This window comes from Impatiens glandulifera, chromosome 6 (genome assembly GCF_907164915.1).
Source record: "Impatiens glandulifera chromosome 6, dImpGla2.1, whole genome shotgun sequence".
NCBI classification, from domain to species: Eukaryota; Viridiplantae; Streptophyta; class Magnoliopsida; order Ericales; family Balsaminaceae; genus Impatiens; species Impatiens glandulifera.
The window spans coordinates 30668038-30740126 of record NC_061867.1 but is presented as its reverse complement, the minus strand read 5'-3'; the positions used below and the strand labels follow the sequence as shown (position 1 = coordinate 30740126).

General features: G+C 32.0%; 2 protein-coding genes and 1 pseudogene across 2 annotated transcripts; all 3 read right to left on the bottom strand.

Annotated features, from left to right (window-relative positions):
• Positions 1–26070: 26070 nt before the first annotated feature.
• On the bottom strand, positions 26071–33536 carry LOC124943478 (LOB domain-containing protein 30-like). Its single transcript, XM_047483976.1, has 4 exons — positions 33240–33536; positions 32240–32526; positions 26235–26294; positions 26071–26128 (listed from the first exon to the last, which is right to left on the bottom strand). Exons 1-4 carry the CDS (start codon positions 33534–33536, stop codon positions 26071–26073), a joined length of 702 nt encoding a protein of 233 aa, XP_047339932.1.
• Positions 33537–35466: 1930 nt separating this feature from the next.
• LOC124943477 (LOB domain-containing protein 30-like) lies at positions 35467–36670 on the bottom strand. Its single transcript, XM_047483975.1, has 2 exons — positions 36368–36670; positions 35467–35670 (listed from the first exon to the last, which is right to left on the bottom strand). Exons 1-2 carry the CDS (start codon positions 36668–36670, stop codon positions 35467–35469), a joined length of 507 nt encoding a protein of 168 aa, XP_047339931.1.
• Positions 36671–51490: 14820 nt separating this feature from the next.
• Positions 51491–66728, bottom strand: LOC124943475 (annotated as a pseudogene).
• Positions 66729–72089: the final 5361 nt, after the last annotated feature.

Below are 72089 nucleotides of genomic sequence, written 5' to 3'. Positions count from 1 at the left end.
TTAATAATAATAATATATAATGACGTTTAATATAATTGATTAAACTCACACTAAAATTACAAATTTCTTCTTAAATATTAAATATTCATTCCTCTTTCATATAATAATATATTTTTCCTAATTAATTTCCTTTTCTTATTTTCTTTATCATCCTATATATATATATTGTAACTCTAATAGTTAATTAATTTTTTATTTTCTTTCTCCTCATTTATATATTATTATCTTTCTCATTCTCTATATATATTTTCATATATTCTTGCACATAATTTTTATATTTTTTAATAAAATAAAAAATTATAAAAATTTTAATTTATTTAAAAAATAATATTTAAAAAATTAATATTAAACTGTTCTCTCTCTTAATATATATATATATATATATATATATATATATATATATATATATATATATATATATATATATATATATATATATATATATATATATATATATATATATATATATATATATATATATATATATATATATATATATATATATATTATCATTAATGTTATATAAATACAATTTTTTTATCATTTTCTTCCATAAATAAATTTTATATTTTTTTTAATAAAATAACAGATTATATTTAGTTTATTTAAAAAATAAATATTTTAAAATCAAATAGAATTTCTCTCACCTCACCAAAATAGTTGCATTTGGTATATAATAATCAAACACACTCTTAGAAAAATAATAATAACGAATACATCTAAAGTTATTTGATATTAGGTATTTTATAATTTTATCCCAAACTTAATATTTTCTTATATTTTACTTTATTTATCTTATCATTTATTTTATTTATGAAATAATAAAATATTATTTAATATATTCTCTAAATTTTCTCTATGATTTATTTAATGGATAAAATAATTAATTAATTTTAAAACTTTAATAGAGGTAAAAACTAAATCAAATAAATATTTTATCTAAAATCTCAAATAAAATAAAAAATCAACCAAGCTCCAAGCTCTAATAGTATTATCACTCCCTCCCCCTTTGTAATCTCACTCAAACCTATATATATTAAAGAATTATGAATAGGTTATATATATAAAAAAAACCACAAAATTTTAAGCCCATCCTAGCTAGCATATAGGTGTGTCCGTCCCTATATTTGAGTCGAATGGTGAGTTGACTCGCTTATAAACTTAAAACGTTTAAACTTAAATTAAATATGTTATATGTATGTTTCGAACTTATAATATAACAAAATAACAAAATAAGTATAATCTTTTAACCAATTAGGCTAATAAGATTATATATTTTTAATTTAACATCAAATTTAATGAACGCGTAAGATTTTAACAATATAAATTTAACTTTGTAACTAGCTAATTAATATATATATATAATATATAATGTTTAATTTTTAAAGTATTCGGATTGTCGAGTCGAGAGTTATTGTTAATTTAAATATATATATGTGAGAATAAATTGATAGTTGAGTCGGATTGTGCGTTGACCCGATCATAAATTTAATACGATTAAAAATAAAATTAAAAATAATATCACATTTTTACAGTAAATTTTTTTCACTATTTTTTATATTATTACTCGTGTAAATGCTGACTACATGTTAGTTGATAATAATAATAAAAAAGGGAAGAAATCTCACGTAGTGTAAGTTATATGCAACTAAATACTTATAAATTATTATTATATGTTATTAAATGAATTAAGGTCCATAAAAAAGATGAAACAAAAATAAAAATGATTTATGGACTTTATTTTATTTTGGCCCTAGAATTTGGGGTTTTGTAAGAATGAGTGTCCGATAGCCCAATTATTTGTTGGGTTCTCAAAAGTCAACTTAATGGTGCTCTTATAACTAATTCAAAATTTTAAAATCCAACTCCTTATCCTATATATTGGATGTATTTCATAATTATCTAAATATCTTATTTCATAAATGTTTTAAAGAAATTTTAAAATCTTAATTAAACAAAATTAAGTAAAAATACACTAATATAATACTAATTTCAAACAAATCATTTTATTAAAAAATCGTACAAAATCAAGTTGATAAATTTGAAAAAATATACATTAATCATAAGAATTGATTAATCATTAAATAGGGCTACAAATGAGCTGAGCCGAGTCGAGCTCTAACTTTCTGAAGCTCGAGCTCGACTCGATTAAGTATTTATTAGCTCGACTCGAACTCGAGCTCGAACGAGCTTATAAATTTGAGCTCAAGTTCGACTCGACTATATTACCTACAAGATCGATTCAATTCGAAAGCTTGAACAAAAATTTAATTCTCAAGCTCAAAATCGAACTCGAACTCGAACTAATACACTTTTATTATAAATAAAAAATTAACCATTTTTATTTCTTTTTATACTAAACTAATTATTATATCTTAATATTATTTTTATTATATATAATATTTTAATCCTTTTTTATCTCTTTCAATATTATATATAATATACTTTTATTATATATAATTTATAAACTTATAAGCATAAATTTCTTTTAATACATAAAAAAGATGAACAAAGACTTACCTTATTATTGAGTTCACCAATAAAATAGTTTTTTTTTTTCCTTTCTTAGTTGTTGGATTTCCTTAAGGGTAAAAAAAATCAAAGTTAAATAAAAAGCAAAAATAATAGTTATTATAAAAGTGAAAATAATTTTAATTACATTTAAGTCTCTTCTAAATGAGATCGATGTGAAGACGAAAACAAGAAAAAAATGAATAGATGAAGAGTGAAAAATATGTGAAGACTAAAGAATAAAATATTAAGAGCTAAAGAAATTGTGAAGAATAAATGAAAAAAAGATTAAGAGTGAAAGAACGGTGAAGAGTGAGGAAAGAAATTGTGAAGATGGAAGAGAAAATGAAAGAAATGGTGAAGATGGAAGAGAAAATGAAAGAAATGGTGAAGATGGAAGAGAAAATGAAGGAAGAATGAAAGAAGAGGCGATTAGAAATGGTGAAGATGGAAGAGAAATTGAAGGAAGAATGAAAGAAGAGACGATTAGAAATGGTGAAGATGGAAGAGAAAATGAAGGAAGAATGAAAGTAGAGGCGATGAAGAAGATTAGGTTAGATGAGGAGTCGTAGATATGTTAGAAACTAGGGTTTTACTTATGGATTGTGGGCCTTCATATGGGTTTTGAAGAGAAAGATAGGGAAAAATATATTATTTGAGTTTTAATATTAAATAAATAAAAAAAATATTATATACTTAGGCTCGAAAAAGCTCTACAAGCCATCGAGTAAACATTATATGAGCTCGACTTGAATTTTAAACGAGCCGGCTCGAGCTCGGTCAAAGTCAAGCTCAAGTCGAGCTTTGACCGAGCGGCTCACGAGTAGCTTAACTAATTTGCAATCATACCATTAAATAATACATTTTGAATTATTTGAATAAATCATATATTATACCCTACATATATCATATATTTTTCAATTCAGATGTTATAAAAATTTTGACTGTTAATATGGATTCATAACAATAGCATGGACAATCAAAATATATGAAAATTTAAAATTTAGAAACATAAATAAATAAATAAAGTATTGAATTTGTTAAATAACGTTATTCGGTAAACAAAATACGAAAAAGAAAACAAATTATATAGTCATGATAATAATTATTTGCTAAATGTCACATATATTATTAAAAATAAAAAGTGATTCAATTAGTATCAGATGGCATGCTTGGGGCAGATCTTTTCCTTCCACGTTGATTCCTCATCAGTAACTCCCCAGCAAACTCTTTCCCACCGCCGCCGGCCACCGGAGCTCCGGCGAAAGGGTTCCGATCATGGAACTGCTGCTGATTGGCTGCCCATGATTTCTGATGATGAGAAGACGTGACATGTCATAGGTGGCAGCACCAGCAAAAGGGAAGTCCGACATGGACAGAGAAGACGGAGGCTGTTGCTGAGGTGGCGGCTGACTGGCTACATGGGCTTGCAAGGTCGAAAGCTCAGTTTGAAGAGTTATGACCTATATTATACTTGTTAAAATTAATCAAATCAAAAGCATACTAATTAACAAGAATTTCTACTAAAATTATTACTTGTTAAAATTAAATTTTCCAATAAAATGAATTAAGAGAAGGGACAAGATAGTAGTACATAAAATATATTCATATAATGTTTTGTTAATGTTTAAATAAAAATAATATCATGTTTGTATATATGTAATACACAAGAGAGAAGCTATTTTAATGGAGGAGGATTTCAATTTGAATTATTATATTACCATAATCTAATATAATATATTTATTTTGTCAAGTAACGTTAACTTTTATTATTGAAATATTTTTTTTTTCGAAAGTTTTTTTAAACTAATAATATATTGAAAATAACGTTTATAAAATTAAATAATCAAATAAAATCAAAATATTATAATATTAATAAAGAAGTTAAGTCAAATAAACATATAAATGTTAAAAGATAACATTTGGGCTGCTTGCTCCCAATTGTTCCATGTTCCTTCCTACCGGAATGAAAGGAACATGATTGGAGTAATGAATAATTGAGAACAAGACATCCATTTACAAGGTTATTATCAAAAAAATGACGATGATAAGATATTAAGTAATCTAATTAATTAATTTTTAAAAAATTATTAAGCAAACAACTATTTCACAAATATAAAAAAAACCAACATTTCAAACCAATTTTAAAACCATTTATCTCTACAACCAAACATACATAACACACTATTGACCTTATCACTTCGTTTTTTTTTCATGTGCACGCTCTCGTATCTGCCATCATTACCCCTAAACTTATTGACATTATCTTCCCCTAAAACTAGGCTGCCACGAATGAGAAGGAATTAGGGATAAGAACTCCAACGATCAAATTGAAATTGAATTCGTCCACCCCAACCGGGCCTAGCTAATTATAAATATTACTTAGATGATCCTCCACCAAAATATCAAACAAATATCACATCTTACAACCTAAATCAAAGAACTGGATTTGTGTAAAATCCTCTCCGGTGATCAAAGCTTTAATCCTGGCTTCGGAAAAGCTTCCAACACATCCTAAAAGTGTTTTCAGTTGTTGGTAAGCTTCCAGATTCACTGTGTTTCGATTTTTTTATTGAAACTTGATTTTTTCTTTCTTTCAAGTTCTTCAAGTTTGATAGATTTGATTTGCTGCCTTACGTGCACGCTTCTGCTCGATCACAACCGGCTACGCGGAGCATTCTTGGGCGCTGAATGAAAATTTAGCGCTGTTTCGATGGTCCTGGCGTGCGCTAGTGGTAGTTTCGGCCACATAGGATCACACATATATTATATATATATATATATATATATATATATATATATATATATATATATATATATATATATATATATATATATATATATATATATATATATATATATATATATATATAAATCTTTAAGGATTTATTTGAAATTAATTTTTCTTTCACAACTTTGGATTTAATTTTGATTTTTCAAATTTACAAAATATTAAATTAAATTTGACAAATATTTTATCAATTTATTTTCTTATATATTTTTTTAGGATTTAAATAAATACTTTTAGGTGAAAGAGATACAACAATTCATCAAAATTATTTATTTTTGTCTTTTAATTTTTCTAAAATTATTTTGAGATAATGTGAGTAAAAAATTACCTCAAATAATTTTATTTTTTTATTTTGGCTTTAACTCATGATTAATTTGATTAATTAGTACAATAATTTATCCTAATTAATTGTTTTAAATAGGTTTTTGGCCACTGGATTAATTATTTTTATCTTATTATTTAAAAATAATTAAAAATAATTATTTTAATATTATAAATTGGAGTGCTGATTTTTAGTGCTTACAAAAATGATAAGAAAAATATGACTTTTGTTTAGAACTAAACTCGAAATCAAACAAGGCCTTAGATTTATAAAATTACTATAACACTCAAATAAACTGAGAGTTAAAAAAACTAATCCTAAGTTGTTACAATTTGAGGCAAAATGATGAATTAAGCTTCTTAAACAACAATGGGCCTTATGTTTGTAAAATACCATGAGATGATCTAATCCTAAGTTTTTATAAAATGTACTTTTGGTTTAAATTAGTAATAAGAGAAGAAATTCACATGACTTAAGTTATATGCAACTAAATACTTATAAATTATTATTCTTTTATAAAAAAAATTATTGTTTGAGAATGGGTTGTACTTTATTTTTATTTTGAGCCAAGAATTTGGTGTGTTTTAGAGATAAGTTTTGTCCATTTCTTTAAAATCGGATTGAAACTTCGGCATCAAATTTATGGATCATTATCGACTTCTAATAACTTTGATTCATCCACCTCGTGACTATGAAATAATTCTCCTCGTAAAAATCCGATATAGACAACCCTTCTTTAATTGGTTGTCTCTAGTAATACATAATCCATCAAAAACTATACTCAATCCAAATTCTACATTCAACCTTATATCTAACTTATTAGATGTATTATTTGTGAGTTTGATAATTGGTTGGATATATATATATATATATATAGGGACACAATGTTGCGCAAGCGAGCCCGGAGTGACGATAGGTTCGACGATTTCATTCTTGGTTTGCGTGTCAGACATTGTTTTAAAATAACAATTCACAACCTAAAATTAATTATAAAAATAATTAATTTAATTCAAATTTTAATAATTTAGGGATTTTTTATAAATTAAATAAAGATTTAATTTTATGAAATCCGGTTTAAATCAATTAAACATAATTAATTTAAAAAAAAGATTATTTATTTGAAAACAGAGTCGTTAATTGATTTTATGAAAATCAATAAAAATGGTGTATGTGTAAAAAGGTATTTTGCACCAAAAGTTTCGTTTGGTTCGAAGTTTGGTGATACTCGGAAAATACTTTCGCGATATGTCCTCCGTACCCGTTAAAGAACGGTCTATACTTTATAAACTTGACTTTTTTAAAATATGTTCTATAACGTTTGAGTTTTTAACCGATTATTCTTTCGGTTCTAGTCATGCTTATAAGTTTTAGAATTATTTGAAATATTGAAACAATAATATTAAAATGTTGGTACATGTTACGGATGATCGCTAGGAAGGATTATAATTGAAGAATATTAGTCATTTTTAAGGATGTTAGGGTTTAGAAATAAACACCAAACGAAGCCTTGGTCAAAATATTTGTTTAAGTGACATACCAAAAATATTTTGAAATCATTTTCGATCTCTCGAGATTATTGGAAAATGGATTGGGGTCCCAAAATTAAAAAATAATAATTTTGGATTTTTTAAAGTAGAACCAAATAGGCCTTAGGACCGCAGTCCTAAGGTTTGTGTTCGATTTTATCGGTCGGGGTCCGGAGACCTTCAGTCTAGGCTCGGGAGCTCATAGTCTGAGTACCAGAGTCCCTTGGTCAAGGTGGTAAAGACTCAATCTTTGGATGAGATTTACGGTCTAGGTGTAAAAACCTATCGGTCTTGAACTAACCTAGGGCTAGGTTTCACAGTCGGAGTGTAGGGATACTTGGTCTTAAGGTCTTGGAGTCTTAGTCTTAGGTCTAGGAAACTTGGTCCTAGGGTTTGGGAGTATTGGTCCCAAGGTTATAACTCTCAGTCCTAGGTCTAGGAGGCTCGATCCTAGAGTTAAAACTGTCGGTCCTAGGGTTTAGGAGTCTCGGTCCCAAGGTTAGAACTCTCGATCCTAGAGTTTAGGATGCTCGGTCATAAGGTTAGAACTCTCGGATCTAGGACTCGGACCTAACTCGTGAACATCGGTCATATATCTCGGTCATAACTCAAAAATATTGGTCATATGTCTCGGTCCTAACTCAAGAACATTGGTCTTAAGTCCTGGTCCTAACTCAAGAATATCGGTCCTATGTCAATTTTCTCGGTCTTTAGTCTCGGTTCGGACCGATGATTCTAATTTGGTTCTCTCAGTCCTAGGTTCACGGGCCTCGGTCCTCAAGAACATAAGAACTCATTTTTTAAATTAGTTTTTTTTATCTCCGATTCTTTGATCAAGAGCTTGAGTAGCTTCACAAATCTCCCATGAACACATTGATCATCATCTAAAGGTATCAATCCATCTGGATGATGATCAATTTTTTCAAAAGAGTTTTTGATCAAAATTTAGGTTTTTGATTTTAAAATTGTTTTTAAGTGAAATGAACTATCAAATAGCTTCCCTATGTCACTTACATTTGATTGATACTAAAACAAGAACACTATATATATTTTTTTGACCAATTCAACATCATAAAACATTTCATTTTATTTTAAAATTTTGATTTTGATCAAGCATGATTAAGATGAATCAAATATGATCCAAATAGTTGTCCAACATGTTTACAATCATGTTGGGAAGCTTTCTTGGCTGTGATTCAACAAAGTTAACACAAGAACAACAAACTGTTTTTTTTAATTCAAATTCAGGTTTTTGTTTATTAGATCGATTGATCGATTCTATCCCATCTAGATAGTTTCTAAATGATCAATTCAACCATAAAATCACATGAACAAGAAGCATACAAGCTTGTCTAATTTGAAATATAAAAATTTTAAATTCAAACTGTAAATATGAATTAAAAGGTAATTAGAACCTTACCAAGGATTGAAGAACACTCATTGATCCTTATAGAAGCTTTTTGAATGCACATATTTAATCTTTAAGGTCTTAAACAGAAAATTTGAAAAACCCGAAGTTTTGAAGCTTTAATGGCGGATTTTGATTTTATTCGATTTAAGGGATGTGTGTTGGTAGGTTGACTTCAGAATGACTTGAGGAGGATATTGGTTGGGGAAGCATAGAGGTCTGAATCAGTCAAAAGCCATTAATGACTTTTGACTGTTCTTGGCTGGTAGTCGTCGGAATAGGTCGTGACAAAGCCTATTCTTGTAGGGGGAATGATCACCATCGTAGGGTCATCATTTCGAACATTGAATCACTTTATTTGGTGGATCAATCACAGAGTTCCAAAAAGATAAGATCAACACGAATCTTGAAGCTTATATTCACGGTGTCACGATGAAGAAGAAGATCGAAGGCCAAAACGATGTCGTTTCATGTGTGTCCTGGCGTTCCGTTGTTGTATGGGCTAATAGGGCTAACATTTAGTTAGTTATTCTAGTTCTTCGCGTGTGTGCTTCTCCTCGATTATAACCGGCTACACGGAGCGTTCCTAGACGCTAAATGAAAATCCAGCGCTGATATGATGGTCCTGACGCACGCTGCAACCGATTTTCTTGGTTTCGGCTACATAGGATTACACATTTATTTTTATTTTAAAACCTTAAAGAGTTCATTTGAAATCAATTTTTCTTTCACTTTTTGGCTTTAATTTTGATCATTTAAAATAGTAAAAATATTAAAATAATTGTGAAATTTACAAATTAAATTTAGGGAAAGAATATTATACAAGATACTGAAATGTATCTAGTAATTTTTTAACATGACATGAATAGTTGAAGTGAAGTAGGTTAAATGGCCGATACTACTGGCCATGGTAAAACGTAAGTCATCAGTTCAAATTTGATAAGTGTTTTGACCTTTTCTTGATAAAATGTATTCCTATGTTTGAAGGGAGAAATAAAGAGATTGTTAATCATATTAAAAATAAATTATTAATTTATTTTATTTTATTTTATTTTTGTATATTTTTTGAATTTATATAAATAATTCTTTTAGGTGAATTGAATATAAAATTCATTCTAAATTATTTATTTTTGTCCTAAATTTTTTTTAATATTATTTTGAGATAATATGGGTACAACATTTATCCTAAATAATTTTATTTTTATTGTAATTTTAAATCTTAATTAATTTAACACAATCATAATTAATTGTTTTTAATTGATTTTTAGCAATGGGGTTAAATATTTTAATCTTATTTATTTAAAAATAATTCAAAATAATTATTTTAATATTATAAATTAAAGTGTTAATTTTTAGTGTTTACAATATCTAATCATTTATATTTAACCTAATTAAAACTAATTTCGATTAACTAATTAAACAAAATCAAGTAAAAAATTACTAATATAGTACCAATTTCAAACAAACCTTCTTACTAAACAAAAATAGTATAAAAACAAGTTGGTATGTTTGAAAAAAAATCAAGTTCGATAATTGTTTGGATATTCTAACTTTTTTAAAGAACTAAAAAAAACAATAGCATAATATCAATTTTAAACAAACCTTCTTAGTAAACAAAAATCGTGAATAAACCTGTTGATATATTTTAAAAAAAAAATGTTTTCAAGTTCTAATTGGGTGGATTGATTCTTCCTTTTCCCCTTCGGGTGGGAGAAAAAGATTGAAACGACAAGAAGAAGAGATAATACATTTGAATTTTTTGAATTCATTTGAATGCTTATGGGTCACCAATTCCAAAGACTTCGTAATGAATCGAGGACTCTCTAAAAGTAAGGATTGAAGCTACCATGGCCAAAAGAAGGAACAAAACTTCAAAATATATGGATATAAGTTTTCAAAACACTAAGTTTTAATTTATAAATGGCATGGAAGAATCAAAATATGTGAAATTTCATAACTTAGATAAATAATAAATAAAGGATTAAATTAGGCTATTCAATAAACAAAGTACGGAAAAGAAAACAAATTACCATAGTCATGAACGGTAATAATTATTGGTTAAATCTCACATATATTATTAAAAATAAAAAGTGATTCAATTAGTAACAGGTGGCATGCTTGGGGGCAGATCTTTTCCTTCCACGTTAATTCCTCATCGGTAACTCCCCAGCAAACTCTTCCCCATCGCCGCAGCCCACCGGAGCTCCGGTGAATGGGTTCCGATCATGGAACTGCTGCTGAACGGCTGCCCATGAATCCGGCTGATGAGATGATCCAATATTAGGATCAAACTCAAAGAGAGGTGCCATGTCATAGGTGGCACCACCACCAAAAGGGTAGTCCGACATGGACAGAGAAGACTGTAGCTGTTGCTGAGGTGGCGGCTGCCTGGCTAATTGGGCTTGTAAGCACACAATCTCTCGTTGAAGATTGATCACCTATGTCCACAAAGGTATTAAAAAATTAAAATTTTAAATAAAATAAAAAACATACCAATTAACAAGAATTTCTACCTAATATCATTGCTTGGTTAAAATTAAAATTTCCAAAGACATATAATAGTACATAATAATAATAATAATAATAATAATAATAATAATAATAATAATAATAATAATAATAATATATATATATATATATATTAAAAGAAGATGACTTTATTTTTAAATTTAAATATTATCAAAATTAATATAATATTTGGTAATTTGTCGTGACGTCAATTTTTATTTTTAAAACGTTTAATTTGTAAAAAAAAATTCTTTAATTATTAATATATTTATGAAAGTGACGTCTATAAGATAAACAAATCAAATCAAAATATTATAATATTAGCTAAAAGTTAAGTCAAAAGAAACATATAAGGTAGATATCCCTTCGTAGCGTTACGACATTTATAGAATTATTAAGCAAAATGATTATTTCAGAAGAACAAACATACATATAAGATCACCATATAATTACACCATTTTATTTTTAGAAGATTTGACCTAATTATTGTTCTGATTTGTTTCTAAATTGATGTGATTAATTAATTCATGTTAAATCATGTTACTATTGATATTTAAATGCATAAGTACCTAATTTTGGAGACCAAAGATTTGAGATACGCAACCATATATAGGATCTTAGAGACGAGCATGAGCTTCATAATTTAAAGTCCTAACTACATCGGGCCGTTTGTCGATCGGAATATTCGTTAGAAGTTTTGTAACGTTGCTCGCTCCAAAAATATTATGAATCGATGCGAAATTGGCGGTTCCTTTATCGGAATCAAAGTAAGGTGCGAATATGCAATTGTCAAGGCATTTCGTTCGTAAGTATCTACAGGCTCCGCATGGCTTGATAACGATTCTGGCGCTGGAATTGGTCTCGGTGCTCATTGTTTATTTTTTTCTAAGAGAAGTTTGAGTTATTTTTGGGTAAAAACTTAGGATGAATAATGATTGAACTTATAGGTTTTTTTTTTTGATTGGTGATGGTTGGTAGAGTTCTTTTTAATTGTAAAGTGAAGTAATAGAAAAAGAAAATTAAGTTTTATGGTTGTAATTAAATACTATTTATCTTTGATACTTTAGAATTTTTTTCATAAAAATATTCACATAATCTATATTTCAACCATTAGTATTCTAATATCTTTTATTTTATTTTTATAAGTTTAAATTTTAAAAAAATATTTATTTTAATATTTATTTCAAATAATTTCTAAAAGTTTCAACAACAAAACAAAAACAAAAACAAAAACAACAACAAAAATGGCCAAACAAAAACATCAAAAACCTTTAAACTTCTTCTATAGATAAAATCGAAAACTCTACCACAACTCGTTGGTTGTCACGGAGATTAAACTAAAGATCATACATAAAACGAGCCATACTACAAAAAAGTCGAATTATTTTTACTCTTGATCTATGCACTAACCACTTATTTCTTGTCACTTTAGAACGAGTATACACTAAAATTTGATTTACAATCAGTCTCAATGAGGTCATGAATTCGAACCCGTGAGACTAGAAGTTATGCTCACTTAGTTAATTGTTTAAAGTGGCGGCAGATTATATACTTAATTCGAGGAGATTCCAAAAGAGTTGTGGAACACAACGTTTAAAAAAAATTAATTTACCAAATTTATAGAATTTTTTTAAATAATTTCGAGTCTTTAAAATAATTTTCGAAATATTATTATACTCGAAAAGTGGTTTAAAATAAATTAAATAACTATTTATGAAAAATATTGTATTTATTTATCCAAAATAATTAATTCAAAAGGCCTTTAAATTATAAAATATTATATTCAACAAAAAAAAATTATATTCATTTATTTCAATATAATTAATCCAAAATGGCAAAAATTATTTAATAATTATTTAGGAAACATGTTGTATTCAATTATCCCAAAATAATTAATATAAAGACCAAAAATAAATTAAATAATTACTAGGGAAAATATTGTATTCATTTATTTCAAAATAATTAATGAGGAGTGATAGAGTGAGAAAATTTGGGAGGGTATGATGTGTCACTGGTTGGAAAAATAATAAAGGATGAAGAGAGAGAAATTTTGTTATTGTTTCGACCAATTAGATCACACCACGTCATTTTCTCTCCTAAATTCTCTCTCTCAATCATTTCTCATAATAAATTTAACCGTAAAAAAAATTAAATAATTATTTAAGGAAAATGTTGTTTTCATTTATCCCAAAATAATTAATTTAAAAGGAAAAACATAAATTAAATATTTATTTTGGAGAGATGTTTATTAATTTTTCACAAAATAATTAAATTAAGGGTTTATATAAATTAAATAATTATTTGAAAAAAAAATGTTAAGACCATTTAAATTTTAAAATAAAAATAAAACTCTAAAATACACAAATGAATAGAATAGAATAAAATAAAATAGAATAGACAAAAATAAATATTATGTTTACTAATTTATTTTAGAGAAATGATATTCTCAATGAATGAATGGTTAGCGAAAGTAAGGCCACGAATCCTACGTGGCCTTGCCACGTGGCTAGGAGAGAGAAACCAAAAAAATAATTTTAAAACGTTTTAGTTTCCACCTCTTTCTTCCTTTCATTGCTCATTTCCGGCTATCCCCGACTTCTGACTTCTTCTCTGGCGATCGATTTGGCTCTCCGGTATTCTCGACTTCTTCTCCTTTCTTCATCGTCTTCCGATCGAAAATGATAGGTCTTCCTTCGTGTTTGTGCAGTTCATTTATATTGTCTTTCTTCGTGTATCTTCTTGGTCTAGGGTTCATACTACTATTCTTTTCAGGCTGGTGATCCAGATACATCGCCATGCAAGATTCCAAGATCTCCAAAGACTCTAAGGTAAATAACACATCTTATCTTTTAGAAACGTAGATCATTTTGATGATTTTAAGATCGGTTAGGGTTTTGCGATTAGGGATTTTGATGATTTTGATGATTTTAATGATAAAAAACTATGATTATTGTGTATTGCTGCATTATGGGTCCCTAAACCACACTTTCAGGACCCGAAAGTATGATTATATTGTGTTTGGTTGAATTATGGTTCCGAAAGTGTGGTTATATTGTGTTTGGTTGAATTAAGGGTCTTGAAAGTGTGGTTTCAGGACCTGAAATGGGTGTTTCGGGACCTGAAAGTTTAATGGTATTGTGTTTGGCTTAATTATGGGTCCCGAAAGTGTGGTTTCAGGACCCGAAATGAGTGTTTCGGGACCCCGAAAGTTTGATTCTATTGTGATTGGATGAATTATGGGTCCCAAAAGTGTGGTTTAGAACCCGAAATGGGTGTTTTAGGACCTGAAAGTTTGATTTTATTGTGTTTGACTGTCATGGGTCCCAAAAGTATAGTTTTAAGACCCGAAATGGGTGTTTCGGAACCCGAAAGTTTGATTCTATTGCGTTTGACTGAATTATGGGTCCCAAAAGTGTGGTTTTGGGACCCGAAATGAGTGTTTTGGGACCCAAAAGTTTGATAGTATTGTGTTTGGCTGTTATGGGTCCCGAAAGTGTGGTTTCTGGACCCGAAATTGGTAGTTTCAGAACCCGAAATAGGTGGTTTTGGGACCCGAAAGTATTATTTCAGGACCCGAAATGCTTCATTTATTTGATTATTTACTTCATGGTTTTTAAATGTTTATCTTTTGTTTTTGTAGAGCAAATAAACGTAAAAGGAATGCCCAAGAAACCAAAGCAGCCCCCAAAGCAGTAGCAGGCCCCCACAACTTATTTTTAACTAGGACATCTTCTTTTGGCCTTTTCAATCTTCTTCAATTGTTGTCTAATGAACAAAAAGAGGCTGTGAAGTCAATAGGCTTTGGCTCTCTACTATCATTATTGATTTCAAAATGCCCCGGTGAGATCTCTCGTTATCTAGTTAGACAGTTTGACTATAGTAAATGTGCATTCACCCTAGAGAGTGACGAGCTTGTGAAAATCGAAGAAGAGGATGTTCAAATGATATTGGGTCTCCCCAGTGGAGAGCTGGACATTGTAGAATACAAGAATAACGAGATCGATGACAAGTTGGAGGCATTTAAGACTCGATGGGGTAACCCTGTTAATGGCGCCACTTTAGTAACTGATATGCCAATGAAAATGATTAAGAACAAAGCAACTGACAACAATTTCAAGATAGACTTTGTATTATTTGTGGTCAGCTGCTTTCTCTGGTGTGATCACCTGGGTCAAGTTACCAGGTATATCTCATTTCTGTTATTTTCACTTGCATGACAAGATATATGTATGGTATATGCATTGTTAAATAATCTTCAAATCTATTTTTTTCACTTACAGGTATAGAATTCTGAAATCTATTTCAGATGTTGATAATATCAAGAAGTTCAATTGGTGCAAATTTGTACTTGAAGGATTAGTTAATTCATGTGAAAAATGGAAGGGTAATGAAAAACAACATTTCCAAGGACCACAGACATTACTTATTGTAAGTTATCACTAATCACTAATTTATTTCCCTAGTTTCAAAAATAAATGGTTTTAACATATATATGTTTTACAGATTGTCTACGTGTATAGGGTGAGCAACCCTGAATTGGGAGGCGTTAATGTGCGTCGATTTCCTATACTATCATGTTGGAATGACACGACGTTGAAGTTTAGGTTGTATACGGAGTGGGAAAATGGAGGATTCGGACGTGGAAGCGATGTTAGACGCATTCCACTACCACCTCTTTAGAACGGGGACACAAATGGAGTTGAGGGGGAGTACGAAGAGACATATCAGGATAGGGGGCGAACGAGGATGTGGATATGGATGTGGGGGAGAACGAGGAGGTAGATATGGATGTGGGGGAGAACGATGATGCATATGTGGGGGTGTTTGAGCCTCAAAAGGCAGCACGTGAGGCAGCACCTAAGAAGAAGTCAACACATATGAATTCACCACCTTTTAATTCATCGCCTATGAATTCACTACCACCTCTGAACACATCAGGACCTGAGAACACAACAAGTATGAATTTTACAGAAAATTTGAAGTGGATTGCTAAATGTACATTGATGATTGACAAATCCACGAAAAAATTTGGTATCTTTAAGTTCCGGCTGGGATAAAACGCCATTGTATGATAACGCCATCCACATCATACATACAACAATGGACAAGAATAAATGTTTTAGGTATGCCATGCACAAATACTTCAAAGATCGAACACCCACTACAGAAGTCGGGGTACACGATGAGGGGGTGATGATGAGGGGGTCACAATGAGGCCGGTAAAAATGAGGTGGGTCTCAATGAGGGGGGTCATGATGAGGGAGGTCACAATGAGGGGGGGTCACAATGAGGTAGTACCTGATGTGGTGGTACAAAAAGAGGGGGGTCACGATGAGGTAGTACCCGAAGAGGAAGTACCTGAAGTGGTGGCTCCAAAAAATCTCAGAAAAAATCCCTTGCGACATATGAAAATTCCAGCACGCCTTCAATCTCCATATATGACACAGAACAAGCAAATAAATCAACCGAAGAACTTCGAGTCTGCCCAAATAGATTACTGAGATGAAGTCATACCTGATGTGGTGGTACAAAAAGAGGGGGTCACGATGAGGGAGTACCTAACCTCAACCTTCCTGCTTTTGTAATGTAATTTCTACATGTTCTCTCATCAAAAGACATGTTTTCATACCCACCAGTTTTCACTACAGGGGATTGAAATGTTTTGGCCACAATTATTCCAGCTTCATTGTTTGTATCAAATCTTCTCTTTACATTTCAGGATATTACTTTGTAGGATCTAACATTACGTATCCTCTTAGGGTTTAATGTATGGTTGTGCTCAAGAAAAATACTTGTTATCACATATTCCCCTTCATTTCGAACAACAACATTAATCTTTGTTTTACAATCTGTCTTTGTTATTGGTCTAGGCTGATGAAACTTATGTTTGGTATTCGATTCTTTCATAAAACTCTTGGCACAACCAATGTTGAAGTATTTTCTCTTAACACCTACATTTTTGCTCCCTAACTTAGTAATGCCGAATCTAGTTAAGTGGGCATATGATGTGTAGAATTCAAGAAGTTGTTCTTCGGAGGAAAATGTCATTCCAACAGTAGGAATGTGACTGCAAAAATTAAGTGCAACGGTAAAAAATACATCCCGAAAATACCCTATCGGGTCCTAAAACCACCCTTTTGGGTCCCGAAACCAACTCTTATTTTCCCGAAACCACCCTTTCGGGACATGAAACAACAGTTTCTGGACAAGAAACAACGGTCTCGGAACAAGAAACAACGGGTTCGTGACAAGAAACAACAATTTCGGGAAAAAAAATAACGATTTCGGGAAAAAGAAACACGGTTTCGGGACAAGAAACAAAGTTTCGGGACAAGAAGAAAGGGTCATTTCTTTTCCCGAAACCACCCTTTCTAGACTCTTTCTTGTTCCGAAACCACCCTTTCTAGGCCCGAAACCACCCTTTCGGGACAAGAAAGCACCATTTCGGAGTGGTTTCGGGTTAAGAAATGTGATTTCAGGACTCGAAAGAGTAGTTTCGGGACCCGAAAGATTGGTTTCGAGACCTGAAAGAACCATATGGGTCTAGAAAGAGTGGTTTTGGGACAATAAACATTCATAATGTATCCCGAAAACACCCTTTCGGGTCCCGAAACCATCATGGGTTCCTTTACTAGCTATTTATAACCATAAACAATCAATGGGGTCCTTAAACTATGTTTTCAGAACAAGAAACCATCCTTTCAGGACCCGAAATAACCCTTTAGGGTCCTAAACCAAACTTTATGGTCCCGAAATGACCCTCTTTGGTCCCAAAACCATAATTTTAGGTCTAGAAAAGGTAGGTTTCAGGTCATTTTGACACATTGAAATGTACATTTTTTATACCAATCGGACAATAAGGTACCTTTCGGGTTCAACAAAGGTGGATTTTTTTAGGTTCAGTTCTTCATCTACTGTGTTGTTCAAGTTTGGTGTTGGTTTCCTGAAAGTTCAAACAGTTTTGAAATAAATCATACAAAAACAAACTGAAATAAATCCATAAACCTTTAGATCTATAAATAAATAGATTTGTAAAATCTAAACCCTAGATCTATAAAAACAATTAATCTAGATCCTTAAAAACGATACCATGGAGAAGTTTCAGGGGGAGAAATAAATGCAGTCGGAGAAGAGAAATAAATGCAGCTGGAAAATATGAAGCCCTATTGGTGAATTATATATTTTTTCTCTCTCCTAGCTGGCAAGGCCACGTAGGATTCATGACCTTGCTTTCGCATACCATTCGTTGGATTTATCATACCTCTTTATTTTATAGGTAAAAATATATATAGAGTAATGACGAGGAGATGGTCAAACGGGACGAAAACCGTTTGGTTCAAATCAAATCGGTACTAGGCCACACGGAGCTCAGGTGCGCAACGAGGAAGGCCAAACGGAAGCCTAGACAAAAGGTTAACGCCCAAGGTTCGGGAGTCCAAGCGTAGACCAAAGTCATCAATGATATTTCACTTCTTCGTCGCAATTCGTTGCCACTAAGATTTATGAGAGCATAAGTAAATGATCTGAGCGTCATGGGGTCATTTCTCCTCTTAAATTAAATGATTTGGTAGAAATGATATATGATTTCAACCATTTTTCAAATGTTCCCATGCAATATCCAGGGCTAAAATGACATTATTTTGTATTCTTGGGAGTTCCTCCAAACACAGCGTGCGATGTGATGGGTGAGAGGTGATGCTTGATCTCATCTATGCGCGTTGGTCCTCACTCACGACGCAACGTGCTTGGGTCTTGTTTCTGCGTGCTTTGGCTTATGACTTGGCTGTCTGTGTGTGAGTTGGACCCTTGAATTTCCCCTATCTGGGCTGGGTCCGGTCGTTCGCTAGCTACGTTGGTCCGGTGGCCGTACACGGCCGTCCCCGGTCAACTTCGATCAATATTTTTTTTAAATTTTTTCCAACCTGAAAAATAAACATAAATTATATTGATTAAAAAACATTTATTTCATTTAACCTATTTATGTATTATTGATTTTTTTTTATTTTTTTTATTTTATTTGAATATAACCTAGATTTTAATTATTTTTGAATTCAATCGATTCCTAAGCTAATTATTTATTTTATTCCCGTGTAATGATCGTTTTAGAAATAAAATAAAATTATTGGCTCGAAATTATTTTAAAATTAACGACAAAAACATAACGGTAAACATTATTCAAAATAAATAAGTAAAAAAAATAAAAAATACAACTAATTAGCTCAAAAATCCTCTAGTAGTTATTTATGTAAAATTTAATAATTATTGTAGATTATTTTCAATACTAATATTTTAGCAAAAATAAAATAAAATAAAAATGATAAGAAAATTATGGAAAATATGAAACAACATTCCCAATAGTTGGTTTTAATTCTCCTACGAGCATTTGGGTGACTTGTTTTGTGTGTGGATGTTTAAACCATGATGTGATCAATTGTAAAAGTTTTAAAAAAGATATGAAAAATAATTGTTATGGTCCATGAATGTGTTCACAGTGGTCTAAAAATCTTTCGACAACCTATCTCGATGAGCCTCTCGATGAGCCTCTCGATGAGCCTCTCCATGTAAGTATCAAGGAACTCATTCTCTACACTTCTGATATGGTTGTTTGAGGGAAATAAATACCCAATAATTACGCCTCAATCAAATGAAACACACAATCAAATTAATGGGATATCAAATATTATCACACAAGTGTTGGGTGTAGGGGTGTTCAATATTTGGTCTGAACCGAATATCCGACCGAATTCGAATTCACCGAATTCGAATAAACCGAATTCGAATTTCATTTTCGGTTTTCGAATCGAATTTCAAACCAATTCGAATTCAAATACGGTAGAATAGTACCCTACCATGGTATAGATCCGGGTTCAATTCTTGGTTGGTACATTTTATTTTGAGTTTAAAATAAAAGAAAATTGAATTCAGTTTGAATTCGAATTATTCTAAGTTCAAACCGAATATAAAATTCGAATTCGGTTCGGTTTAATTAAAATTTATTCAAATTCGGTTCGGTTTTCGAATTGACAAAAAAAAATAAAAAATTCGAAGATACCGAATTGAGAAACTCGAATAACCCGAAACCGAACCGATGAACACCCCTAATTGGGTGGTAGTTGGGCCTAACAAATTAATAAAGTCCATTAGGGCATATTTAATTAAAGAAAAAAAAAAACAGCAGTTAGTTGGTTCTCTCTCCCTCTTCCTCCATTGAAACAATAATTTCTCCATTGAAGCAGCATGTTCTTCTTTTAATTTCCTTTATCTCTTCTCCATTTGTTTAGCCATCTTTAGTGATAATGATAATGTATGTTAATGACAAGTTAGGATGAGGTTAATTGATAATTTTATTATATTACCTCTAGGCTTGATATGGCGGGTGATGTTGATTCAATAAAATTTGTATCAAGTTTTTTGGTTACCTTTGTAGGCGGTGTTTTTTCGTGGTAGTCAAGGTTAGAAAAGTTTGTTTCTTTTTCTACTATAGAGGCTGAGTATATTGCAGGTCCTGAGGCATGTAAAGAGGTGTTATGGATGAAGAAGTTCCTACAAGAGTTGGGTCAAAAGCAAGAGAAGTTCACTTTGTTTTGCGATAGTCAAATTGTCATTCATCTCTCAAAGAATTCAGCTTTTCATTCAAGATCCAAACACATCGACATGAGATATCATTGGATACGTGATGTGCTTGAGGCAAAAGAGCTGAACTTGGAGAAGATTCATACAAGTGAGAATGGTGCCGATATGTTTACAAAATCCTTACCTACAGACAAGTTTAAAGATTGTCGGGAGAGATCGGGTTTATTGGAGCACGCAAAGTTGCGCTGACGGGGAAGATTTATTGGGTCAGCTTATTTGGCAATTGGGCCTGGCAAATTAATAAAGCACATTAGGGCATATTTAATTAAAGAAAAAAAACACGGCAGTTAATTGGTTCTCTCTCCCTCTTCCTCCATTGAAACAGTAATTTTTCCATTGAAGCAGCATGTTCTTCTTTTAATTTCCTTTATCTCTTCTCCATTTGTTTAGCCATCTTTAGTCATAATGATAATGTATGTCAATAAAAAGTTAGGATGAGGTTAATTGATAATTTTATTATATTACCTCTAGGCTTGTATTGAACAATATTGTATACCTATTTGAAATAGTGGATGATTTAAGTGGCCGAAGTGTCCCATGGTTTTTACCTGATTTGGGTTTTTCACGTAAAATCTTGGTGTCTTGCTATTTATTTCTTTGATTGTTTGACTATTTGATGCTCAATTGAATTGGCTGTCTATTTGATTATACAGAATGGGAAAAAGAGTTGTTAGACCTTTGTTGTAGCTTGTCTATTTCTGGATTGTTAAACAGATGTTAGTATTCAATTTCTCCAACGAGTGGTATCAAAGCTGAGTTCGTTTGGTGGTGATTCTTGTATAATTCAAATGGAAGAATCGTTGAGTAGTAATGGCACGATGATTTAACTCACAGCTACCAATTACACAATGTGGAAGTCATTGATGAAGGACTTATTGTGTAATTATGATTATGAAGACACTATTTTGGGTGATAAAGGCAAACCAGAGGCTATGACAGATGCAGATTGGAAGAAGTTGAACAGAAAAACAGTTGGTAAAATCAGGCAATGAGTTGACAACAGTGTGTATCAGTATGTGGCTACTGAGGTTAATGCTCATAAAGTGTGGACTATTTTGAGTGAGCTGTATGAGAAGAACAACACTCAAAACAAAGCATTTCTATTTAAAAAGCTTTGCTCATTGAAATATCAAGATGGGTCTTCCATGTATGAGCATCTAAATGCTTTTCAGGGGATTCTAAATGAGTTGGCTGCGATAGGAATGAAATTTGATGATGAGCTTCATTCTATGTGTTTGATTAATTCTCTGCCTGATAGTTAGGAGACACTTGTGGTTTCAATTACCAATTTTATTCCACAAGGTAAGCTCACTTTGAAAATGATGAAAGAGAGCGTGTTGAATGAAGAGGCTAGAATAAAAGAACAGGGCTTCTCGACTCCAATTCAAGTGTTCGTGAACGAGAGAAGGGGTAGAGGTAAAAGTAAAACTCCAAATAATCACAGTGGAAGTTCAAACATGTCACGGGGAACATCCAGCTCGAGAAAAGAGATTATATGTTATCATTGTGGATAGCCAGGACACAAGAAGTATCAATGCAGATCTTTAAAACGGAACAAAAGGAGAATAAGGAAGATGGATGTAGTAAGGTTGCAGATGTGGGTGATAACGACATCGATATTGTTTACGACAATGCTAGTATCAACCTTGTTTCTCAAGATACACAATGGGTGGTAGACTCAGGTGCTTCTTATCATGTCACTAATCGTTGTGATATATTTGCTTCTTACACTAGTGGACAGTTTGGTTTAGTGACATTGGGAAACCATGTTATGTGTAAGATTATTGGAAAATGAGATGTCTGTTTGGATATTAACACTTCGTGCAAACTACTTTTGAAGAATGTTCGACATGTTCCCGATATTCGGATGAATTTGATCTCTACTGGTATTTTTGATGATGAGGGCTATCATAGTTACTTTGGTGAAGGAAAATAGACACTCACTAAGGGGTCTTTGGTGATAGATAAAGGAAAGAAAGTTGGTTCTCATTATGTGACAGAGACTAAGTCTTACGGGGGAGAAGCAAATGCAGTTAATGATTGTTCATCACAGCTTTGGCATAAGCGACTTGGTCCATTAAGTCAGAATGGCATGCGAGTTCTCTCCAAGACAATCGATTTTCAGGGCTTAAAGTCCATAGATTTGAAGACATGCACAAATTTCTTAGTTGGTAAGCAACATAGAGTTTCCTTCAAAAGTTTCTCTCCATCTAGAAAGCTCAATATCCTAGATATGGTTCACACAGATATATGTTCTATGGATTCTTTGACTTTAAGTGGTTCTCATTATTACATTACTTTTATCGATGATTGCTGAAGGAAGGTGTGGGCTTATTGCTTGAAGACTAAGGATCAATAATTAGATTACTTCAGGTTGTTTCAAGCTGGAGTGGAGAGAGAAACTGGAAAGAAATTAAAATGTGTTCGTTCGGACAATCGTGGCGAAACAGAGGACCATTTGTGGAATACTGTAAAAGTCATGGGACCAAGATTTTGAAGACTGTGCCAAAAACACCTCAACAGAATGGAGTTGTAGAGAGGATGAACAGATCTATCAATGATAGAATTTTGTGTATGTTGTCACATGCTAAGTTGCCAAAATCCTTTTGGGGAGAGGCAATGAAGACATCGGTTGATCTGATAAATCTTTCACCCTCAAGTCCTTTAGATAGCGACGTTCCAGAAAGAGTTTGGAGAGGTAAAGACGTCTCTTATGATCACTTGAGAGTTTTTAGTTCTAAAGTTGTTGTTCATGTTCCTCGAGATGAGAGAGCTAAGCTTGATAGCAAGACGAGACAATGTATCTTTATTGGGTATGGCCACGGAGAATTTGGGTACCGATGTTGGGATCCGGTTAACAAGAAACTCATTAGAAGCAGAGATGTGGTATCTTTGAAGATCAGACCATTGAAGACTTTCAGAAAAAAGAAAAGTCGAAGTCTACGGAGAAAGAATTACCCGACAATGGTATGATTCGTACACCACAATCACAGCCCAATAATGTGGAAAATGTCCAAGTTGAGGTTGATGAGACTCCTCTAGTTGATGCTGAGCCAACAAAGGAAGCTGAACAAGGTGATGATAGTTCTCTAGAGCCATCCGATGATCAACATATTAGAAGATCCAGTAGGTAGCGACAACCTTCTAATAGGTATCCTCCCAATGACTATGTGATGTTGACTGATGAGGGAGAACCAGAAACCTATCAAGAAGTATTGTCTCATTAAACAAGAACAAGTGGTCGGTGGCAATGTAAGAAAATATACATTCCTTGCAAGAGAACGAGACTTATGACTTGGTGAAACTTTCGAAAGGAAAAAAGACTTTGAAAAATAAGTGGATATTCAAGTTGAAGCATCAAGAAAATAGCTGACAACCTCGATACAAAGCAAGACTAGTTGTGAAGGGCTTTGGACAGAAAAAATGGATTGATTTTGAAGAGATCTTCTCACCGGTTGTGAAGAGGTCATCCATCAGAGTTGTGTTAGCATTGGCTGTTAGTCAAGATTTGGAAATTGAACAATTAGATGTGAAGACTGCATTTCTCCATGGTAACTTGAAGGAAGAGATTTATATGGAACAACCCGTGGGTTTCAAAGTTAAAGGTAAAGAAGATCGTGTCTGTAGGTTGAGGAAAAACTTGTATGGGCTCAAACAAGCGCCTAGCCAATGGTACAGAAAATTTTACTCATTCATGGAAGCAAATGGGTATAGTAAGACTACTTCTGATCATTGTGTTTTCATCAAGAGATACGGTATTGATGATTATGTTATTCTTGTGCTCTATGTTGATGATATGCTGATTGTTGGAAAAGATATTGCGAAAATTGAGAAGCTCAAAAGAGATTTAAACAAGTCTTTTGCGATGAAGGATTTGGGTTCAATGAAGCAGATCCTAGGCATGTAAATCACAAAAGATAGAAAGAACAGAATACTTTGGTTATCACAGGAGAAGTACATTGAGAAGATACTTGAGAGGTTTGCAACTAAAAATTGAAAACCGATTTCAGTTCCACTTGTAGGTCATTTCAAGTTGAGTTCTAAACAATGTCCTACAAGTGAAAAAGAGAAAGATGAAATGAAGAATGTACATTATGACTCCGCAATTGGTAGTCAAGTTGGTTGGCTATTAAGTGGATTCTCAGATATCTTCGAGGCTCTTCGAAAGCACGTTTATGCTTCGGAAGTGATACTCATATTTTGGAAGGCTTTATAGATTCTGATATGGAGGGTGATGTTGATTCAATAAAATTTGTATCATGTTTTTTGGTTACCTTTGCAGGCGGTGTTTTTTCGTGGTAGTCAAGGTTACAAAAGTGTGTTGCTTTTCTACTACAGAGGCTGAGTATATTGCAGGTACTGAGGCATGTAAAGAGGTGTTATGGATGAAGAAGTTCCTACAAGAGTTGGGTCAAAAGCAAGAGAAGTTCACTTTGTTTTGCGATAGTCAAATTGTCATTCATCTCTCAAAGAATTCATCTTTTCATTCGAGATCCAAACACATCGACATGAGATATCATTGAATACGTGATGTGCTTGAGGCAAAAGAGCTGAACTTGGAGAAGATTCATACAAGTGAGAATGGTGCCGATATGTTTACAAAATCCTTACCTACAGACAAGTTTAAAGATTGTCGGGAGAGATCGGGTTTATTGAAGCACGCAAAATTGCGCTGACGGGGAAGATTTATTGGGTTAGCTTATTTGGAAGTTGGGCCTGGCAAATTAATAAAGCACATTAGGGCATATTTAATTAAAGAAAAAAAAACACAGCAGTTGATTGGTTCTCTCTCCCTCTTCCTCCATTGAGCAACTCTTCCTCCATTGAAACATCAATTTCTCCATTGAAGTAGCAGGTTCTTTTTCTAATTTCTTTTATCTCTTCTCCATTTGATTAGTCATCTTTAGTGATGATGATAATGTATGTGAATGACAAGTTAGGATTAGGTTAATGGATAATTTTATTAGATTACCTCTAGGTATGTATTGAACAACATTGTATACCCATTTGATATAGTGGATGATTTAAGTGGCCGAAGTGTCCCGTGGTTTTTACCTAATTTGGGTTTTCTACGTAAAATCTTGCTGTCTTGCTCTCTGTTTCTTTGATTGTTTATTTGTTTGATGCTCAATTGAATTGGCTGCCTATTTGATTATATAGAAGGGGAAAAAAAATTGTTAGGCCTTTTTGTAGCTTGTCTATTTCTGGATTGCTAAACATGTTTTATTATTCGATTTCTCCAACAACAAGGGATCACCTAAACTTGGGACTTCCTCCTAATGGATCTCCTCTCGATGAGTCTGTTGTCATCCTCTAAGCCCTCTCACGATACACTATTTACACAACCTAATCCAACCCAGCTTACCTTAGATCATTTTCTCATTCCACTACCTTCACCAACCCAACTTACCAAAAACTCTTCCATAACCCTACTAACATCAAATGCCACACTCATATGTCAAGACCCCCAAAATAATCCCCTCCACTTCGACAATACTAGCTACTCTAGTGAGGTAATAACTATAGCCCACTTACCTTGTAATTGTCTTCACCCTGAACCCATACTTAATACCATCTCTTAAATTGTGGAGGAACCTAAGAAGTTCACATATAGATCATTGTAGTGTCCAATTGAGGATACTCATGGAACACAATTACGAGGTATCATTCTTATATCATCACTCATCTCTAATTTTGATGAATATATATCTCTAAAATGGACAATATAGCGTGCATTGAATGACAAAGACAATTACCTAGGCAAATTCTTTAAGAGAGAAAGAGAAAGTCAAAGAGTTTCAAAATCAAATTAGGCCTTCGTAGAAGAAACAATTAAGATCGATGTTGGTTCGTCGATACAAAACTAGGAGATTTATTAGCCGCAACAAACGAACGTCAACATCATCTGAGTTGAGAAAATCGACTATAATGTGATTCAAGTATGGTGGATATTCCTATCTTAAGACATGACTTACTTTTAATCTCATCCACAATTTCTTTCTTTTCAAACTCTCATCTTATGTCTACTACTTCCTCACAAAATTCTAACTCTTCACAAAGGGTTCTGATGGCTGATCCTAATTAGCCACAAGTTCCTCAATGAGTATCTTGTTAAGAAACTATCATGGTTTGAGGACTTTTTTAACAATCTATTTGTTAAAACGTCTTGTTTGAGTACATAAACCAGATCAAATAGTATTCTAGAAATTCGTACATTTGTCATTATTTTCAAATTTTTGAGTCATACCTTAGGATTTACACATCACTGTCACATCGATCTCTATTGACCAATATAGAGGTATTGCATGATTTTGGAATGATATGTCAATATATCTTTCTATTTAACTACACAATACTAGATAAACACATATGTGTCTTTTAATCATATCCCTTATCTATGGAGACTCTCTTTTGTATATGGATGCACTTGATAGAGACGTTCTTTGATAAACAGTTTCAAAAACTTCCACCAAATACTATTCACCCTGGCTATATGTGTAAAATTTTAATGACCATCTATATAACTTGGAGAAAGATAGTAGAATTGAGAGTAATAAATTTGGGAGATCTGCTTTTTAAATTATTAATCATTGTCATTTTCTAGATATTAGCTCCAGTAGGTGCAGGTACACATGGTGCAATAACGGTTCGGGTGCATACCCCCTAAGGAAAAAAAAGAAAGAATATGAATGATTGTTGAGAATTTATCCTATTTTAAACCTAAATAGATTGACCCATAATTCCATATATCTAATAATTCATATTCTAATATGTTTTAAGCTAACTTTACAAAAATTAATTAAACAAAATCAAATCAAATAGCACAAATACAATACCAATTTCAAACTAATATTTTTATTAAACAATAAACGTAAGAATTAAGTTGATAAATTTGTAAAAACATATATTAATCATAAGATTAATTAATATATTTCAAATATAAATTATATTTATTTAATTATTTGAATATATATCTTATATCATACCTCTAACATAGATTAAATGTTTTTTTTAATTTATAATGGTCTATATAAATGTTTTATTGTTCAAATTAATTCAAAAGTTCACCTCTAAACTCATTGTGTACTAAAGACATAATTCAGAAAAAGCACCCGATTATTCAAAAGTGGGCTTATATTACCAATAAATTATAATTTAAAGGAAATTATCAGAACTAGCTACCATTGCAAGAAGAAGACACAAAACTTCTTAACATGTCGATATTACTTTTCAAAATCCTAACTATTATTTTTAATTTTTTTCTAATTATGTTACCAATAATTCAATTATAGGATTAATTTATTGGAGTGACACACTATAGGTACAATGGCACAATACATACAAAATAAATGAAAATTTCAAACATAGATAAACAACTTTATTCAAATGTGTTTTCATATAAGTATTGAATTTTCTTAAAACTTTATTCAATAAACAAAATAGAAAAAAAAACAAATTAGCATAGTCATGATCTTGGTAATAATTTTTCGGATAAATGCCACATATGATAATCAAACTCCAAGAAGCGACCTGTCATGGGTGATCGCGCCAAAAAAATTATGTCCACAAAAATGTATTAAAAGTTTAAATCAAATCAAAACCATACTATTTTACAAGAATTTCTACTAATATAGTTTCTTGTTTATATATAATAGTATAATTATATGAATGGTAAAAAGGGGTTTATTAATGTTGAATAATATCAATATTGTGTTAGTTATTTAAAAAATTAATTATAATTTTAAAATAAAAAATAAAATATATGAGAGGGAAGCTATCTTAAAGTCAGATGACTTTACTTTTTGTATTCTAGTATTACCATAATATAATATAATATTTTATTTTTTGTCTTAATGTGATGTTTTTAAAATTATTTTTTTAAAAAAAATCCTTTAATTAATAATATGATTATTTCATCGTAGATAAAAGAATTAATAAAATCAAAATATTATTATATTAACTAAAAATTAAGTCAAAGAAACATACTATGTTAAAAATAATAGAGACATTTATATAGACATTTGTATGATACATTATTATCAAGAAATGAAAGATAACTAATAATTTAAACAAACAAAACAACAATTTCACAAAAATAAATCAAATTAACACGAATTCATACCAATTTCAAAACCAATTTTTTCCTGCACCAAACATACATATAAATAATATCACGATGTAATCAGGCAGTACAAAGGGTAAGGCATTGCATAGCCCCACTTATAAAGACTCTAAATTTTTCAAATTTATCAAAAACATTTAATTAATAAATATATATTATAAATCAATTAATATATTTTTATCACAATTATATTAATATTTTTATATATATTATGAATTTTTTATAAGTAGATATCTTAGTTATATATTTATTTTACATTTTGTTAAAATTATGATTAGTATTAATATATTTTAATTTTGTGACCACAAATTCTTTGTTTGAATAGTTCCTCAAATACTTGGGACACCCAATGTAATTACACCAAAATATATTTATTGTTTGAATAGTTCCTCAAATACTTGGGACACCCAATGTAATTACACCAAAATATATTTATAGAAGATTTGACATATTTATGGTTTTGATTTGTTTCTAATTTTAGGGATTAATTAATTTATGATAAATTATATACATACCATTTTGGAGTGCAAGCATATATAGGAGCTCATAAATAGTGTTCGCTTCGAAAATCTTGTGAACGGACGCGAAATTGACTATTACTTGATCGGAATCGAAGTAAGGTGTGAATATGATAGGATTAGTTTTATCGATAGAGACGGGGGTCTGACTATTGATAAAGGCTTATAAAAAACGGTTTGAAAGAAATCTTGTTAAGGATTTAATTCGCTTTCTATTCTACGCAAAACTTTGTAAACACTTGAAACAGATTCAAGGCGGAATTGTTTACTTGGGTTTGAAGCTCAAGATGAAGAATGAAAAGATGACAGAAATGAAAGAACACAGCAGTTTGTTTATGGATATTCGGAGAAATTCTCCTACGTTACCCCTTCTTTCAACCACCGGAAGGATTCACTATAATATGATTAGAATCAAATACAGTTTGCACACACTTAGCTCACTATTGAACAGAACACACTCCGTTCAATTTATAAGATGAAGAATATCACTCAGCTAATGGTGTTTTTTATTTTAGCTCTCTCTTGATTCACACACAGTACAATCAGGAAAGCAGCTTCACAGTATGAGTATTCAAAGGCTTGATTTCTCTCTCTGTAATTCAACATGCAAGATGATCGAAAGATTGTAGATTGGAAATTCAGTAGTTTGTCCGTTGTCCTTGAGATTTGATAAATACTGGGCAGAGACTAACGGTCGAATCTTTAGAATGATACGTGACACTCTTCCATTGGAAAGTCTCCATAGTACATAGCAGGTTTTGAGCACAAGGATCGTGGTCGTACAAAAATTGGTAGTGCATTGAATATTCCATCAGGGATGTACCTGCAAAACAAGTAATAGAAGGGAAATTCTCTTACGTGGCATTCGTTAGTTGGATACATATAATTGTCGTACTAATCTTCACTAGAAAGTGGAGTAGGAGTAGAGTACAGCTATAGCACGTGGGTAGACGGGTGCTAGATTCAAGCATACTACTTAAGCTTAGCATTAGACGTATTTCAATTAGACGAACTCGTCTAATGAAATCAAACATCCCCGTCTAAGAACAGAATCCATTAGACCGCCTGGTCTAATGGGATTAGACTTACGTCTAATTACAATCACTTCAGACTAATCTGAAGGAGTTAGACTTACGTCTAACTTTCAAGAACCATTAGACTGCACGTCTAACTCCACTGAGTTAGACTGCACGTCTAATTCCGGTTCTACTTCGGACTTATCTGAAAGAGTTAGACTTACGTCTAACTTTCACTAGTTAGACTTTACGTCTAATCATTCACAAACCATTAGACTGCACGTCTAACTCTACTGAGTTAGACTGCACGTCTAATTCTGGTTCTACTTCAGACTTGTCTGAAGGAGTTAGACTTATGTCTAACTTTCACAATCCAATAGACTGCATGTATAACTCCGTTGAATTAGACTGCACGTCAAATTCAAAATATATTAGACTGCACGTCTAACTCCGCTGAGTTAGACTGCACGTCTAATTCGGTATATATTAGACTGCACATCTAACTCCACTGAGTTAGACTGCACGTCTAATTCCATATACATTAAACTGTACGTCTAACTCCACTAAGTTAGATTGCACGTCTAATTCCGTATACATTAGACTGCACGTCTAACTCCACTGAGTCACGTCTAATTCCGTATACATTAGATTGCACGTCTAACTCCACTGAGTTAGACTGCACGTCTAATTCCGTATACATTAGACTGCACGTCTAACTCCACTGAGTTAGACTGCACGTCTAATTCTGTGATTTATTAGACTGCACGTCTAACTTTACGAGTTAGACTGCACGTCTAATTCCGAGATTTATTAGACTACACATCTAACTCCATGAGTTAGAGTGCACGTCTAATTCTGTGCATCTAATGCCAAATCGGTCTAATGATCCTCATTAGAGCCAAATCTCATGAAATATGATTTCAATACACTTGCATCAAAGCGCATAAATCATTTCATCATCAAAATCCCAATAATCAAACTATTTTAACACTTATTCAAAATAATTTGACCCAACAGAATATGTAGTCATCCAGTCATCTGTTTTGCAATGAATTGGCCTTGATGCTCATTAATGATTTTTTTCAGGCCCGGTAATGATTTTATCACAAGAATTGACATTGATTCTCATTATTGATTTTTTTCTTTGAGATGAGAGTTTTTTTGGAAACTTAGGATAACAATAATTGAATTTATAAGTGTGTTTTTTTAGATCGATGAGGGTTGGTAGAGTTCTTATTTTTGTAAAGTGGAGTAATAGGAAAAAAAATTAAAATTAATGTTGTAGTAAACATTAATTATTTATAATTTTTTTTGGAGAGTTTTTCATTAAAAAATATAATCAAATCATTTATATTTCAACCATTAGTTAATTTATTAATTAAAAAATTATATTATATCTTTTATTTTATTTTACTTTACTTTTATAAAATTAAATTTTTAAATAAAAAAAATAATAATTTCTGCCAATGCCAAAGGAAGGTTTTTGCTTCAAAATATACCTACAACTTTTTAAACCACTAAATTTTAATTTATAACTCATATTCCCAATGAATGAGTATTCATATAGAACAATATAAGAAGGAAAATGAACAAAACATCCAAACATATAGATACAAATTTTCAATACCCAAATGTAGAATGACAGAATGAAAGGTAATCATGAGAACATATAAAATTTTTAAACTTAGATAAATAAATAAATAAATTGTAGAGTTTGCTTATTGAATGAAGCAAAAATATTGAAAATTCGAAAAAAATAAAAAAATTACCATTCAAGAATGGTAATAAATATTTGTCAAATTACCATAGTTAATAGTTTAGGGATTATCAAAAGTAATTACGAATTAGGGCCAGGTGGCATGGTTGGGGGCAGATCTTTGATACCTCAGCAATAATTCCCTGGCAAATTCTTCTCCAACGCCGCCCACCGGAGCTCCGGCGAAAGTGTTATCATTGAATTGCTGCAGATTTGCTGCCCATGAATTGGCCTGCTGATGAGATGATCCATTATTTGGATCAAACTCATAGAGAGGTACTGACATGTCATAGGTGCCAGCGTCAGCAAAAGGGAAGTCCGACATGGACAGAGAAAATGGCGGTTGTTGCTGAGGTGGCGGCTGCCTGGCTACATGGACTTGAAAGCACGAAATCTCCGATTGTAGATTGATCACCTACATATAAAATTCATGTCCACAAAAATGTACTAAAAAATTAAAAACTAATATCATTGCTTGTTAAAATTAAATTTAAAAAAAAATGAATTAAATGAAGAGACAAAATAATAGTACATAAAATATATCCATATAAAATTGTGTTAATGTACAAATAACTATAATATCATTAGTTTATTTTAAAAAATAAACCATAATTTTTAAAATTAAAATAAGATATATTTTAGAAGAATATGACTTCACTTAAAATTTATATTATAATCTAAAATAATATATATTTTATTTTGTCGTGACGTGAATTTTAATATTTGAAATAGTTCTTTTGTGAAAAGTTTTTTTAGTTAATAATATATTTATAAAAGTGACGTATATAAGATAAAATAATCAAATAAAATCAAAATATTATAATATTAGCAAAAAGATACGTTAAAGAAATATATAACCTTAAAGATAGCAAACCATTATCCTAGACAGTTCTAATAATGGTATAACAATGATAAGAACTTAAATAATTTAAATTAGATTTTACAAAATTATTAAGAAAATCAATTATTTCATAAGACCAAATTTACATATAACATCACCATATAATTACACCATAATTTACTTTTATAGAAGATTTGAACTAATTATTGTTCTAATTTGTTTCTAATGACATTATTAATTAATTCATGTTAAACCATATTAGGGTTGATATCTAAATACATAAGTACCTGATTTTGGAGATCACGGATCTCAGACATGCAACCATAAATAGGATCTCGGAGACGAGCATGAGCCTCGTAGTTTAAAGTAAAAACGGTGTCGGGTCGTTTGTGGATTGGGACATTGGTTAAAATATTTGTAACGTTGCTCGCTCCGAAAATCTTATGAACAGCCGCAAAATTGACGGTTCCTTCACCGGAATTAAAGTAAGGTGCGAATATGCAGTCCTCGAGGCATTTCTTCCGCAAGAATTTACAGGCTCCGCATGCCCTGATTCTGGTGTGAGAATTGGCCTTGATGCTCATTGTTTATTTTTTTCCTTGAGAAGTTAGAGGTTTTTTTTTGGTGTAAACTCTTAGGATGAATATTGATTGAACTTATATATGGGTTTTTTTAGATTGGTGAGGGTTGATAGAGTTCTTTTTATTGTAGAGTGGAGTGATAGAAAAAGAAAATAGAGTTTAATGGTTGTAATTAAATATTAATTATTTGTAATGTTTTAAGATTTTTTTATAAAAATATTATCACATCATCTATATTTCAACCATTAGTTAATTTATTAATTACAAAATATTATAATATCTTTTATTTAGTTTTATAAAGTTAAAATTTAAAATAAAAATTATTTTAATAATTTAATTCTAAACAAGTTTAAAAAATTCAATTTTCACGAAAATAAAGAAAAACAAAAATAGCTAAACAAAAAACATCGATCAACTCTTAAGCTTCCTCTAGAGATGAAATCGAAAACTTGGATCACAACTCTCGTCACGAAGATTAAACTAAAGATCATACACGCAAAAGAACTTCACTAACAAAAACTCAATTATTTTTACTCTCGATCCATGCACTACCCACTTGTATCTTGCCGCTTTGAAACTCATTTAGTCAAAATTACTATCAAATTTCTTTTAATAATTAAAAAAAAAAAAGTAGAAAACAAGTTGTTATAAATATTGTTACAAAATATATACAATCATCTTTGAGTTTGAAAAAATATATATTTTTGCTTTATAATGTTTTTTTTATAAAATCAAATGAATGCTTGCTTGGAATTTGTTAATTATGTTGGCATAATACTGACTCATAATTGTACATTTTTTTATAATAAAATAAAATAAATCTTTTATAAATAAAAATAAAAAGGTGTAAAGTTGTGTTTCATAATCTTCTCATATTGCTATCAAAATTTATTTTAAAGAAAAAAATAGATAAAATGATGTTTAAGAAAAAGTAATCACATATGAAGTTAACGGAAAGAGAAGCTGTACAAAAATCGTGAAAAAGACTGGTTGGTATAATTGAATAAAAAATCAATTTATATCAAATTATATGTTTTCAAGTTCTAATTGGGTGGATAACACATTTGGATTGTTTGAATTTATTTGAATTCAAACAATCCATTTATATCAAATTATATCAAATTATATAATTGAATAAACAAAAATCGTGAAAAAGACTGGTTGGTATAATTGAATAAAAAATCAATTTATATCAAATTATATGTTTTCAAGTTCTAATTGGGTGGATAACACATTTGGACAATCCATTTATATCAAATTATATCAAATTATATAATTGAATAAACAAAAATCGTGAAAAAGACTGGTTGGTATAATTGAATAAAAAATCAATTTATATCAAATTATATTTTTTTCAAGTTCTAATTGGGTGGATAACACATTTGGACAATCCATTTGTGTCAAATTATATCAAATTATATAATTGAATAAACAAAAATCGTGAAAAAGACTGGTTGGTATAATTGAATAAAAAATCAATTTATATCAAATTATATGTTTTCAAGTTTTAATTGGGTGGATAACACATTTGGATTGTTTGAATTCATTTGAATGCTTATGGGTCACCCACGAATTATTCAAAAGTCATTGTTCTAATTTACCAATGAATGAGCATTGGTGAACCTAGGGCTCTCCAAAGTTAAGGATGGAATTTACCATTGCCAAAGGAAGGAACAAATTATATAGATACAACTTTTAAAAACACTAAGTTTTAATTTATAAATGGCATAGAAGAATTAAAATATATGAAATTTCCAAAATTTAGATAACTAATAAATAAAGGATAGAATTTTCTTAGTAGGGTTATTCAATAAACAAAGTACGAAAAAGTAAAAAGTGATTCAATTAGTGCCAGGTGGCATGCTTGGCAGATCTTTTCCTTCACGTTGATTCCTAATCAGTGACTCCCCAGCAAACTCTTCCCCACCGCCCTCTACCGGAGCTCCGGTGAATGGGTTCTGTTCTGCTGCTGATGAGATGATCCAATATTAGGATCAAACTCAAAGAGAGGTGCCATGTCATAGGTGGCGCCGCCAACCAATGGGTAGTCTGACATGGACAGAGAAGACTGTGGCTGTTGCTGAGGTGGCTGTTGAGGTGGCGGTTGCCTGGCTACTTGGGCTTGCAACCACGCATTCTCTCGTTAAGATTGATCACCTATATACATATAAGATCATTAACAAGATTAAAAAATTAAAATTTTAAATAAAATAAAAAGCATATCAATTAACAAGAATTTCTACCTAATATCATTGCTTGTTAAAATTAAAATTTTCAATAAAATGAATTAAGAGAATAAACAAGATATATAATAATAATAATAATAATAATAATAATAATAATAATATATAAGATAAGTTATATTATCATTGCTAAATTTGGATATTACCTTAATCTAATATAATATTTGATTATTTGTCGTGACGTCAATTTTTATTTTTGAAACGTTTATTTTGTGAAAACTTTTCTTTTATTAATAATGTATTTATGAAAGTGACGTCTATGAGATAAACAAATCATATAAAATCAATATATTATAATATTAACTAAAAGTTAAGTCAAAATCACAAATAAGGTAGATATATACCCTTCACAGCGTTAATAGCGTTAATGACGTTGATAAGAAAATAAGTAATCTAAATTAATTTTTACAAAGTTATTAAGCAAATCAATTATTTCATAAGACCAAACATACATATAAGGTCACCATATAATTACACCCAATTGTTTTTAGAAGATTTGACCTAACTATTGTTCTGATTTGTTTATAAATTGATGCGATTAATTAACTCATGTTAAATCATGTTACTATTGATATTTAAATACATAAGTACCTGATTCTGGAGACCAAAGATTTGAGATACACAACCATAAATAGGATCTTGGAGACGAGAATGAGCTTCATAATTTAAAGTCCTAACTGCCTCGGGCTGTCTGTCGATCGGAATATTTGTTAGAAGTTTTGTAACGTTGCTTGCTCCAAATTTCTTATGAATCGACGCGAAATTGGCGGTTCCTTGATCAGAATCAAAGTAAGGTGCGAATATGCAATTGTTGAGACATTTCTTTTGTAAGTATCTACAAGCTCCGCATGGTCTGATAATGATTCTGGCGCTGGAATTGGTCTCGGTGCTCATTGTTTATTTTTTCCTAAGAGAAGTTGGAGTTTTTTTGGGGTAAAAACTTAGGATGAATAATGATTATCTTATATGTGTGTATTTTTTATATGGTTGAGGGTTGGTAGATTTCTTTTTCTTGTAAAGTGAAGGGATAGAAAAATAAAATTAAGTCATTGGTTGTAATTAAATACTATTTATCTCTGATATTTTAGAATTTTATCATAAAAAAATATTATCAAATTAGTATTCTAACATCTTTTATTTTATTTTTATAAATTTTAGATTTAAAAAATATATATATTTTTTAATATTTATTTCAAATAATTATTTCAAAAAGTTTTTCAACAAAATAAAACAAAAACAAAAACAACAACAAAAATGGAAAACAAAAAACTTTTTCTATAGATGAAATCAAAAACTCTAACCACAACTTGGTTGTTGTCACTGACATTAAACTAAAGATCATGCACAAAATAAGCCTCACTAACAAAAAAAAAGTCAAATTATTTTTACTCTTGATCTATGCACTAACCACTTATATCTTGTCGCTTTAGAACGGGTATACACTAAAATTTGATTTACTCAGTCTCAATGAGGTCATGAGTTCGAACTCGTGAGAAGAGAAGATAATTAACTCGGGGAGATTCCAAAAGAGTTGCGGAACCCAACGTTTAAAAAAAATAATTTATCAAACTTTTAGAAAATTCTCAAATAATTCCGAGTCCTTAAAATAATTTTCCAAATATTATAAGACTCGAAAAGGGGTTTAAAATAAATTAAATAATTATTTATGAAATATGTTATATTCATTTATCTCAAAATAATTAATTCAAAGTATTAGTGGAAAAAGAGGTATCAGTAAGGGCAAAAATCGTTACTAAAAGTATCAAAGGCAGTTACTGAAACATATCTGTAATGGCAAATAAAACCGTTACCATTCGTTACAAAAACGTACATTACCGAAACTTCTCAGGCATCAGTAATGGCTTTCGAAAGCCGTTACTGATAGTCATTGGACAACAGTAACAGTTCTAGTAGACTTAAAACCGTTATTGAAAGGCTGTCAACATCAGTAACGGTTCTTGAATGTTGTTACTAAAAATAATCGGACAACAGTAACGGTTTTAGCCGCGTAAAACCGTTACTAAAAATCTGTCAACATCTGTAACGGTTTTCAAAAGCCGTTACCGATGCCTGTGAAGTTTCAGTGACGGTTTCTTATTTGTTAAACCATTATAGATAAACTTATAGTAACGATTTTTAATTCATAAAACCGTTACTAAACAATAATCGTTTTTTCCCCATATTTGTACCTATATAACAATCATCAATAACCAAAAACCACAATCATCAATAATCAAAAACTAAAAACCACAATCATCAATAACCAAAAACCAAAAACCACAATCATCAATAACCAAAAACCACAATCATTAATTCAAAACAACAATCATCCACAAACTACAATCCATCCACAAACTACAATCATATCATAAATCCACAAAAACCATTAATTAACGTAGTTCAAATAACATACATTTCAAAAACTATATAAACCTTCAACTAGCCAGAATTCAAGTGGGAGGGGCATCATCACTAGTCGTAGGGGCATCATCTCTAGTGGGAGGGGCAGGTGGACGTGGAGGGAGAGCACCGGGAATCATGGATAATAAGAAGTTCATCGTCTCCCTCATCTCAAGCATCTCATCCCGCATTATATCACGCTCTTCAAATGATTGTTGTATCTTCCTTTGTGTTTCTTCACGTTCCATTTGACGCTGCCTTTGTGCTTCTTCACGCTCCATTTGACGCTCAAGTAATGCTTCCTCGCGCTCTCTCCGTGACTGAATTTTCTCTGCTTCACGCTTCTCTCGCATTCTCTACATCTCCTTAAGATCAAGGTTCCCGATAGAGTTAAGTAATTGCAAAGGATCTTCTGAATGCTCCTCGGTCCTCTATACAAGGTCGTTTAGCGCGCTGCTAAAACCCTTATCTTGTATTCTTTTAGGTTTCATGCTGTAAATATTGAATGTAATGTTTATAAGAAAAATATACAAGTAACCCTTAATAGAAATAATTCAACCTTAATTAGAGTAACGAGGATTTATTGGTGTCACAATTTTCCAACATTCAAATAAACCAACAATCCATCAATAATCCAACATACAAATAATCTAACTTAATCTACCAATCCAATAATCTAACATTCAAATAATTTACCTAAATCTAACATCAAATAATCTAACTTAGAATTCAATATTATCTAACCTAACATACAAATTATGCACTAACATAACATGAATAATCTACTAATCTAACAATGCTATAATACAATAATATACTAATCTAACAATCAAACATTGATTGTAAATAAGAACTAACCTGGATTTGAAAGGGCAAACTGTTGGGTAAAATTATTTTGGCTGAGTGTTGAAATAATTTAACCATTGAGATTTTGATGATGAAATGACTTATATGTTTTGATTCAAGTGTATTGAAACAATATTTCATAAGACTTGGCTTTAATGAGGGCCATTAGTCCGATTTTGGCATTAGATGCATATAATTAGACATACAGTGTAACTCATCGGAGTTAGACGTGTAGTCTAATGAATGCATAGAATTAGACGTACAGTCTAACTCATCGAAGTTAGACGTGAGGTCTAATGAATGCATAGAATTAGACGTAGAGTCTAACTCATCGGAGTTAGACGTGTAGTATAATGAATGCATAGAATTAGACGTACAATCTAACTCATCGGAGTTAGACGTGTAGTCTAATGAATATATAGAATTAGACGTAAGTCTAATATACACGGAATTAGACATAAGTCTAATGTGTTCGAAATTAGACGTACAGTCCAACTCATCGGAATTAGACGTGTAGTCTAATAGACTTGTAATTAGACGAATGGTCTAATAGATATTCGAAATTAGACGTGTAGTCTAATGAATGAACGGAATTAGACGTACACTCTAACTCATCAAAGTTAGACGTGTAGTCTAATATATTTGCAATTAGACGGATAGTGTAATTTTGCGGAATTAGACGTGTAGTCTAATTCAGTGGAGTTAGACGTGCAGTCTAATAGAAAGTGAAAGTTAGACGTGAGTCTAACTCCTTCAGATTAGTCTGAGGTAGAACCGGAATTAGACGTACAGTCTAACTCAGTGGGGTTAGACGTGCAGTCTAATGGTTATTGGATAATTAGACGTATAGTATAAATAGTGAAAGTTAGACGTAAGTCTAACTCATTCAGATTAGTCTGAGGTAGAACCAGAATTAGACGTGCAGTCTAACTCAGTGGAGTTAGAAGTGCAGTCTAATGGTTATTGGATAATTAGACGTATAGTCTAATTAGTGAAAGTTACACGTAAGTCTAACTCCTTCAGATTAGTCTGAGGTAGAACCAGAATTAGACGTGCAATCTAACTTAGTGAAGTTAGACGTGCACTCTAATGGTTATTGTAATTAGACGTGTAGTCTAATTCTATTAGACTAGGCGGTCTAATATACTCGGTTATTAAAATGTGATATTTGATTTCACTAGACTGATTTTCACAATCCGTCTAACTGAAATACGTCTAATGCTCAGTTTAAGCTATATGCTTGAAGTTAGCATCTCACCTACCCACGTGTTATAGCTATACCCTACTCCTGCTCCACTTTCTAGTGAAGATTAGTACAACAGCTATATGCAACCAACCAAGGAATGCCACGTAAGAAAATTTTCCTCACATTACTTGTTTTACAGGTACATCCCTAATAGAATATTCGGCGCACTACCAGTGATGTACGGCCACGATCCTTGTGCTCAGAACCTACTGTGTACAATGGAGGCTTTCCAATGGAAGAGTGCCACGTATAAAATCTAAAGGACAACGGACAATCTGCCTTACGAATTTTCCGATCTTGATCATCTTGCTTATTGAATTCAAGCCTTTTGATACTCATACTTTGAAGCTGCTTTCTAATTGTACTGTGTGTGAATCAAGAGAGAGCTAAAATCAAAACACTTTTAGCTGAGTGATATTCTTCATCTTGTAATTGAACATAAAGTGTTCTGTTCAATAGTGAGCTAAGTGTGTGTAAACTGTATTTGATTCGAATCATATTATAGTGAATCCTTCCGGTGGTTAGAAGAAGGGGTGACGTAGGTGAGTTTCTCCGAACATCCATAAACAAATTGCTGTATTTTTTCATTTCTTTCATCTTTTCATATTTCATCTTGTGCTTCAAACCCAAGTAAACAATTCCGCCTTGAATCTGTTTCAAGTGTTTACAAGTGTTTGCGTAGAATAGAAAGAGAATTAAATCCCTAAAAAGATTTCTTTCAAACCATTTTTCATAAGCCTTCATCCTTAGCCAAACCCCCATCTCTATCGATAAAGTCGATCCTATCAATTGGTATCAGAACCCTATTTCTATTCTCAAGCTTTTCTTGAAATATGTCGACCATATCCAAAGATGCTAGTGCTACAGCCATTCAACCTTTCTCTCGAGAAAACTACATTGTTTGGAAGAAAAGAGTTCATTCTCATCTCTCTTCTCTTCATGATGACATGTGGAGCGTTGTCACAGAAGGTCCTATCAAGATTGATAAGGAGAAGGCTGACTGGACCGCTGATGAAAAGAGGCAGAACAACCTCAATAACATGGCTCTTGATGTTCTGTGTAGATCTCTCGATGACAACATGTTTAACTACATCATCGAATGCGATACTGCCAAAGAGGTCTGGGACAGACTCACTCAACTATGCGAGGGCAACGAGCAAACCCAGGAAAACAAGATCATGGTTTCCACTCAACAGTTCGACAGCTTCAAGATGCGTCCCGGTGAAACAATGAACGATTTCGACACTAGATTCAGCAAGATCGTCTCCTCTCTGTCTATCCTAGGCAAGACCTATAGCAACCGGGAGCTTGCTATCAAGGTCATGCGTGCTCTTTCAAGGGAATGGGACATAAAGACAATGGCGATGAGAGAATCCAAAGATCTTAACAAGATCTCTCTATTTGATCTCTTTGCTGATCTCAAGGCCCATGAGTTCGAGCTGAACTGTAGGATGGAAGAAGATCAACCCACGTCCGTTATCATTGTCAAGGCGCTGGTGACTGCTAAAGAACGTCCAACTGATCCGGATGTGAAGATGGCAGCTCAGCAGCTGAGCAGCGATGCCATGTCTCTCTTTGTGAAGAAGTTTGACGACTTCATGAAGAAGAGCAACTCTAACTCAAACTCTTCAAATTCTAATGACAATAAAAAATCTAAAGCTAATGTTACTAATTTTAACTATGGTATTAAAGGTCATTATGCATCGGAATGACGGAAGCCAAATCGTGAAGATGCCAAGGATAATGGAAAAGAGCTGAAGGCTCTTATGGCAGGTGACGGGAAGAACAGAGGAAGCAGCCATGGTTCTTATTTTTCATTCAGTGAAAGTGATAAAGAAGAGGTGGCATGCTTCATGGCAAGAGAAGATGAAGAAAGAACTCAGGAGACTGAGGTATTTGACTTCTCTTTCGAAAGGTTTTCAAGGGAACAACTGGTAGCTGCACTAGATGACATGGTCATCGAGTACAGAAAGCTAGCAGGATCCCTAAATGAAACTAAATTTTCATCAGATGTAAATAAACCAAATCTGTCTAAAGTTGAAGAGTCAAATATTTTTGAAAAGAAGATTGAAGAGATCTCATTTGAGAATGAGATGCTCAAGGAACATATTCAAACTCTTTCATCTGAAAACAAAAGGTTAAACTATGTTGTCTGTGCATGGACAAGGTCTGGAGATGCTGTCAAATATCAGATCAGCATGTCAAAATCTGTTGGATCTAGATCCGGATTGGGATTTGATAGCAATGACCCTAACCTGTCATGCAAAAATTCAAAATCATATGACAAACTTAAGCCAATAAGTTTTGTCAAAGGAAGTGTGACTGACATTGAATCTAAAACCTGACTCTAAGTCAAGGAGTTTTAAAAGAAAATCTTCATCAAAAGTTAAAGAATCAATGGCTAGCAGGAAGTCATCTGCTAAGTCAAAATCTTATGCATTAATCACAACACAAAATGGGAAATCCATCAGAATAATTCAAATATGGGTTCCTAATGGACTAATTAATCGAGGACCCAATTGAGTATGGGTACCAAAATGTGTAAATAATTTCTTTTGTAGGTGATGCAGGAAGGAAACTAGAAAAATAATCTTTTGAGTGGATTTTCCATCGGTGTACACTTTCGATCAACCGGAGGTGGTGGAGATGTTCCGAACCCTAGAATATTCTGGGTTAAGGAAGTATCTTGGCGGTCCGTTCATATTCTATGAAAAAGAAGATCGCGAGTTCTTCATAACGACAAGTATGGTGGGTGAATCCATCGTAGCAACCGTCAACGGCATGGATTTTTCCTTCGATGAAGCAGTTTATGCGGAGTTCTTTGAACTTCCAACGGAAGGGCACTCGTTAAACTTGATCCTTTCACAAGAAATCATGGAGGAGATTAAGAGAACCTTTTCTGCCGATGGTTCGATAATCCATGTTAATGGACTCAAGAAGGCATTTAAACCGCATTTCATTCTGCTGAACGGCGTGGTGGCAAAGGTGCTACAAGGGAAATCTAGCTCTTTCCATCTATATAGTCAAGACCGTTTTGACTATATGTGTGCTATTTCAAAAGGAATCCAGGTAAACTGGGCTCATACCCTTTTCCAGAACTTGTGCTTTTCGATCTGTCAAACGAACAATGAAAGCATAACGTTTGCGGCTCAACTGAGTCATTTGTTGAAGCATTTAGGGGTTCATGTCGGTGAACCTGTGCAGATCAACTCTCCAAGAGTATATACTGCCCTTACAGTGGCTAACACACTAATGATGATGAAAAACAATCTTGAATCTGCATTTGGTGCATCTAGTTACCAAACTGGTGGAAAACCCTCTACCCGATCCAAGCAACTGTCTGCTTCTGTGATGTCAACAGGGGCAAAGAGGTCAAAAACGGTGAATGAATCGGAGGCGAGTTCCTCCAGTTTGAAGAGTTCAAACAAGAAGGACTCTGAATCTGTCAATTCAAAGTTAAGGAAAGGTCCAAGCGTACTTGTTGCAACTTCGATGTCCTCGCTATCTACTCCCTCAACCTTATTGAGGAAGCCTTCGAGATCATGTGTCTCAAAGGAGAAGAAGACAAAGGCTCCCTGCGCGTCTAAATCTTTAAAGGTAACCTCCTCTAAATCTTTGGTCGTTGTGCCTAAGTTTGATGTTCCCGTAGTGGAACGAGCTGAATCTGTATTCTCTCCCTTAAGGGAATCTACTGAAGGGCCTGCTTTTGAGTCAGCTGGTCCAAATGTTGAAAATGTTGACAGGAATGTGTTTCCTGTTGTTCCAACTGATCTAGTAGTCGCCGGTGTTATAGAGTCATCTCAATCAGAACAAGGTGATGTTTTTACCCTTGTGGCTGGTGAACCCACTGTTCCTGCTCCTAAAGATTCATTGGTAGCTGGGAAAGTTATTCGTGAGGAGCTCCCTGCTGAGCTCTGTAAGAAACCCCAATCTGCGTTTGAACTGATGCGTTCCAAAAGACAGACAAGTGGAATAGTGTTCGGTGAACCCAGAACTGCTCCAAAACCCGTAGAGGTTGTTGGAAAATGCAAAAAGATTGCGATTCCAGTTCCTGAAAAAGTATCGGAGGCAACAGGGATTGTTGATCTCATTTTAGATCAAGTTAAAGTCATTATGGCTGAGAAACTGGAGATTTTTGAATCATGGTCCCTAGAGAGACTGTCATCCAAGTACAACAATTCTCTAACGAATTTTTCAATAACGAAAGAATGGAGGAAGCGGGTAGAAAACGAAAAGAAAGTTCTTAAATGGGCAAGAACTTCAGACGTTGCTGAGGCTTTGAAGAGAAAAGATCTAGTGGAAGCTTGCCTATATGGAAAAGCTCTTTTCCCAATCTTTGAAGCCAGAAAGGCTAACTTCAATCCTGTTGAGAAAGGATCTGAAGTTGAATTAAAAGTTTTGAAAAGGTTGAACGACATTCTGGACAGTTACGTCTTTGTAGCTTCTCGACACATTCATGGCGCCGATTGTTCTGGCGTAGAACCTCTCAATGATGATGAAGCTATGGATATTCTTGATATTGAGAATGATGATGATGAGCTAGATGCTGCTCTATTAAACGAAATCGGGAATCTTTCTGCCGAAGAGAGACGCATTCTAGATCAACCTATTCAAGAGAATCCGAATGAAGAAGAAGAATAAGTGATTGTCCAAGAGCCTGAATAAGCCCTTGAGACAAATGTAGAAGAAGTTCTTGTGGAAGATGTGATTGAGGAGGCTGTTCAAGCTCCTATTGAAGAAGATATTGCGATAACCCCTGTTGTGAGAACAGAGGGAGTTCAAGAGAAAGTGGTCGAGGTAACTCAGCCAGAAACTATCAGATCTGAGGGGGAACCCTCCAAAGAGAAGGCCGATGAAGAAGAAAGTTCCTCATCTGAGGAGGAACAAGATCAAAATGCAACATATAAGAAGCCCCGTCTGTTTCCCGACACCATTTTGGGAAATGTTCATGAAAATATCAACATTCCTATTCATTACTCTGGAAATTTGTATGAGAGATTTCAGAGAGCAGAAGAAGAAATTTTAGAAGAAGAGCAAGATGAAGCTGCTAAGAAGGTCGAAATGAATCAACCGGAGCAATCCTTGCAGATTCACACAAACTTTCAGCCAATTCAGAGCATGGCAGCAGAGTCTGAAGAGATTTCATCACATGAAGAATCTTCTGCCGAAGGAAACAAGATGTTAAGGTCTATGAAGTATGTGCTCTCATCTATTCAGAAGACTATGACAAAGGCCATGAATACGAAGGAAGAAGAAAGAAAGGGATTTTGCAAGATTATCAAGGTTCTTACTGAATTGGATAACACTTTGAAGAAGAACACATATGAGACTCATGTCGCAAATCTAAACTTCTCAAAGTTTGAAAAGCAACTCTTCAGCCGTCAAAGTGAATTACTGGACATTGAAAGGCAATTCAATGATGAACGTCACAAGGAGACCTTAGAAGAATTCAGTCTGGTGAAGAATCAGATGGTGGAAATTCAGGGTTGTTTGAGTAGAAATGACAATGAACGACAGGAATTTGCTGACTCCATTGCAAGGAAGTTTCAAGCAAAGGAGAACGCAAAGGGCAATCCTGAAGGTGCTCAACCTCGAACCGCTCAAGGTGAATCAAGTAGAAGAAATGACGATGTGTCAACCGAAACTAGATCCAGGCGAGCTCTAAGAAACGATGATAATCCTAGGTCAACCAAGAGAGGTGGAGGTCGAAGTGGTAATTATCGTGGAGGTCGAAGTGCTAGTGGCCGTAGTAGGCTACCCAATGTTGATCAAGGAGGTCATGGAAGCGGTAATGAATGTGGTGGTAGATCAAGTGGAGGCGGTCGTGGTGGTCGTGGCTATCCTTCCTTCTTCAACATGGTTCTCGGTCAAGATATGAGTCCAACCGATCCTCGAGTTAAAAAGGAAGAACAATAATCTCTTTTCTTATACTCTATTTAAGTCTTTCAAACAATGTTTCTTTGATGGTTCTCTGAATATTTTTTTTGGATGTGTGATGTAAATGAACAAGGGCTTTGTTTATTTATATGATGAATGCATATTTTGGTATATGTATGCAGGATCCCAATTTCTTCATCAAAAAGAGGGAAATTGTTGGGTCAAATTTTTTTGACTGAGTGTTGAAATAATTTAACCATTGAGATTTTGATGATGAAATGACTTATGAATTTTGATGCAGGTGTATTATAACAATATTTCATAAGACTTGGCTCTAATCAGTGTCATTAGACCGATTTTGGAATTAGATGCATAGAATTAGACGTACATTCTAACTCATCGGATTTAGACGTATAGTCTAATGAATGCATAGAATTAGACGTACAGTCTAATGAATGCATAGAATTAGACGTACAGTCTAACTCATCGGAGTTAGACGTGTAGTCTAATGAATGTATAAAAGTAGACGTACAGTCTAACTCATCAGAGTTAGACGTGTAGTCTAATGAATATATAGAATTAGACGTAAGTCTATTTTACACGGAATTAGACGTAAGTCTAATGTGTTCGAAATTAGACGTACAGTCTAACTCATCGGAGTTAGACGTGTAGTCTAATAGACTTATAATTAGACGGATGGTCTAATAGATATTCAGAATTACACGTGTAGTCTAATGAATGAACGAAATTAGACGTACAGTCTAACTCATCGGAGTTAGACGTGTAGTGTAATATATTTGCAATTAGACGGATAGTCTAATTTGTGCGGAATTAGACGTGCAGTCTAACTTAGTGGAGTTAAACGTGCAGTCTAATAGAAAGTGAAAGTTAGACGTGAGTCTAACTCCTTCAGATTAGTTTGAGGTAGAATCGGAATTAGACGTGTAGTCTAACTCAGTGGAGTTAGACGTGCAGTCTAATGGTTATTGGGTAATTAGACGTACAGTTTAATTAGTGAAAGTTAGACGTAAGTCTAACTCCTTCAGATTAGTCTGAGGTAGAACTGGAATTAGACGTGCAGTCTAATGGTTATTGGATAATTAAACGTATAGTCTAATTAGTGAAAGTTAGACGTATGTCTAACTCTTTCAGATTAGTGTGAGGTAGAACCGGAATTAGACGTGCAATCTAACTCAATGGAGTTAGACGTGCAGTCTAATGGTTATTATAATTAGACGTGTAGTCTAATTCTATTAGACCAGGCGGTCTAATAGACTCGGTTATTAAAAAGTGATGTTTGATTTTATTAGACTGATTTTCACAATCCGTCTAACTGAAATACGTCTAATGCTCAGTTTAACCTGTATGCTTGAAGCTAGCATCTCACCAACCCATGTGCTATAGCTGTACCCTACTCCTGCTATACTTTCTAGTTAAGATTTGTAAAACAGCTATATGCAACCAACCAAGTAATGCAACGTAAGATAATTTAACTCACATTACTTGTTTTGTAGGTACATCCCTGATGAAATATTCAGCGCACTATCAGTGATGTATAGCCACGATCCTTGTGCTCAGAACCTGCTGTGTACAATGGAAGTTTTCCAATGGAAGAGTGCCACGTATCATTCTAAAAGATTCGACCGTTAGCTCCTACTCAGTATTTAACAAATTTAAAGGACAATGGACAATCTTCCTTACGAATTTGCCGATCTTGATCATCTTGCTTACTGAATTCAATCCTTTGAATACTCATACTTTGAAGCTGCTTTCTGATTGTACTATGTGTGAATCAAGAGAGAGCTAGAATCAAAACACCTTTAGCTGAGTGATATTCTTCATCTTGTAATTGAACAGAAAGTGTTCTGTTCAATAGTGAGCTAAGTGTGTGTAAACTGTATTTGATTCGAATCATATTATAGTGAATCCTTCCGGTGTTTGGAAGAAGGAGTGACGTAGGAGAGTTTCTCCGAACATCCATAAACAAACTGATGTGTTCTTTCATTTCTGTCATCTTTCCATATTTCATATTGTGCTTCAAACCCAAGTAAACAATTCCGCCTTGAATCTGTTTCAAGTATTTACAAGTGTTTGCGTAGAATAGAAAGCGAATTAAATCCCTAACATTATTTCTTTTAAACCGTTTTTCATAAGCTTTCATCCTTAGCCAGACCTCGTCTCTATCGATAAAGTCGATCCTATCACAAACTTTAATCCGCGACAGGAAATACAAGGGCAAATTCAAACGGTGAAAATTGAATTTTATGCAAAATAGAATGAAAGAGGAGTATTGAGAAAATAAATTTCATAATTTTTTTTTTCGTTTGCCAACTCCAAAACACAGTAAATCAGCTTCTCTAGTCTAAGAATTTTCTTTAGACTTATTTCTAAACTGAAAAGAATATTCTAATTAAGAATAAGAATTGTCTAAGCATTGTCTTTACACAATATATTATTATTTTAAATATTGTAACTAATTGCTCAATAAAAAGTAAAATATATTGGGTACAAGTGTGTCCATACTAACTTTTCACTTTCATTGCATCTTATTTCTAATTAGGCATATTCTAATTAGGCGTGTTCTAGGAAGAAGAACAAATAATCAGGCATATCCTACACATCCAATTATAAAATATCTATCAAAAACTATTCAGATCATAATGTTTCGATTTAACAGTACCTATTCATATCTATTCAGATCCTATAAACATTTCGTTGAAATCCACAACAATCAAAACAACAATCAAGACATATGAAAGGTTAATTCTATATTCTAAACATCTGATTCTAACATCTACATCAAAAGATATGTACATATCTTAATATTTACCTGGAAGAAGAATTTCAAGAACAATCGTCGATTCGGGAAGAAGAGCAGACGGAGAACGGATCCAACTGGCAGGAAGGCGGGCAGGAACATAGAGAAGAGGGAAGAAGAAGAGAACTTACCTGATTGCAGGCGGATGATCGGCGTCTTCTACCGGCGACGACTTCAACAAATCATACTGCGGTTGAAGAAAACGTGCTCGGAGAAGAGGGAAGAAGGGAAAAAGGAAGAAGGGAAAAAGAAAGAATTTGGCGCGCGGGTAATTACAGACTATATGTAACGGTTATGGAAAAAACTGTTACAGATAATATATTAGTAACGACTTTGTAAGAAAATCGTTACTGATATCCATTCCCAAAAATATTAACTGAAGTCTTATTTGTAACGGTTTTTGCGAAAACCTTTACAGATACTTGTAGCGAAGATGAAAAGACGGTTCACTATTTGTAACGGTTATTGAGAAAACCGTTACAGATACTATATCAGTAACGAATTTATAAGAAAACCGTTACTGATATCCCTTCCCAAAAACTATAACTGAAGTCTTATCTATAACGGTTTTTGGGCAGATACCCTTAACTCGAAATATAAAATTTTAGCCGCTATTATCTGTAACGGTGAATATTTATCTCCGTTACTAATAATTTATATCAGTAATGGTCTTATATAGTCATTACTGATATGTTTTTAACAGTAACGGTTTATTATAACCGTTACTGATATAAATTATGAGTAAGGGCGTTCGAGTGCCGTTACTAGCAGTCGTTACAGAAGTCATTTTTTCTACTAGTGAAGGCCTCTAAATTAAATAATATTATATTTAGAAAAAATGTTATATTCATTTATTTCAATGTTATTAATTCAAAGGCCAAAAATAAATTTAATAACTATTTAGAAAACATTTTGTATCCAATTATCCCAAATAATTAATTTATTGGCCAAAAATAAATTAAATAATTATTAAGGGAAAATGTTGTATTCATTTATCGCAAAATAATTAATTTAGCGACCAATGAAAAATTAAATTATTATTTAAGAAAATGTTGTATTCATTTATCCCAAAAATATTAATTTAAAACGACAAAAATAAATTTAATAATTATTTAGGAAAATGTTGTATTAATTTATCACAAAATAATTAAATGAAGAGCATAAATTAAATAATTATCTGAGAAAAAATGTTGTAGCCATTTAAATTCTAAAATAAAAATAAAACTCTAAAATACACAAATAAATCAATAAATAGAACAGAATAAGCAAAAATAAATGTTATGATTATTAATTTATTTTGTAGGTAAAAATATATATATATATATTAAATGACGAGGGGAATGTCAAACATGACCAAAGTCGTTTGGTCCAAATCAAACCGTCTCTAGACCACGCATAGCTCAGACGCGCAATGAGCAAGGCCAAATGGAAACCTAGACGGAAGGTTAATGTGAAAGACTCGGGACGCCAAGTGTAGACGAAATCCATTAATGATATTTCACTTCTTAGTCGCAATTCGTTGCTTATGGACACACGAGTCTATGATAGCGTAAGGAAAATGATCTAAGCGTCATGAGGTATTTTACCCTTTTAAATTAACTCATTTGGTAACCAATGATATATGATTTCAACAATTTTCAAATAAGCCCATGCATCTATAGCTAAAATGACACCGATTTTGTATCCTCCAAACACGGTTGTGTGATGGTGATTGGTGATGGTTGATCTCATCTATGTGTGTTGACCCTTCACGCGTTGCACTTGGGTCTTGTTTCTACGTTCATTGGCTTGTGGCTTGACCTTCTATGTGTGAGTTGGACCCTTGGTTTTTCCCTATTCTAGCTGGGTCTCGGTAGTTCGCTATCACTACAACAAAGAAGACTTCTGGCGACCCTTAAAAAGACTTCTGCCAACCCTTAAAAGCGTCGCCAAAAATATCACCGACCCTTATTCTTGCGTCGCCATAAGCAGGGTCGGCGCATGTTATAACAACCCTTGAATAAGCGTCAGTAACATTAATTTAAGCGTGGCCAAAACCACATTTAATTTTTAACAATTTCACTTTTCACTTTTTAATTTTTGTTTTTATTTTAAATTAAATAATCATTAAAAACATTTAAAATAACATTTCCTATTCATGATTGAAAATTTAAATAATAAAAAAGAAACATAAATTTTCTCAATAATATTTTCTTATAAAATAATATCATAATCAAATAAATAAATATTAATTATCATATATTACAAATTTTTAATAATGTTCTAATGTTCAAATAAACAAAACATTAGATTCCTGTTTATTTTCAACTTCAAGTGAACTCTGGCTATGTAGGTAAATGACATGTTTGTGACGTTCACTATTCTTGTCGGAAAACTGCTAACCGACAAAACCATTAAACATTAATGGAGTGATATGATAAACAAAGATGAATCATTAATCACCCGACAAATATTAACAAGTTGAAATAAATCTATCTAAATAGTGCACTTACAACTGTGATGTTCATAGGCTACAAAGGGTTTGATACTATAAAATTTGTTCTAATCTGTAACAAAAATATTGAAGTAATATATCTGAGACAAAGACTAAAAGACAAGAACCTTAAGAGTCTAAAAAATACACATGACGATAAGTTATGTAGATATAAAGAATGTAGGAATTACGCAATTTCAAATGCAATTAACCATGTTTAATGACTTAACTAGTATCTATAGCCATGGAGAATTATCTCTCTAAAAATAAATAATAAAATTTATAAGTGCTACAAAGAACCATACCTTTTGATTTAACAAAAAAATGTAAAAACTATTGGAAAACAACTTTTTTAGAATTACCATCATGGTAAACTTCCTATCTAGTGATGCAAATCATATAATACAATGTTACTATTACTAAACCCAAAATAAAAAAAAAATAATGAACCAACAATTCTATTTGACCAACATAAATTATAAGACTATATTTGGTTCAATCAATACACATTTAAAATCATTCATCTAAAAATACATACCTTCTTGATGTTTCCAAAACATTTGATTCTCTAGGGTTTAATCGAACAGATATAACTTTGTCTTTATCCCACTCAAACATGTTTACTGTTAAACGAAATAACAGGCAATTCAAACTCCACATCATTCAAATGCTCAATGAAATGAAAAAGAGAAGAGAGATTAATACCTATTGGGTTCCCAAACCATTGGTAATCAACCGCCCTAATAAATCTCCCCAAATCAACAATTTGTTCATAACAATACTAATCTAATATAAACCATCATTAAAACAAGGCATTCATTATCTTTGATATAAACATCCTAGAGTCTAACACTTTGAGGAACAAATTTCAAACACATAATTTGGGGAAAATAAAGCATATTGTTTAAGATTTTATCCTTATGTTGAGTCAATTCTACATTAAACAAGAAGACGTTCATCTGTTCACACTGTCTTCCTTAGATGGTAAGACTAAGAGGTATCCTTAACAAACCTAACAGGTATCTAAATAGAATCCAGGCACTGATCAATGAGTCGTTACTCCTCATAGGGCTTCTTCGTTACATATTTGTCTGGTGGATTAAAGCCTAAAGCTGTAGTAGGTGGTCAATCAGTAACAAGATTAACCCATAGTAGTTGAACTGGTATGGGACCCTCCGAAATTCCTAAAGCATCCGTCAAGAATATACACACAACTTCATCGATATTTGAAGAGATCATGTACCTGGAAAACCCATTCAATCCTTTGGTTTACGAGTTAAAAAAATAAAGATAATTCAAAATTCGAAGAGAGAAGAGAGAAGAAAGGTGGACCATGAAAGCCTTCATGTTGTTGTAAATAGATCTGCCTTCACCCATAGCAGCAACAATAGAACTAAAATTGTCATCAGCTAAAACCATATATGATGTTTCTTTTTGGAACCTAAAAATATTATAAGATTATAAATAAAATCAATGCAGTCAAATAAGTTAATGACAGCAAAATTAAAAATACCTCGGTCCCAGAAATACCCATGGCAATTCCGGATCAGCCAATTTCAGGGTAGGCACATCATTCACCCTATCCTCAGTCATGGAAACAACTTCACCATCTTCTTTAAGCAATCTGACTATGTCTTGTTTATGCCTTGGTTCGGCCCTGGAGAACAACAGCCCTCAACTTTGCATTAAATAAGTTTTAGGATCACCAAGACACATAAACTCCCTCCCTGTTATGCTTCTACAAGTTATATCCTCATGTTGTCCAAATACACCTATTTCACAGAAAATAGCTTCAGTTGTGTTCTTGTTGTCTCCCATAATAACCATAACTACTCTATAATCTTCAATTGCTTGTCGGAACTCTTTCCAGGGGATCCTAAACCAAAAAGGGGAAACAATCATGCGCGTGAAGAGATATTAAGAAAGAACCTAGGGAAAAAATTAAAAAATTACTCTCAGGCCAGCAAAACCAACAAAAATGAGGTTACATTCTATTGAAGAATATGTGGATGGATTCAGCAAAAGTTGGTGTGCTGAGTGATCTTCATCGCCGGTGTAAGTAAAAAACTCTGGAAGATCCTCCTTATATGCAAAACCCAAACATCGTAGCGCACTTGTTGACATTTCATCTAGACTTTTTAAGATTGTGTTTCTAGAACTTTGATTTAGTGTTAAAATAGAACCGTCTAGTAGTTGAATGAAGGAACTTCGTTCTAACAAGTTCACTGCACCCTACATTATCATATAAAATCTTAACTATTATTAGAAGAAAATGAAATATTTTTAAAAGATTTAGTGTACCATCTGTGTAAAGTTAGATAAGTTCACATACAACCAAGGACTTTCATCTTCCTGAGGTAGAACCGACAATAACTCCCATAGATTTTCTGTCCCGGTCAAACTCAAGAGTAGCGACACATGGATCATGTTTATTACAAGAATTGCAGAAACCTTTTAAAGATAAAAACTTTGTCAACATTCATGTAAAAATGTTTGATAGAGAAAATTACCACAAGTATGAATAACTTACAAAGTAAACCACCGTTCACTGAGCTGAGGATGAACCAGCATTCATACCATCAGGAAGTCCCATTTTCTCAACCATCACTTGTAATAAAAGGAAAACATCATAATCATGAACAAATTTTAAAATATATATACATATATTCTTCTCTTTATTATATGATCTGATTACCTTCAGAGCTGCCTCGGTAGGCATTCCGTTTGCAACAAAATGATTCCCACTTTCTTCAATGCCTGCATCATTGCACAGAGCAGCAATCTTGATTATCATGTGAAGATTATGATCTATTCTTCGCACAGGTCATCCTTGAATTTTTCCATCAAAAGGTCTATATGTAGTCCCTTCTACATTAAAAGGCCAAACATCGTTTGCTCTATCACTTATGGCCACGAACTTTGATACAGACATCTGGTTTGTGGTTAAAGTACCTGTTTTATCTGAGCAGATGACTTTTTACATCCTAGGGTTTTAGCACTTGGCAACTTCCGCACAAGTGCATTCTTCTGAGCCATCTTCCGGGTCCCAAGGGCCAAACATGTGGTTATGACTGTTGGTAAACCTTCCGGGATCGCAGCTACTTCCAGTGCAACTACAATCTCGAAATAATTGGTGCATTTCTCGAACGAGAACTTAAAGTTGGTGCCACCCATCAACGTACTCCCAAGCAGTGGCGGACCCAGAAATATTTTCTCGGGGGGCCAAATAAATCAAATAAATGCATTTTTTAATTAAAATTTTACTCGCTAATTACATAAAAATACTAACAAGCACAATTACTAAATTATTATTGTCCATGAGTCGGTACAAAAAGAAGACAAAATATCTTCATTACGTTGACTATACCAATCAATCTATTCAAGAAAATTACCTTTATTTGATGAACTACTTGACTCATCATGTTCTCGAAAAGATAATCCTTGCCTCAATAGAAAGCGTGTTACATCAAACATTGTCGTTAAACGGGTGCGATAATTTATTTCTATATCACGACCATGTGTACGTAAAACGTTTCTCATGTTATGTCTTTGATCTTGAAATGATTCAAATTGATTTCTAGCTTCATTATGACAATTATTTGAAGTTTCCATATGTCGATTGAATCTTTCGAATGCCCTTTTCCAATTTTTGTACCCATCTCCTATAAAGGTAACATCTACGTTTTCTCTATTTAAAGGCTTAAAAAGATAACACTAAAAATAAAATGATGTATCTTTTGATATGCTATGTTCTAACCATGTATATTTGATTAGTAACATTAGACTCATTAGTAGGCTCATTAATTGATTGAGAATGCTCAGACTGCTCATGTGATGTAGAAGTAAAAATTCATTTATAGAACTTCTCCATTATTCTATATCCTACATAAAATAAATAACTAAAAATAGATATGTGTCATAACCTAGGCCCCTAAATAAAATCTAAAAAATACATTTATTTGTTGTAATAGTTTAAAACTAATTTAAAATTAAGAAATATAAAATAATATTTTACCTTTATATTTATATAAATTATTATTTTACCCTTATATTTATATAAATTATTATTTTAATCTTTATTTTATAATTAATTTGTATTATTAATTAATTATATTGAAATTAATAAAATATATATAATTATAATATAAATGTAGTTTTAAAATAAATAATAATCTTATATGATTTTCATTATTTTATATATAATTCTTTATATTTTAAATTATATAAAAAATAATTATATAAAGAAAATGTGAGAGGCAAGGTTTGATCACCTAACCTCCATTATGGAAGGTCAACTCCAAAACCAGCAGGGAAAAACCTTATTTGATAAATATTTATATATAAAATATCTAAAAACTTTTATGGTTGGGGGAGGCCCGGGCCCCAAGACCCCTTGTAGGTCCGCCACTGCTCCCAGGTGAGGAAGTATTTAAGATTTATAAGCCACACCAGAATACATACTACTCTTATAATAGCTGTCAAGGCTTATCCAAATCTATTCAACTTCTTCTTCCATTGACATTTATTAGTGCGTGAATCACTCAATTGATAGAAAGGAGAAGAGCATAATAGTCTTTGATTTTGTGAATACATATTGCAGATCCAATGAGAGAAATACAATACACATATAATCCGGAGGTAGAGATCGTGTTATATATATATATATCAGATTACATAATTGTAAAATTAGCAATAAAGAAGGTTAGAAAAGTAGATCATCAAAGCGAAACAACAAAACTGAACAATGTAAACCTAAAATTAGATAAGAAGATCAACGAAGAACATATCAATACTATAATTATAGGGAAAAGAAAGAAAAGGAAAGAGTACAAGTTCAATTCCGCATGAGTTGTTGAGTTCCAATGGTTTGTAGAAAGACAAGATTGGGGATCTGAAAAAGGTAACGAACTAGTAAGAATATGTAGAATGATCGACGAGAAAAACAATAGGAAGCTCAACGAACTGACGCCTAAGAAGTTTTTCATCTATATCTCTGTCCTCTATGATTTATTCTCTCTTTCTTTCTTTCTGTGAAAACATTTGTTTCTACGCTACCACCGCTGGCGTTTATAGAACAAGAACTCGTCTTCTCCTCTAATCAATTCAGAGCGCGATTTTTCGAGAAGAAAGGAACTCAGATTGAGCGATTGTTTCGCAATTGGGAAGGGAACTCAAATTGAGCGATTTCCGTTGTCTGGAGGTGAAGTGCAAAGTCTGATTAGGTTTTGGAAGAGAAAAGAAAGGGAAATTTGAGTAAATGACCTCCAAAATGAGGTTATTTGAGGTGGTGGCAAAATATAATTTTAATTGCGTTCGTGGTCTTTTATTTCCGCCACCGCCGTGCCATCGCGAGAAGAGAGAGGAGAAGACGACGAACGCAATTAAAATTATATTTTTCCACAACCTCAAATAACCTCATCTTGGAGGTCATTTACTCAAATTTCCCAAAAGAAATGGAACAGTGGATTTCTAATTTTAAAATAAATAGGTCTTAAACTTAATATAATATTTAATTTATATTATATTTTACTTTTAATTAAATTTAAATAATTAAAAGACAGATGTTAATAAAAATATTAATAATTAAATTTTAATGTAATCAAATTAATAATTAAATTTTAATGTTAATAAAATTATAAGTCAAATTTAATTTAAAATTTTAAAATTTTAAAATAGTGAAATAAAATATTTATAAATTAAAAAAATAAAAATATTAAAATTTAGAATAGTTAAATAATGAAATTGTCGACCAGAAGTATTTATATAAAAAAAAATAATAATTTTTTTTTAGTAAAGGTTGTTGTATATATAAGAATTGGTAAAAGTTTTGTTTCTTTTGATTTTTAGCTAAGCTTAATATGCGTTGGCAACGCATATAAGGGTCGTGTTTTGTTGTAGTGTAGCTACATTTGTCGGGTGGCCGTGCACGGTGATCGTTGGTCACCTTCGATCAACATTTTTTTTAAAATTTTATTCAAACCTGCAAAATAAACCTAATTTATATTAATTAATAAACATGTATTTCATTGAACCTATTATGTATTTATTGATTTCTTTATATGTTTTTGATTTTATTTGAAGATACCTAGATTTTAATTATTTTAGAATTAGATCGATTCCTAAACAAATTATTTAGTTTAATATCATACACTGAGTTGTTTTAGAAATAAAACAAAATTGTTGGCTCGAAATTATTTTAAAATTATAAATTCGGGGCAAAAATTAGGTGTCTACACAATTAAAAATATAAAATTATTTAAGCATATAACGACAAAAACATATCATTAAAACATGATTCAAAAAAATACAATTAATTAGATCAAAAGTCCACTAGTAGTTATTTATGTAAATTTTTATAATTATTGTAGAGTAATTTCTATATTAATATTTTAACAAAAAATAAATAAATAAAAATGATAAAAAAAAAATATGATTTTGTTTAGAACTAAACTCAAAATTAAACAAGGCCTAGACTATATAATTATTTTAGGTTATTTCTAATTGATTACACCAAACTAAATTGAAAGGTAAATTTTAAATATTATATTTTTTGAAAAAGGATTGAATAATTTTTGTTCATTCTCTCTTTAGAATTAGTAATGTTCTCATTCTCTTGGCGTTCTAATTCTCTTGGCATTAGGCAAGATAAGAAACATAATTGGAATGGACCGTTCACTGTGGTCTAGAAATCTTTCGACGACCGTTCTCGAAGAGTCTCTATGAGCCTGTTGTCATCCCTTCTGAAAATGTATCTATCAAGGCAAAAAAAAAATCGAAGTTGTATTTCTTCTCCTTTTTTCCTCTCCTCCTTTACAAAAGTCATATGAAACTTTAATAGGCAGCACGACCTCGAACACATCGAAGTGTCAGTTTCAACTTCTAGTAGATGGCATTGAACGTAGAAAAAAAATCATGATCATGGGTCATTTTCCTATTTGAATAAACTCATTTGGTTTAATAACAATTGAAATGATTTATGTAATTTTTCAAATGAGCCAATGCAACTAGGGCTAAAATGAGCCGATTTTGTCTTTTTAGGCGTTCCTTCAACGCGAACCTGCGATGGCGATGAGTGATGATTGATTTTCTCTATGCGTGTTGACCCTTCACACACAACGCGCTTGGGGTCTAGTTCATGGTGCGTGTTGTCTCGTGGCTTGACTTTCTGTGTGGAGGTTGGACCCCAGGTTCGTGTGAGTCGCGACCGTTCTCCGGATACAATGGTAGCTAGTCACGGTTCAGTCAATATTGTTTTTCAATTTTATTTCAACATGCAAAACCATCCTTAATAATCATATATTTCATTTAACCTATTTATGTATTTATTGATTTGTTGTAAGGTTTTTGTTTTATTTGAAAATATTCTGAATTTGAATTATTTTATAATTCCACCTATATGAAATCATTTACGAATTAATTATTTATTTTTAATCTCGTGCAATAAACTATTTTAGAATTAAAAAAATATTAGCTCAAGATTATTTTAAAATTATAAATTATGAATAAAAATTGAGCATCTAACAATTTAAAATATAAAACTGTTTAACCCTAACAACAACAAAAATGACGTGAAAAACATGATTCAAAAATAAAAAAGAAAAAATCAATAATATAATTAATTAGCTCAAAAACTTTAATAACTATTGTGAAGTAATTTCTGATAGGATCGACTTTATCGATATAGACGGGGGTCTGGTTATTGATGAAGGCTTATGAAAAACGGTTTAAAAGAAATCTTGTTAGGGATTTAATTCTCTTTCTATTCTACGCAAACCCTTGTGAACACTTATAACAGAATCAAAGCGGAATTGTTTACATAGGTTTGAAGCTCAAGATGAAGAATGTGAAGATGACAGAAATGAAAAGACACAGTATTTGTTTATGGATGTTTGGAGCAAAATCTCCTACGTCACCCCTTCTTTCAACCACCGGAAGGATTCAATATAATATGAATCGAATCAAATACAGTTTGCACACACTTAGCTCACTATTGAACAGAACACACTCTGTTCAATTTACAAGATGAAGAATATCACTCAGCTAAAGGTGTTTTTTATTCTAGATCTCTCTTGATTCACACACAGTATAATTAGGAAAGCAGCTTACGGATTGAATATTCAAATGATTGATTACACAATAGTTCTTCTCAGAAGGTATTTCTTAGTTGATCGAATAGCAGTTCGTCCGTTGTCCTTAAGATTTGATAAATACTAGGCAAAGACTAACGGTCGAATCTTTAGAATAATACGTGGCACTCTTCCATTGGAAAGCCTCCATAGTACACAGCAGGTTCTAAGCACAAGGATCGTGGCCGTACACCAACTAGTAGTGCGCCGAATATTCCATCAGAGGTGTACCTGCAAAACAAGTAATTTGAGGGAAATTCTCTTACGTGGAATTCATCGGTTGGTTGCGTATAGCTATCGTACTAATCTTCACTAGAAAGTGGAGCAGGAGTAGAGTACAGTTATAGCACGTGGGTAGGCGGGTGCTAGCTTCAAGCATACAGCTTAAGCATAGCATTAGACGTATTTCAGTTAGACGACCTCGTCTAATGAAATCAAACGTCCCCGCCTAATAACAGAATCCATTAGACAACCTAGTCTAATGGAATTACACTTACGTCTAATTACAATCACTTCAGACTAATCTGAAGGAGTTAGACTACACGTCTAACTTTCACCAATTAGACTACACGTCTAATCTTTCACAAACCATTAGACTGCACGTCTAACTCCACGAATTAGACTACACGTCTAATTCGGTTCTACTTCAGACTTGTCTGAAGGAGTTAGACCACACGTCTAACTTTCTCTTTCTATTAGACTGCACATCTAACTTTACGAGTTAGATTGCACGTCTAATTATGGTTCAACTTCAGACTTGTCTAAAGGAGTTAGACTACACGTCTAACTTTCTCTTTCTATTAGACTAGCACGTCTAATTTCGAATACATTAGACTGCACGTCTAACTCCACTGAGTTAGACTGCACGTCTAATTACGAATATATTAGACTGCACGTCTAACTCAGCTAAGTTAGACTGCATGTCTAATTACGAATTCATTAGATTGCACGTCTAACAATATGAGTTAGACTGCAGGTCTAATTACGAATTCATTAGACTACACGTCTAACTCCACGAGTTAGACAGCACGTCTAATTCCGAATTCGTTAGACTACACGTCTAACTGCACGAGTTGGTTAGTTGCATATAGCTATCGTACTAATCTTCACTAGAAAGTGGAGTAGGAGTAGAGTACAGCTATAACACGTGGGTAGGAGGGTGCTAGCTTCAAGCATACTACTTAAGCATAACATTAGACGTATTTCAGTTAGACGACCTCGTGTAATGAAATCAAACGTCCCCGTCTAATAACAGAATCCATTAGACCACCAGGTCTAATGGGATTAGACTTATGTCTAATTTCAATCACTTCAGAATAATCTGAAGGAATTAGACAACACGTCTAACTTTCACCAATTAGACTACACGTCTAATCTTTCACAAACCATTAGACTGCACGTTTAAGTCCACGAATTAGACTGCACGTCTAATTCGGTTCTACTTCAGACTTGTCTGAAGGAGTTAGACCACACATCTAACTTTCTCTTTCTATTAGACTGCACGTCTAACTTTACGAGTTAGACTGCACGTCTAATTACGGTTCAACTTCAGACTTGTCTAAAGGAGTTAGACTACACGTCTAACATTCTCTTTCTATTAGACTAGCACGTCTAATTCCGAATACATTAGACTGCACATCTAACTCCGCTGAGTTAGACTACACGTCTAATTACGAATATATTAGACTACACGTCTAACTCCGCTGAGTTAGACTGCACGTCTAATTACGAATTCATTAGATTGCACGTCTAATTCCACGAGTTAGACTGCACGTCTAATTACGAATTCATTAGACTACACGTCTAACTCCACGAGTTAGACAGCACGTCTAATTCCGAATTTATTAGACTACACGTCTAACTCCACGAGTTAGACTGCACGTCTAATTACGAATATATTAGACTGCACGCCAAATTACGAATATATTAGACTGCACGTCTAACTCCGCTGAGATAGACTACACGTCTAATTACGAGTTCCATTAGACTGCACATCTAACTCCGCGAGTTAGACTGCACGTCTAATTTCAAATTCATTAGACTGCTCGTCTAACTCCACGAGTTAGACTGCACGTCTAATTCTGAATTCATTAGACTGCACATCTAATTACGAATTTATTAGACTGTATGTCTAATTCCATGCATCTAATACCAAATCGGTCTAATGAACATCTTTAGAACCAAGTCTTATGAAATCTGATTTCGATACACCTGCATCAAAACGCATAAATCATTTTATCATCAAAATCCCAATAGTCAAACTATTTCATCACTTAGTCAAAATAATTTGACCCAACAATTTCAATACTAATATATTATAAAAAAAACAATTAAACAAATAAAATGATAAGAGAAATATGATTTTATATAGAACTAAACTTAAAATCAAACAAGGCCCTAGTATTTTAAATTACTATACCACTAAATTAAATTAAATTGATAGGTAAATAAACTACTGTTAAGTTTGTTACGATTGGAGGCTAAATGAAGAATGAAGCTTAAAAATAATGAGCCTTAATGGGCTTTATGTTCTTACAAATGCATGAGATGATATAATCCTTAAACTCAAACCTGACTAGTAAAAAAAAATATAATTAAAAAAAAAACTCATTTTAGTGTCTGATAACTTGATTTTAGTTATCCTACTTAGGCATTGTAATGTTCTAATCAAGTAACTATAAGTCCGGACTTAACTATTAATGATAAATTTGTAAAATTAAACTTACTTCAAATTGCCTTTAAAACAAATATTAGCTATATATTATTATTATTATATAATTAATAAATTTTATACATTGATAAGGAAATTATATTTATAAAATTAATTACATTAATTCATTTATTTCAATAAATATAATTTTTAAATTTAAAATCACAAGAATGTGACTAGTTTAAGAGTGTCTAAATCAGAAAACACTTATAAATCGTAAAATAATATAATTTATGTTTATAAAATGACTTTTCGTCAAATAGTCATTTTCAAAATAAAGTTATTATCGTTTTATTATAAAACTAAAATTGGGAATTTGGTTACAGTGAAAAATAGAAGAAATCCTACATTTATATACAACTAAATACTTATAAATGATTATAATATTTTATAAATGGATTAAGATGCATAGGAAAATAAGGAAGAATATGAATGATTTTAAAACTTTATAGATTGATCCATAATTCCATATATCTAATAATTAATATTCTAACATGTTTTAAGCTAATTTAAAAAAAATAAACAAAATCCAATAAAATAACACAAATATAATACCAATTTCAAAAAAGATTTTTATTAAATAATAAACGTACAAATTAAGTTGATAAATTTGAAAAAACATATATTAATCATAAGATTAATTAATATATTTTGAATATAAATCATATTAATTTAATGATTTGAATATATATCTTATATCATACATTTAACATAGATCAAATGTTTTTTTTTTTTAATTCATAATAGTCTATATAAAAGTTTTATTGTTCAAATTAATTCAAAAGTTTATCCCTAAACTCATAGTATACTAAAGAAACTATAGAGAAAGCACTTAAATCATTCAAAAGTGTGCTCATATTACCAATAAATTAGAATTTATAAGGAAATGATCATAACTACCATTGCAAGAATAAGGCACAAAACTTCTAAACATGTCGATATTACTTTTTAAAACCCTAACTATTTTATTTTTATTTTTTTCACTTGTGTTACCAATAATTCAATTATAGTATTAATTTTACTAGAGTGACACACTACAGGTACAATGACACAATACAATCAAAATAAATGAAATTTTCAAATTTATATAAATAAATGAAGTATTAAATTTGCTTAACAATAAACTAAGTAGGGAAAAGAAAATAAATTTGCATATGATCTATCAAACTCTGAGAGTTGACATGTCATGGGTGACAGAGTCGGTCTACAAGAATATATTAAAAATTTAAATCAAATAAAAAACATACTATTTAACAAAAAAATTATACTAATATCATTGCTTGTTTATATATAATATTATAAATATATGTTTATATATAATATTATAAATATATGAAAGGTATAAAATTGTTTATTAAGGTTGAGTAATATCAATATTATATTAGTTTATTTACAAAATTATTATAATTAAAAAAAAGTAAAATATATAGGAGAGAAACGGATGACTTCACTTTATGAATTCGAATATTACTGTAATCTAATATAATATTTTTTATTTTGTCTTAATGTTATTTTATTTTTAAAATTAATTTTAAAAAAATCTTTATTTAATAATATAATCATCTCATCATAGATAAAAGAAATAATAAAATTAAAATATTATTATATTAACTAAAAATAAAAGCCTGGTTCGGATTGGAGTTATTGTAATAACCTAGAGGGGAAAATGAGTAATGATTAATGATTATTTTAAGAAGATGAGAATATTTTTGATAAAATTACTTAAAGGGTATTGATATATAATAATAAAATAATAAATAGTAATTTAATAAAGGGTATTTTAGTATTTTGAATAATGAATTGAGTGATGTGATTGATGAGAGGGGGGAGTGAAAAGATGTTTAGTGGGTTAGGTTATTTAAATAACTCCAACCGAAGAAGGCCTAAGTCAAAGAAACATATTAACATTTGTATAATAAGTTATTATAAAACAAATGACCAATAATCTAAGTAAACAAAACAATTATTTCACAAAAATAAACCAAACCAACATGAACTCATACAAATTTCAAAACCATTTTTTCCTACACCAAACATACATATAAATAATATCACGATGTAATATACCAGTACAAAGAGTAAGGCAGTGCATAACACCACTTATAAAGACTCTAAATTTTCAAATTTATCAAAAACATTTAATTAATTAATAAATATATATTATAAATAAATTAATATATTTTTATCACAATTATATTAATATTTTTATATATATTATGAATTTTTTATAAGCATATATCTTAATTATATATTTCGTTAAAATTATGATTAGTATTAATATATTTTAATTTTGTGGCCACAAATTCTTTTTTAATAGTTCCTCAAATACTCCGGGATTTTCCATGTAATTACACCAAAATATATTTTTAAAAGATTTGACATAATTATAGTTTTAATTTTGTTTCTAGTTTTAGTGATTAATTAATTCATGATAAATTATATACATACCATTTTGGAGTGCAACCATATATATGATAGACAAGCATGAGTCTCCAAATATAAAATAAAAATTGTATCAATTCTTTTTTGGATCATGATATTATAGTTAGAAGCTCATAAATAATACTTTCTCCAAAAATCTTGTGAACGTGAAATTGACTATTACTTGATCGGAATTGAAGTAAGGTGTGAATATGTAGTCATTTAGTCATATGTTTTTGAAAGAAATCGGCCTTATACTCATTATTGATTTTTTTAAGACCTGATAATGATTCTGTCACAAGAATTGACATTAATGCTCATTATTAAAAAAAAAAAATTTTTGTAATGGGAGAGTTTTTTTGTAAAAATTTAGGATAATAATAATTGAATTTATAAGTGTGTTTTTTTAGATTAATGAGAGTTGGTAGAGTTCTTATTTTTGTAAAGTGGAGTAATAGGAAAAAAAATTAAAATTAATGCTGTAGTTAAACAATAATTATTTATAAATTTTTTTGGGGAGTTTTTCATTAAAAAAATATTATCAAATCATCTATATTTCAACCATTAGTTAATTTATTAATTAAAAAAAATATAATTATATCTTTTATTTTATTTTATTTTTATAAAGTTAAATTTTTAAATAAAAAAACAATAATATATGTTGATGCTAAAGGAAGGTTGTTGCTTCAAAATATACATATATAATTTTTTTAACTACTAAATTTTAATTTATAACTCATATTCTCAATGGATGAGTATTCATATAGAACAATATAATAAGGAAAAGGCACCAAACATCTAAAGATATAGATACAAAATTTCAAAACCGAAATGTAGAATGACATGTAACAATCAGAACATATGAAATTTTTAAACTTAGATAAATAAATAAATTACAGAGTTTGCTTATTCAATGAAGAATATACTGAAAATCCGGAAAAGAAAAAAAAAATTATCTTTCAAGAACGGTAATAAATATTTGCCAAATTACCATAGTTAATAGTTTAGGGATTATCAAAAGTAATTATGAATTAGGGCCATGGTGGCATGCTTGGGGCAGATCTTTGATACCTCAGCAATAATTCCCTGGCAAACTCTTCCTAACTCCGCAGCCCATCGGAGCTCGGCGAAAGTGTTTTGATAATGGAATTGCTGCAGATTTGCTGCCCATGAATTGGCCTGCTGATGAGATGATCCAATATTTGGATCAAACTCATAGGACTTGTTTGAGGAGGTGGTTTTTTGGATTTTGTCACTTTTGAATTTGAATATTACCATAATCTAATATCATATATATTTTTTATTTTGTCGTCACGTTTATTTTAATATTTGAAACGGTTTTTTTGAAAAGTTTTTCTTTAATTAATAACGTATTTATGAAAGTGACGTCTATGAAATAAAAAAAAAAATCAAATAAAAAAATGTTATAATATCAACTAAAAGTTAAGTCAAATAAATATATAAGGTTAATCATAACAAACCATTACCGTAGACCTATTTTCATAGTGTAACGACGATGATAAGAAGTTAAGTAATTTAAATTAATTTTTACAAAATTATTAAGGAAATCAAATATTTCACAACACCAAATATACATATAACATATAGCATCACCATATAATTACACCATAATTTATTTTTAGAAGATTTGAACTAATTATTGTTCTAATTGACATGATTAATTAATTCACGTTAAGACATGTTAGGATTGATATCTAAATACATAAGTACTAAGTACCTGATTTTGGAGATCACGGATCTGAGATACGCAACCATAAATAGGATCTCGGAGACGAGCATGAGCCTCGTAATTTAAAGTAGAAACGGCGTCGATTCGTTTGTGGATTGGGATAATTGTTAAAAGCTTTGTAACGTTGCTCGCCCCAAAAATCTTATGAACAGTCGCAAAATTGACGGTTCCTTCACTGGAATTAAAGTAAGGTGCGAATAGGCAGTCCTCGAGGCATTTCTTCCGCAAGAATTTGCAGGCTCCGCATGCCCTGATTCCGGCGCGAGAATTGACCTTGATGCTCATTGTTTATTTTTTTCCTTGAGAAGTTAGAGTTTTTTTTTGGTGTAAACACTTGGGGGATGAATATTAATTGAACTTATATATGAGTTTTTATTTAGATTGGTGTGGGTTGGTAGAGTTCTTTTTATTGTAAAGTAGAGTGATAGAAAAAGAAAATTGAGTTTAATGGTTGTAATTAAATATTAATTATTTGTAATATTTTAGAATTTTTTTTTATAAAAATATTATTACATCATCTATATTTCAACCAATAGTTAATTTAATAATTAAAAATATTACAATATCTTTTATTTAGTTTTATAAAGTTAAAATTTAAAATAAAAAATATTTTAATAATTTAATTCTAAAATGTTTAAAAAACTCAAATTTCACGAAAAATAATGAAAAAACAATAATAGCCAAACAAAAAACATCATCAACCTTTAAACTAAAGACCATACACACGAAAGAACCTCACTAACAAAAAAAAATTCAAAATTATATTTACTCTCGCCATGCACTAGCCGTTTGTATCTTGCTGTTTTGAAACTCACTTAGTCAAAATGACTATCAAATTTCTTCTAATAATTGAAAAAAGTAGCAAACAAGTTGTTATAAATATTGTTACAAATTATATACGATCATCTTTGTGTTTGAAAAAATATATATTTTTGCTTTATAATTTTTATAATACCGAATGAATGTTTGTTTGAAATTTGTTAATTATGTTTGTATAATACTGACTCATAATTGTACATTTTTTTTTATAAAAAAATGAAATAAATATTTTATAAATAAAAAATAAAAAGGTGTAAGGTTTTGTTTCATAATCTTCTCCTACCTATTGCTACCAAAATTTATTATAAAGAAAGAAATAGATAAAATGATGTTTGAATGAAAAATCAGAATTGAAGTTAACGAAAAGAGAAGTTGTACAAATAAATTACATTTACTAATTAAAATTTATAATTTATTTAATGGATTCTAAACAAGATCACAACTTAAATTATATATATTTTTAAAATGGTTATAGAATTTGTAACATTCAAAATGTTCGTTTCTTCTTTGAAATCGTGTTTAGTAAACTTGTTAGTTCTATTTCCATAATTAGCTATTTTTTTGGATTTTGTAAAATGAGATGAAGAATGAAATAGTAAACTTCACTAGATAAAAGTATTTTTTGTTTTTTTTGTTAAAAAGGAAAGGTCAACGTTCTATCTTAGTGAATATAAGGAACCAAATTATTTTTTAAAAATTTTGGTCATTATATAAAAAAAATATGTGTTAGCATTTTATTTGTCTAAATTTTATATTAATTTATTCCTTGAAAATGCAATTGATTTAAGTCGTAACATCGATGTAATTAAAAATATATATTTTAATAATATTACAAAACCTAAAATATAATCAAAATTAAATCATAAACGCTTAAATGAAATTGAACCAAAACTAAACAATATTAAAAATCATAACAAATGTTCTTAAACAAATAGAAAATAATAATCAATATTACACCAAAATTTGAATTCTAATTATACATAAAAAAATATTCTTATTTAATCTGCGTCTTCTTCCCCAAAATCATCGTCATCTTATTTTTGGGGCTGCACTGGTTGAATTGTCGTGGATGAACCTTGACTAGATGATTGACCGACATTATAAGTAAATTTATCAAAGACGACATGATTGATGAACCACCGCCACACATAAACTGTGATATAAGACGAATCATCTCGGCCCTCTCCTATCTCATCCTCTCTTCCAACGTTCTTTGTTGGTCACTCATCATGTCTTCCAAATCATTGAGCCTTCGCTGCATTGTGAAATTGTCTCTGCGGAGTTGTTTTTTAGACTGCGCTGGCCTCGAACTTGGGAAGCTAAAATTGATCCCATCCCAATGATTTTTTCATTGTCTTGAGGCCCAAAACTCCTTCAACTAAATCGACATTAGAAATGACGAGACATTCAGCTTGCATATGTCTTAGTTCATCTTACAACAAATTATATTATTGTCAATAATAGATAAAATGTAAAGTAAACATATTTTATACTTATCACTTTCTCTAGTACGTGAGGATCAACAGATTTATCATTTTCGGTCATAGTCGCCAAAAATAATTCTTCATAGCTTAGAGTTAACCCTTCTTGCACTTCTAAATATTGAAAGTTCAATTTTAATTTATTTGAAAACAAAGTTAAAAAAATAAGTCTTACAATTTCTCGCTGTAGCTTTGTGAATGTATTGCTACCAAACTGATGTGCATATTTTAATTTATTTTTGTTTTCTATGCCGGTAGTGCTTCGTTTATGCAATTAATATATAATGTTAGATTAAATTTTTTATATTAAATACAAAATTAAAAAAAAGAAACCTGAAATTTATTGATAAATTAATAGTTTTTAAGCAGTCACTCACAATCTTGTTGGTTCATTTCATTAAGCCTATCCTCCCTGACTGCGTACACATTTCCATCGTGGGGCCTTATCTTGGTCACAATTATTTCGTACCTCCAATCCTTCCACATTGTCTTCACGTGTCTCAAAGTGTCATCTCGATAACTCTCAATATCATCAGAATCAAATTTATTCTGAAATATAAACGATTTATATGAAACAAATTATGATTGATTTTAAACTGAAATGTATATTAAAAGCAATTAACTTACAATTATGGACTATCATAGATGATCTAAGGTGTTGTGATGAGGTGATGCCAATGAACTGTGTAATGTGGGATAATATTATTCTCTCGAATACTGGCCCCCAAATGCCGACTCCATAAACCCCTATTAGTGCAGCACATCTTCAGTCGAATGTGACCCGCACCTTTTCTCAATTTCGGGACCAAGCGAGTCCCTCTATCAACAGACAATCCAATGCGAGAGTCATTCGCTTGAGGAGTAGACCAAGTTGGAAGTGGATCCGGGATCCTTGGTTGATAAGAAAAATTAAGTAATGTTAATTTTTGGAACCGGCTAGAAAAAAACTAAACAGTTGTTAACTTCTATGTGCAGGAACAGATCAAATCGTATGAACCGGCTGGAGCCTCATCAACCGGCTGTTGAAATACTTCAAAGAAAATCAGTTCCAAGTGATTAAGTCAAGATCAGAGGAACCGGTTTTAACTCTCTCAAGAGACCGGCTAGCAAAGACAAAGTTCACATTCCAGCCGGATCATATTGTGTAAAAGACAAAACCGGAAACTCAATCTGCAAGAGTGACGTAACATGACGAAATAGACGTGTCTCGAAGAGATAAAAGAAGATAAGATCCGATCGGAAGCATGCGAGAAAATCAATGATGATTTACTAATCCAATGTTGACAACCGGAGGTGCATGCCTGACACGTGTTCGAATCTGAAAACTGGATACGTCATCCTACACTCAAAGGTGTCTGCATGTTTGTCAAGTGTTGAGGAAGGTGAAACGTGCAAGTAACCTTCCTGCACCGGCGTGATGATGATCAACCAATCCCACGGTGAGAGAAGAAAATGACCGTTGGGATCTCATCTACTATAAAAGGAAGATGAAACGACCTCATTAAAAGGAATCAAGCAAGAAGGCGAATTCAATACAAGTGAGCAATAGCGATAAGTTACAAAATCTTAGAGAGATAAAATCCTTCGAAATATCCAAAACCGGTGTGTCATAAACCGGAAGCTTTCTGTGTGTGTTTGTGTTGTGTTATTGTATTACATCAAGAGTGAGTTGGTGTAACCGGCGAGTAGCGAGTTGGGCTCGACCGATAGTGTTATTGTTGTAACTTTGAAAGTTAGTGGAGATCCTTCTCATAACCTGAGAAGAAGGGGTGACGTAGGAGGGTTTGCTCCGAACATCCATAAAAAAATTTGTCTCGTGTTATTTCCTTCATTTACTGCTTACTCACTTAACATAACCAAAATCAATCTTACTCCTTAAACCGGTCCACTCATATATCTAAAACCTACTCCTTCTAAAATATCATCTAAGTTGCATACGTTGCTTCAGACTGAAATAGACATTTCCGCCCTTGAACCCGGTTCAAGAGTCTATGACAGTTTGCGAAGTGCTGAGAACGGTTATAGTCTCTAACCGGACTATCACCAAAGTGTTGTGTGTGTTGTAAGTGGCCACCCTTCCAGAAACCAGAAACACCCCGGTCCTCCAAGGGCGTCCCCGTTCCTAACAAGTTGTATCAGAGCGAGGTTCTTAGCACTCAAACAACCGAAGAAGATGGGAAGCATGACCCACAATGACAAGCCGCCAATGCTAAACAGTGAAGCGTTTAGTAGTTGGAAGAAACAGATGTATCTACATCTGATCACCCTAGATGATGAAATGAGCCGAGTCCTGAAAGAAGGACCGATCAAGATCAACAAGGAGGCAGACCAATGGACAAATGAAGATCGAAGACGGAGTAATCTAGACAACCATTGCATGAGGCATATCTATAAGGCTATAGATGATAACACCTTGAACAAGATATCAGAATGTGATAATGCAAAGGAAGCCTGGGAAACGATCATTCAGATCCATGAGGGAAACGAGCTTCAAACACTCGGAAAGAAGTATGACAACCGAGAAGTAATCATCAAAGCCTTAAGATCACTGCCGAGCACATGGGATATCAAGACCATGGTGATGAGAGAATCAAGCACCCTCGGGCAGATGAAGTTTCATGATGTGTTTGAGGATCTGAAAGTCTACGAGTTCGAGATTAAGTCTCAGATCGAAGATGAAACATCCACATCAACCGCAACCAAAGCTTTGGTTACATCGGTGGAACCGGTGGTCCAAGTATCAACCGCTCCGGCTCCAGTCAAAAACGTTGATCAGATCAGCGAAGATGTGATGACGATGCTAGCTCAGAAATTTGGGAGATTCATGAAGAAGAGCCCGCCACCATCTAACAACAACTTTAATTATAATTATGTAGATAAATCAAATAAAAGATGCTATAACTGTGACGGTTTTGGACATTTCAGGTCAGAATACAGAAAACCGAGGAGAGACGATAGAAAACCGGAAGGTAATTATCAGGGAAATAACTATCAAGGCAACCGCTACCAGGGTAACAACTATCAAGGGAACAACTACCTAAGAAATGATAACAACCGGAACGACTATCAAAGAAACGATGATCAGCATGCCGACGAAGGGAAGGAAATTCAGAAAGCACTCATCGCATCAGATGGTAGAAGCGAGTAGGCATACTCCGACAACGAAGACAATGAAGAAAGAGTAACCTGCTTCATGGCAAACGACGAAGAGGTATTTGATTTCTCTTCTAATGAGTTTACTAAAGAAGATTTGATTTCTTCACTCAGCGAAATGGTCGCTGAGTTCAGAAACATATCTGCGTACATACCGACTCCGGTAGAATCTAAAACCGTAGAGTCAAGTAGT

Excerpts from the sequence above, each read along its gene's own strand:
- LOC124943478 (XM_047483976.1), bottom strand. The coding sequence starts at position 33,536 with ATGAGCATCAAGGCCAATTCTCACACCAGAATCAGGGCATGCGGAGCC. Across the intron at positions 26,295-32,239 it reads GCCAGGGAATTATTGCTGAG|GTTCCTCCACAATTTAAGAG; the intron begins GTATCAAAGATC and ends TGAACTTCTTAG. Across the intron at positions 26,129-26,234 it reads AGGGTGAAGACAATTACAAG|GGTTATGGAAGAGTTTTTGG; the intron begins GTAAGTGGGCTA and ends TGATGTTAGTAG.
- LOC124943477 (XM_047483975.1), bottom strand. The coding sequence starts at position 36,670 with ATGAGCACCGAGACCAATTCCAGCGCCAGAATCATTATCAGACCATGC. Across the intron at positions 35,671-36,367 it reads TCTTTGGTCTCCAGAATCAG|AATGCGTGGTTGCAAGCCCA; the intron begins GTACTTATGTAT and ends TCTTAACGAGAG.